At 30.5% G+C, this 65,114-nt stretch overlaps 6 protein-coding genes and 2 non-coding genes across 10 annotated transcripts in view; 5 read left to right on the top strand and 3 right to left on the bottom strand.

Moving 5' to 3' along the window:
• The window catches only part of LOC106766413 (agamous-like MADS-box protein AGL65), a 4,428-nt gene extending 789 nt beyond the window's left edge, over window positions 1-3,639 (top strand). Inside the window, 11 exon segments of the mRNA XM_014651142.2 lie at window positions 1-139; window positions 1,340-1,399; window positions 1,493-1,511; window positions 1,638-1,702; window positions 1,788-1,803; window positions 1,895-1,956; window positions 2,819-2,915; window positions 3,049-3,096; window positions 3,180-3,307; window positions 3,398-3,486; window positions 3,489-3,639. The exon segment at window positions 1-139 is cut by the window's left edge and continues 47 nt beyond it. Coding sequence (XP_014506628.2) covers window positions 1-139; window positions 1,340-1,399; window positions 1,493-1,511; window positions 1,638-1,702; window positions 1,788-1,803; window positions 1,895-1,956; window positions 2,819-2,915; window positions 3,049-3,096; window positions 3,180-3,307; window positions 3,398-3,486; window positions 3,489-3,574 — 809 coding nt within the window. The 3' untranslated portion in view covers window positions 3,575-3,639.
• A 1,857-nt stretch (window positions 3,640-5,496) lies between these two features.
• TRNAA-AGC lies at window positions 5,497-5,569 on the bottom strand. The gene has a single exon. It is a non-coding gene; the product is annotated as a tRNA-Ala (tRNA).
• Window positions 5,570-14,912: 9,343 nt separating this feature from the next.
• On the top strand, window positions 14,913-14,986 carry TRNAI-AAU. Its single transcript has one exon. It is a non-coding gene; the product is annotated as a tRNA-Ile (tRNA).
• Window positions 14,987-29,775: 14,789 nt separating this feature from the next.
• On the top strand, window positions 29,776-31,368 carry LOC106766783 (NAC domain-containing protein 100). Its single transcript, XM_014651540.2, has 3 exons — window positions 29,776-30,088; window positions 30,161-30,438; window positions 30,513-31,368. The coding sequence occupies exons 1-3, from the start codon at window positions 29,902-29,904 to the stop codon at window positions 31,107-31,109; spliced, it is 1,062 nt and encodes a 353-aa protein (XP_014507026.1). The 5' UTR covers window positions 29,776-29,901; the 3' UTR covers window positions 31,110-31,368.
• Window positions 31,369-36,785: 5,417 nt separating this feature from the next.
• On the bottom strand, window positions 36,786-38,913 carry LOC106765511 (galactoside 2-alpha-L-fucosyltransferase). The gene is made up of 2 exons (XM_014650166.2): window positions 38,559-38,913; window positions 36,786-38,451 (listed from the first exon to the last, which is right to left on the bottom strand). The coding sequence occupies exons 1-2, from the start codon at window positions 38,761-38,763 to the stop codon at window positions 36,995-36,997; spliced, it is 1,662 nt and encodes a 553-aa protein (XP_014505652.1). The 5' UTR covers window positions 38,764-38,913; the 3' UTR covers window positions 36,786-36,994.
• Window positions 38,914-42,852: 3,939 nt separating this feature from the next.
• Window positions 42,853-47,885, top strand: LOC106768264 (ribulose-phosphate 3-epimerase, chloroplastic). Of its 2 annotated transcripts, XM_014653311.2 has the most exons (10): window positions 42,853-43,053; window positions 43,743-43,857; window positions 44,069-44,209; window positions 44,300-44,413; window positions 45,453-45,531; window positions 46,382-46,491; window positions 46,591-46,647; window positions 47,021-47,090; window positions 47,186-47,261; window positions 47,580-47,885. In XM_014653311.2, exons 1-9 carry the CDS (start codon window positions 42,947-42,949, stop codon window positions 47,233-47,235), a joined length of 843 nt encoding a protein of 280 aa, XP_014508797.1. In that variant the 5' UTR covers window positions 42,853-42,946; the 3' UTR covers window positions 47,236-47,261; window positions 47,580-47,885. The 2 variants fall into 2 exon arrangements, with proteins under 2 accessions (XP_014508797.1, XP_022639339.1); XM_022783618.1 differs by lacking the exon at window positions 47,580-47,885 and having other exon boundaries at window positions 47,186-47,545.
• A 537-nt stretch (window positions 47,886-48,422) lies between these two features.
• On the bottom strand, window positions 48,423-52,042 carry LOC106768265 (NEP1-interacting protein-like 2). 2 transcript variants are annotated; one of them, XM_014653313.2, is made up of 5 exons: window positions 51,695-52,042; window positions 50,904-51,082; window positions 50,665-50,748; window positions 49,001-49,156; window positions 48,423-48,784 (listed from the first exon to the last, which is right to left on the bottom strand). In XM_014653313.2, exons 1-5 carry the CDS (start codon window positions 51,792-51,794, stop codon window positions 48,662-48,664), a joined length of 642 nt encoding a protein of 213 aa, XP_014508799.1. In that variant the 5' UTR covers window positions 51,795-52,042; the 3' UTR covers window positions 48,423-48,661. The 2 variants fall into 2 exon arrangements, with proteins under 2 accessions (XP_014508799.1, XP_014508798.1); XM_014653312.2 differs by having other exon boundaries at window positions 49,001-49,165; window positions 51,695-52,041.
• A 4,782-nt stretch (window positions 52,043-56,824) lies between these two features.
• On the top strand, window positions 56,825-58,462 carry LOC106766414 (pentatricopeptide repeat-containing protein At5g66520). Its single transcript, XM_014651143.1, has one exon. It carries the CDS (start codon window positions 56,825-56,827, stop codon window positions 58,460-58,462), a length of 1,638 nt encoding a protein of 545 aa, XP_014506629.1.
• Window positions 58,463-65,114: the final 6,652 nt, after the last annotated feature.

The following is a 65,114-nucleotide window of genomic DNA, read 5'->3' on the forward strand; positions in this document are numbered from 1 at the left end:
ACCGGCATGTGACTTATTCAAAGCGTAAAAGTGGAATTTTAAAGAAAGCAAAGGAATTATCAATACTGTGCGACATAGACATTCTCCTTCTCATGTTTTCTCCTACAGGAAAGCCTACATTACTACAAGGAGAGCGCAGGTAATAATAATGAAAAAATATTTAAGTTGTGTTGGGAATGACTGAATGATACTGTTTTGTGAGTGAGTTGAACATGTATGTCTGAATAGAACAACTAACCCAGAACCTTGTTATGATATTTGTGCCTTGCTAAGAGGAAACAACCCTGCTTGCTATAACAAACATTGTATGACATATGACACCCAACTTCAATTGTTTTTTTGTATTTTAAAAGTGTGTTGTATGGTAAACTTTTATTGTTTCCTATAAACACACTATCTGTTATAGGTGCAAATAATCTTCTAGGAGGATAATGAGATATTGTTAGTTTTATAGAGAATGCAATTTAATACTGTATATTATTTTACTGGGTGGATATTTAATGAGAGATTTCTTTCGCACTTGAAATTTGAAATCATGAAGTATATATTCTTTGGATGGACACTAATTGTTTATTGGATAAAAGAACTGGAGTCCAACTTTTCTCGGTATTATTAGAATTCTTTCCATTTGATCCGGAGGTCTTGTTAAATTGAAAGCTGTAAATCAAAACATGAGTGTGTAAATTTGTAAGTTTTGTTTTTCTTTTTTTAGTTTTGTAACATTTATTTATAAGCATAACATTATACTTAAAACTATTAAGTTGGTTTGTTTCGTGGTAACTTAGAAAGAAAGGATTCTAATCTATTTGCGAGTGTTTCAAGTATTACTAGTTCCTAGTCAATCCCTTAACTTAAAACAGTACATTAAAATGTATATGCAATAACTGAACAGATGAAAAGAAACAACAAAAGTCTAATTATACTATGATTTGTGTTCAACATATTTGATGAGTATTATGTTGGTTTTCAAGGGTCCTAGAACCCTTTTCCTCTAACCAGACTTCATCCAGCTACTCAAGTATTATATGTGAGATATATTTATGTATATAATACAGTTTAATATTCTAAATGGTAGAAAAAGACAGAACCATATTTTTGTTAACTAGCGAGTCCTTGTTAACGCCCATATTTTCATATTTACTGTTGAAGTTTATGATTTGTTTTCTTTCAAGCTAGAACCAAGTCCAAAGAGTTGTTATTTTTTTTTTTTCACAACGTTAAAGAGACTAGATTCATGGAATATTACTAATAAAAAAAATGCACGTTTCAGGACTTAAAATGTAAAATAGTAAATTCATTATGATCTTTAACAATATTGAATATTGGTTATTATTTTCAGTAATATTGAGGAAGTTGTTGCAAAATTTGCTCAACTTAGCCCACAAGAAAGGGCCAAAAGGTTTGTCAACCGTTTTTGTGAAGTTTAATCGTTTCTTAGTTTTCATTTGTTAGTCATAAGGAAGCTAATATATTTTCTTGTTTTATTGAGCAGGAAAATGGAAAGTCTTGAAGTAAGAATACTCTGTTTTTCTCAATTATGTCTTCTACATACATTGTTTTTGTTGTGTCAAATTCATCTTTCGTGTTGTCTCTACATTTTGTAATGTTTAGAATTCTGTTTTGCTTTTTAAATGTAGGCTTTAAAGAAAACCTTCAAGAAATTGGATCATGACGTAAAAATACAGGATTTCTTAGGTTCAAGGTAAGTTTCTATGATCATCAATTTGTCAATGTCTTTTACATAAAGCTTTCTATAGTTTCTCACTTTTATCTTTTCTACCTTACAGCAGCCAAACAGTGGAGGTACAATTTCTTCATAGACAACGCAATGTTTAATAATGTCAGAATCTTTAGTTAGAAGTTGAGCAACCAAAATGTTATGATCTGTGTGTAGGAATTATCTCATCAAGTGAGGGTTTTACAAGCTCAGCTCACAGAAGTACATCAGAGACTGAGGTGCAACTTTGGAGCTTTTGGTTGTTAAAGTATTTCTTTTTCTTTTTGGTTTTATAAGCTCTCCTGTTGAAATATTATTCATTTGACCTCTTCAGGTTTAGTGTTTTGCAATCAATTTGTTACTTTAATCCCATATATATTATTTTCTTGTGCATTTGAACTTTGACATGTTTCTTTATGCTCATACCCACGTTCACATGTCAAAATTATTGCAGATGATGTAACTTTTGATGTTTTTTAATCTATTTGAGATTTGGGTTTTCTGTATATAAAATGATTTATTATAAAGTCGAGAGATCAAATATAACAAATTATAATTGAAAATACTATTCTATCATCTTCCCTTAAACAGAACGTTAGCATAGTTATTATGTTGAGTTCTGTTAATATTTGATTTGTTACTAGAATGTTATAAGTTGGTAAATAGTATTACAAAAGGAAGGAAATAGTAATTGATACTAGTTTATACATAATGCATCATTTATATTTTGGCAATGCGTAAGAAAATCCAATCAAATTTCACATTTTGTATGACATATTCTACCAGTTGAGTATGAAACACAACACATTATCTTTGTTCATAACCTGTACTTTGTTTAGGTCAGAGAAGTGAAACCAGTATAGTCGTTCACCTTTCTTAAATATCTATATTTTCATAGTTGTAGAAATTTTAGTAGTTGGATTTGAGCAATTCTTAACATTCATCGAAGTTCTACTTGATTTTTCCTCTGCTAACATTAACACGATCATAATACGGACATGATACTATATGAAATTGATGTTGTCATACATGAGTTATGGGTCATGAAACTTTAATTAATAATCATTAATTAATGTTTTGTTTAAATTTTCAACATTTTAGCTATTGGAATAATGTAGAGAAGATCAACAATTTAGAGCATCTGAGGCAAATGGAAGAGTCAATACGAGAATCAATCAATCGAGTCGGCCTGCAGAAGGTAAGACTTTGTTTCATGTGTAGACTAGCCATATTGCCATGTCATCTTCAAATGACCACTACACCAATCCATAAATAACTAATGAATTTAGGTTTGTATGTTAACATGTCAACATGCTTTCTGAAATTAACAGGAAAATTTAGGGAAGCATCAACTCATTTCACTTGAATGTGCTAACCAGGTAGTAAATGTTGTATTTTCTCTTTGTTAATATATCTTGTTCCACTTTTCAATATTTTTATTTGGTATATTATTGCTTCATAGTTACAGGAAGGGATGACTTTACCCTTGATGATGGCAAGTCTACAAGAATCTCAACCACTGTCTTGGCTTTTGAATAATGATAATCATCAATTGTTGTTACCAAATGAACCAAAATTTCTACCATTCAGGTGGGTTAAATCGTGTCTATTAATGGTTTATCAGATTTTCTTCCTGTGATTCATATGTCAATGTAGTTACTGGTTTAATTGTGCATACAGTGATAATACCAATAGAGAAGCTGAGTGTTCCACTGACATTTCACTTCCAAGCTATTCAAATTATATTGGGAGCAACAAACTTGAAGTTGGTAGCTCTCCCCAAGTGACTTTGGGTCAAGGAGGTGGTGCAATGAACGAGCTAAATGGAACTACATACTTAAATGTACAACGTTGTGACCAATTTACGTTCCCTCCACAAGATATTGAGGAAGCAAAACATTTACCTACATTGAACAATAAATCAAACACCGTTGATTACCAAGTTAACAACTTTGATCTTTCCGGTTCACTATTTGAAAATGGACATCAATTTTGGAATTCTGCTTCAGGGTCTTGTGGTATTGCCATGTATAATGAGAACGGCTACCACAGGGTAAGCAATCCTTTTATGTTTCAATATTCATACTTTTGGGGATAGGTTTTGAATTTGCTAAAGTCGCTCAAATGGCATTAAGACAACTCGAACAAAAAATAATATTTAGTGTGTTTCAATTCTTCATGTTGGACTTTACTCTATACTTTTCTTGTAGACAATTCGAGTTTAGGTTGTTTCTGATGTCCTATATATTTTGCAGTAAATCACTGACTCAACTATGCATACTAGCCTTTTTGGAGTAACAAGATATTAGCTGATAAAGTGATGACAAAATGGTTGCAAATTATGTCTACAAAAACCAGATTAGATTGTCTTTCCACCTATGAGGTCAACGTGGTTGGTAAGAGTGGACAATATTAGTTGTATATATTGTAAGACTTGTAGGATGCAGTTTGCTCACATACCAGTACTAAATTCACTAACTGTTTTACTAGTAGATTTTTGGAACTCATTAATCCAAGCTGTAAATTTGAATTTTGTACAAAAGTTATTTTAATGGTCTTATAAATAGTTTCACAGAGTGAAATTTTATTTGTTCCGGTGTCCCTTAGCACACATACAATCTTTTATCTAAGAACACATTTTTCAGAAATCAAAGTTCCAAATTAATCATTAGTATTATAATGTGCTTTGATATTTAAATTTAGATTTCATATTTGAGTCCGAGTAAAAAATATTAGAAACGAACAAAATATTAAAGATAGTGAGTTAAACTTCTCAATCAAGACTAATAGTCTTTTTTGCACTTTTGAGATAAAAGAAAACTTTTAAACCAGGCAACATCTAATTTTTTTCAATAGCCATAGTAGTAACATAGCGTCACTACATTTGGAATTTTAATTTATTGCTAACCTAGGAAAAAAAACAGTATACTGATTCACGGTTGATAAATTAGAGGTAATATATATATATATATATATATATATATATATATATATATATATATATATATAATTGATAAAATCCAATTCGTATTCACCAAAAATAGCATTCAGATAGAAAACTCTAACTTATATGAAATGAAAAATGATAGTGGTATATAGCAATAATAATAATAACTTCTATCCATATTAATAAAAAAAAGTCTAATCAACATTGATTAACAAGTAAAGATACAAACATATTTAAGTTTTAGTCAAACTAACCATGTTTCAATCGGGATCAAAAGAAAAAAAAATCCTTATTTGAAAATGTAAAAACTTTAAAATTATTACTTTCAACTAAAATTTGAAAATTTTAAACGATAAATAATTCAAATACTTTCATAAAATTCTAAAATTCCGAAAAAAAATATTAAAAGAACATGATTTTAATAAAGCTTTTTTGTTTGTTTATAAAAACAATAATTTAATTAAGTTGCAAGTCATTCATGTTGTTGTTGTTTAATTTTTATTTAACCGGATTATTATCTTTCTTATCATTTTGTTTTCTTATTTCTATAAATTAATGAAATGTAAGAAAAATTATAGCTATCATAAAATAATATTAAAATAATAAAAATTACTTATCAGTGTACAAGTCATATGTGGTTATATATTTCAATACAATATTTATATCAATTATGAAACCTTATGTTTCTTAACAAGTAGACGAAATAAAATAAAATAAAGAAATAATATGATGAACACATCACCTAATTAAAGAAAAAAAAATGATAATATTCAATTGAAAAATGTAAAAAGAAAAATTAAATTCCTCATGTTTAAGAATATTTAAAAAAAATTGGAGATGCGGGGTATCGATCCCCGTACCTCTCGCATGCTAAGCGAGCGCTCTACCATCTGAGCTACATCCCCAATATATGAGTTAAATGATACACGGCTAAAAAGTTTACTTGATAGATAACAACTATTATTTTATTAAGATATGATAAAATACAATAAGATAGGTATATTTATTTTACTCTAATTAATTAATTAACTTTTATTTGTGGTAAATTATTTGTTATCCTATTAATGTTTTCAGAGAAATATTGAATTATAAAATACTTTAAAATGATAATTCATCTTCCGTATGTTTAATGTTACCATAATTTTCGTCATTATTTTCACCACATTGTTTATTATTATTATTATTATTATTATTATTATTTTTGAGACATATATGCATATTTAAATAATAACATTATTATTATTGTTATTATTATAATTATAAAGTAAAAATATTTCTTATAATTTTTTATAAATCGTTTTTATTTATTTTACAGGTGGTTCCATAATTAAAAAATTATTAAATTTAAAAAATATCAAATCGAAAAAAAAACAATCACTTAAAAATAAAATTGTAAAAATAATTATTTTAGTTTAAAAAAAAAACAATGACATTTCTCTTTTCATTGTTTCTTTGTGCGTTTGTTTTCCAGATTTTCCTAACAGCTAAAGTAGGTTGTGGTTGATTTAACGCATGTTGTTTTGTTTTTGTGGACATGATTTTTTTTTTGTTTGTACTTGTTGTTTTTGTGCTGAGAGTGTGTTTTGAACATTTTCAAGCATTGGCACAAGTTTCTTCATCACCATTGACCATGAAGTTTGAGGTTATTAATTTACCTTTCAACATTTTATTCAAGGTATTGATATGTACATTAAATATTAAATGAATTTTGAAGTTTAACTTGTTTTTATTTAAATTTATATATGATTTAATTTGCATGTAATTTTAGGTATATTTCCTATTATTTTATTTATTTTTAGTTAGATTTTGTTAAAAGTATAAGAAACCTTGTTTAGATAATTTTTTTTCATTTATTTTACATATTTGTTTTATTTTAATTTTAAACATTAATATTCATACATAATAAAATTATGTTATTTTATTGGTTTAAAAAATTCAATACCTATGATAAATATAAGGACATGAAAATAAGTCAAGGGTTGATGGGTCTTATGTTTAGGCAGTCCAATCCATAAAGTTAAGGACTCGTGACCTTAGGAAGGGGTTATCTAAAAATCATAATTTCTTCATTTACCAACTTTTTTTCTCTTTCTAAAATCCTTGCCCTAAAATTCTCTCTGACTTCTCTCTAAAATTCCAGAACTTTGAATCGTTCAAATCTCGCTTGGGTGTTACCAAATCGTTCCTGGCATATAGGGCTACACTTTGAACCGAACAATTTTCCATTCTGACCGATAAGTGTCTTTTTCCCCTTTTTCTTCCACAGTTCTTGAACCTAGAGCATGCAACTCACTGGTTGCATGTTAGTGGTAGCTTTTCCTTTAGTTTCTTTGTCCCTTCCAACTCTAAGAAATGTGCTAGGCACCAATTTTAGTGGCTTATAGGTGCTGTCAAACTCGCCTCTATGAGGAGGTACTGCTAGAGCGTTCCTAAGAGTGTGGTACTGTTAAACATTCCAGGTAAGGAGAGCTAATTATATTTTTTATTAAACCTGTTTCAGTGTTTTATGCATGATTAATTTAAAAATATGATGTTCTGTTAGATTGTGTTGTTACTGCTTTATGTATTTGGTTTGAGTATGAACTTGATTGTACAGAGTATGAATCATGATTGATTTCCTGTGTATTGTTTGATGAATATAATTTGTTCCTGAATGAGTTAGTTATTGTGACTGATTATGTTTAGGGAAAGGTTTGGGGTCAGACTTAATTAGCATTATTTGGGTAGCATCTGAATGCACAAGCATTGTTTCAGGTCACTATAAAAAAGAAGTGAAATATTAAAATTGGGCATTTGAGGTCTAGAGTATAATATAACAGTTTGGATGACTTAAATAAATCATAGGGGGCTTGTTGAGAGCACTTTGTTGGTAGGATAGAGGGGACTTAAAAACCTGAGTTGGCACATCCCTGATCATAGAGCAACCCTGATCCAGTCAGTTTAGTCATATGTGCTAGCGCCGAAGGTGAGTCTGATGCGTTCAGACATCTGAACCCTCTCCGGTGACCAATTGGGTAGTGAGGTGAGGTTAAGAGTAAGCATTTTGTAGTGTTAAATAATTTAGCAGGCAATTTCATAATTAAGGGAGCATTGTAAGCTATTTGGATAATGATTTTGTGCATTTGGGATAATGAGTGCATTTGGTCTATTTGGGCAGTTTAGAGAAGTCAATTATGACTTGTTAGGCAGATAAAATTAAAAAAAAAACCATTAAAAATGACAAAATTGAATTAAAGTCCATAAGTTATAGGATGCGATGTTTTGAAGTTAAATTTAAGCCTAAACAACTTTATAATCACTATATAATTGGTAAAATCCATCTAGATAGTGCCTATCACAAATTTGGGGTGTTAGAAAATGAAAAGTATGATACATATTATATTAACATAAAATGAAACGTATGATATATATATATATATATACACACACACACACACACACATATGTATTATATTAATATAATAGGGATATATAAGATGCAGGAGTGTATGTATGACATAAATTGTTATCGTAATATTTATATATAAAAGAAAGTGTGAGATATGTTATATTAATATTATATAAGAGATGCAAGAGAGTAAATATGGTAATAAATTATATTAATATAATATTGTTTTATAGAAAATTAGTAATAAAAATTACGTATGATATTAAATTTTATCGGTTAGGAATGTATTATTTTAAAAGAAATTGTAGAGTTTTGTAGTGTGACTGAGATAACATGACAATATTGTCTATTTGAGATGATTAGAAGTGGTTGTGGAGCATGTTCTGGTACATATGACTCTTTAAAGCTTAAACATGTGGTTTGATTATAATTCAAAGGTACATGAATTGGGAAATAAACATGATTTCAAGGTTATTGGTGGTGGTTTAATTGTAAAATCTCTCGGGGAGATTCTTAATGTTTTAGAATGAAAGTAGGAGTTCAGTCTTGGGTTCTTCTTGACGTTCCAATGGTCTTTCCTCTCACGTAAAGAGGACTAAACCATATGGTGAGGAGTAGCAGGAGGTCTTAGTCTTGGAGGCTTCCATCATGCTTCAGGGTGCGGAACAGACTAATTTCGTGAGTGTGGCAGGGCGGTGGAGCCCAGGGCGGGAGCCCAAGGCAGTGGAGCCTAAGTATCACAAGCCACCACGGGTGCATGACCCGCCATAGCTCGACTATCATTCTAAAGTCCGGACGAGTCAAGTCTAATATTTAACATGATAGGATGAATGTTTTATCTTGTTTGCTTTAAATTAATATCTTGTATGTACATGCTCTTATTTGTATGCTTTTTATATAATTAGCTCACCCTTGCAATTGCTTATGTTTGTGTCATGTTTCTCTTGCGATGATCATCCATTTGGATGGGAGTAGATGGCGAGGAGATACTTTGGAAACAGCTCTTGATGGGGAAGGAAATATTGCTGCATAGTTCTCTAGTCTTTAATTATCTTATCCTAAAATATTTTGAAAAAACTTTGTCATGTTCTAAGTTTAAATTCTTTGTATTAGAAGGGAAAAACTCTAGTGCTCCAAGTTTTCAAATTTTAATGTTTAAGGATGACTTTAATCCTATTACTCTTAACTGTTTTCTAGTATTATTCATAGTGACGCCTTTATTATATTATATATCTTTATAATATAATTGGATGTCATAATAAATGTCACAATAAATAAGATAAGATATAAATAAATAATGTATTTATCAAAACGATAAAATTGGAATCACTATAAACATTAATTACTTTACTTGAAAATTATTTAATAATATGTTTTTTATAATGAAAATTTTGAGTTTTGATCTATAATTTGTCAAAAAAATTGTTGAATTTGTGTTGAATTTTCTTGGGAGCTTTTCAGGTTTTGATAAATAAATACAAATAAAATATTTTTTTAAAAAAAGTAACTGTTTATTAATACACTGTTAAATGTTACAAAATTTTAATTTGAAATGATATTAATTGGACATCAATATATTTTGATATTCATTAGGGATATCCAATCTTAATTTCACATCTGTAACTACCATGTCAAAGTTTCCTCTACCATCAAAAGCAAATAATAACATAAATCAATTTTTTTTATAATAATAATTCCTTCATTCTCAAAAGAAAGAGACATGTAAATTTTAAATTACGTGCCAAATGACTTTTTTTAAGGAAAAAAAAAAGATATAAAAGTGAATAAACACTTTTTTTAATAAATACTAAAAATTACAATTCATTATTTATTTTAATAAAATTAATAATGTAAGAGTTTTGAGTAAAAAGTATAAGAATAGCTTTTTATCTATTAAAACTAAACCTTACCATCTCTTAAAAATTAAAATAAAATAAAATTAATGAATGATAAAAATTACAATTACACATATTTTTTTAAAAATTTTAATAGTGAATTTGTAAGGTGGTAAAACGCGTTCACCCAGCTGTCAGGATTTAACGAGAGTGAAAGAAACAAACTGGCTGCGTCACCTATACCCTAATTTATACCACCGCCTCTCTCACTCTCTATATATACGAAGCCATTGTTCTAAAACCCTAACTTTCGCAGCGGCAGCTATTTCCGTCAGGATTTCTTCTCCATCCAGTCTCATTTGTTTTGTCTCATTATCTTTTTTTTCCATTTCAATTCATTTGCCTTTAATTGCTGTATGCCTGTGATGGTGTTAAATATACTCCGAGATTCACTTCCATGATATAAACTTCGATCTGAGGCACCAGCTTTATCTTCTTCGATGATTCGTACAGTAAAGTGTTTTAATGGTTTTGCTACACTACTTGTGCAGCTAAAAATTCTGTCGTTTTACTTTTCTTTTATTTTTTATTTTTATATTTCTTAGCATGATTGAATTGCAACTATGATGTTGTTGCTCTAAGTTACTGCGTGCGGTTGCATGACTTGTGATTTAGCTTCTGCTGTCTTGTGTGAATATTAAAAGACCACAATTACAGACTGCAAATGTGTTGGTCATACGCAGATGACGAAAAAATAGACAGGGACATCAGCACTCCAAAGGAGAATGTTGACTTCGTCTAATGGGAATCTCTCTGATGCGTTTGTGTTTATTTTGTAATTTTTTTTAAGGAAGTATTTGCACGGGTTGTTTCAAGTTCCATTATACGATTTGCATGTGATGATAACTTAGATAGGGACATCAGTACTTATGCTAAGGATGGTGATTTGTCTTTGGGAATTTATCTGATGCATAATCAATTTTCATGATACAGACTTAGATTGTTTACCATGTTAACTTTTGACGATCCAATGTGTTCTAAGAGCCATATTTATAACTTTTATTAACTAATGAGGAATTTTATACAGTAATTTAATTTGGTATAACCCCATCTTGGGGTAGCGTGCTCTAAGTACTGTGTAGGTAAGTGAAAGTGTGATGATGATAATTGATACTTCTAGTATTGATTTGGCCAATGATGTATCATTTTGCACGTATTATCAGATGTGTTTATGATGATACCTTAATTGTCACTACCTCTGAGGCCATGTTGTTGTTTGGTTTTTAAGTCATTTCGCTAACACCCCCTGTTTTGATACGAATTCGTTTTTGAACTATTGATTCTTTCTCTGTAGTGGGTTTATTTGGTTTATTTTTCCGTGTTGATTTGGGTTTTTGTTTTATTACTTCCTATTTAAAGATTTTCGCTTAGAAGTTAAATCAATCTGATGAATGCAGCTGTATACAATTTCTTTGACGTTTACTAACTGTCATGAAATTGTTTTATTGGATTTTTGAGCTGTGGCTGTTGAACGATCTTTAACTCGGCTGTCCATGTCAAATGCGCATTTTGCTCATGTATTGAGATTATTTGTTATATAAAGTCACTGTTGTTTCCATCAATATAACAGCTTACTTGGCCTTTAAATTTGAATCTATTGTCTGTATTTTACAAGCCTGGTGATTGCCCCTAAGAACGGAGATTTGAAGATGCTTTTGTTGAAGTTTGAAATTCGAGCTCCAAGAGCATCTCAAGAAATAAAATGTTTGTATTGGTGTTAATGAAGGCTTGTAATGTCTGTTAAAGTTGTGATTATGAAATGGAAATGGTTGTGATTTGGATGAAAGTCTGGCACACGTTGGCGGATATGCTTTTGTTCATATCTAAACAGTTCATATTTTTTTAATCTGTCTGACTTTTGGTATGTTAGGTAATTGTAAGCTTTAATTCCATGAAATTTGTATTCAAAACTTTGTTTTCATTTTCTAGCGTAGCCGAATTGTTGAAAACGCATAGATCATTTTGACTGGACATGTTAATGTTTAGTTATATGCATTATAACATGTTTTTAAATAAACTAACATAATATCTGCAGGGAAGTGTTTTAAGCCTATCGATTGTTCTTTCTCATGATGATTTCTAAGTTATGATTTCGACGTCCATTTAATATTGCATTTACAGACGATTAAGGTGCACTGTATGAAATATTTTAAATTTTGTTTTTTCCCCAAAATGCAACCATAATCTTGGCGAAAGGCTAACTGTAATTTCATCTGATAACGAGTTAATCAAATTGTTCAGATAAACTCTCTGAATTGCTGGCTATGGTAAAAAGTTAGAGAATGGCTATGGTAATCGGGAATGCTTGTAACAAGCAAATGTTCATAAAAAAAATACATTTCTTGACATAAGAAGTTTTATACTATGCGAATTAACAAACCTTAGTACGAACTTTGAATCTAATAAATGTATCCTTGAATTCTATTGGATCAAATGTTCTACAAACGTTTACTTATCTGGGGAAAAATATCCCAAAATTTTTAATCGAGACAAATTAGGTTCTGTTTGATTTGGATGGAAAATAACTCATAAGCATGTAAAGAAACAAAAGAGAAAATAGGTTACAATATGTTCTAAACAAAAATTGATGAAAGGAGTTTCAACATCTGATTCGAGTTTATGTTCTTTAGTCTAATATTGTTTTATTCTTAATTATTATAATCCTTGTTGATTGTTAATTTTCTTAAACAAAATTAGCCTAAACTTAGATTTTGACCTGGTCATAAACTTTATTAATTTTACAAATAAACACAGTAAACATACATTAGTTAAATTAATCCTTAGCATAGATATTTTTTTTTTTGTCATGAGTTAAAATACTAACAAAAACATTATTTATATATTTATCTAACTCGCTATTATTTCGTTAATCTTTTATCTTTTACAGCTCATTAATTGAGTTAAAATTGAAAACTGTGTTGATGAAAAAATGGGAATACGTTTTTTTAGCCTTAGCAGTGGTAACAAATAGTAATAACTGCTATAGAGGTAGTATTTTAATTAAATAAGAGAGAACTTTGACCTCTACTGACATGAGTTATGTACTTTTTGTATTTTAAAACAAAAGAAATAGTGCAGCATGAGAATTATTGAATCAATCAACGACTTAACAATATCATTAATAATAAATGATGGTATTATTGAAAGTCGAATTCTTCATCAGTCATTGCCACTAAAAAGTTGCAAAAAAGTGAAATTCATTTTATAGAATTGCAACAAAGTTTCACATTTCTTTGATCGAATAAACGTAAGCTCAAAGACACCAATTGTCAATGAATTCTTGATGTTTCACCTTACACCTCCAAACACTTCATCATGCGCCTCCAAACTTTTAAAAAATTCCCATATTACCTGTAATTAAAATGCTTTTAATATTTAAAAATCAAAATATCAAGTTTGGTCAAAGATTTTTTTTTTTATTACAGCACCAACAGCAGCTGTAGGTCTCGGATATCATTTCTTCCTTCCCTTTCTTTTCTTTTTCATTGCTTCTTAGGCACACATCACACAACACTGTAAGTACACACTAAGAACCAACTAAGGGAAAAGATTAAGAAATTTTGGTGAGCAAGTGATTTATTGAGTTATACTCTCTTACTCCTCATCCACCAGTTTACCGACACAGTCTCCATAAACACAGGCAAGAAAAGAAAGTTCCTCCATCACTCTGAGATCACTATAGACTCACTAGTTGAAGACAAGTAACTCAGTCACTTACTAAAAACCTAATGAAAAGTTCTTCATGGTGATACTTTTGCAACAAACATTAATGAAAAAAAGAAGGAAAATACAAACACACAAAATGAATCAAATCTCTATATCCGATAGGATATTGACATCCGTCCATACCATTCTTGGATTTATATATTTGATACCAATCTTCACAACTTTAATTTTTATAAAATATTTATATTAAATTTCAAAAATTCATAAAATTATTTTTTAACAATTATAAATTATCTAATTAAATTCTAAATTCATAAAAAAATAATTTATAATTTTAAACCTAATTATAAACTAATAAATTAATTATATAAATAATGTAATGTAATAAAATTTTAATGTAAAACATTAAATATAAATCAGATGTTGATATCCAATAATCATGTCATCGGATATCGACAGCCTGTGGACACATAATCAATTTTTTATTTTAAATTACTTCTACTAATTTTAATATATTTATATAATTAAATTTATATTAATTAAAAATTATATATTTACATTACAAATTTATAAATAATTATAAATTAATATAATAATTAAATATATAACTAATATAATTTAAACCTATATTAAATATTTATCAAAATTAGAAAGTTGAAAAGCACTCCATTGAATGTCCATATTAGATTTGGCACACATCGGATCTCAATAGTCGATAAACTCATTTTCAAATTATATGTTATCTATTTCATGCAAGCAGATTAACACAAAAAATCCTAATTTTGTTCGAAGCAATACAACAACAATCTCCCTCCAATCAATGCAACTACCAACAACAACAACAAAAAAAAAAGCACCCCAAGCACCACCACGAAGCACTCCAACCACACCATGAAGAACGCACCATCACACCACTCCAAGTTACGGCAAAACACTTCAAATGGAATGGACAGAAAAAATGTTAAAGAGGAGAAAAGATGATCAGAGATACAATTCAATGGGATGTAAAGTGTAAAATATCTTTATACAAATGAAAGGGGTGCAGTGAGTGATGCATGTTTTGTAATAAAAAAAAAGTAAAGTACATGTTAGATATAGAAATAATCAATAAACATAAAATTAATAAATAATCACATAATTAATTAGGAATATCGGAAGAAATTGGAGGTGTAGAGTTAAGTTCAATACCAAAAATATCTGAACCTATTTCTCGTCATACTGAAATTAAATACTCATACATCAATATTTTGCAAACTTTGTTTATGTTCATTAATGAATCTGTTGTCAATTTTAACATCTGGCCTATTAGCTCAGTTGGTTAGAGCGTCGTGCTAATAACGCGAAGGTCGCAGGTTCGAGACCTGCATGGGCCATATTTTATCACTTTATTTAAATAATTTGTTTAAAATTTGCATATAATTAAGGTTATCTCACATGACAAAATTAAGTATAAATTCTTTTATTTACCTCTTTTCGCTGTTTCTATCGTATTTATTCAGAAAATTACTGATTATCGTATTTATTTATAAGGAAGTTCAAAGAAAAATTTGATTTATGACTATTTTCTTTAGTACGACCTGGTTTACATGTGCGTATGTTTTATATTACGATACTATATGCATTTATAGACAAAATATCAGTACAATATTGTGTCTATTGCTAAACAGACATTCAAGTGTCAAAAAAGTTAACTTTTAATCAAAATAATAACATCCAAAAACAAAAGAAAAAAATGAAATCTAAATAGAAAATGTGTCGTACATAACATTAGGTAACAAAGTATAAATCAATATCAACTTTTCTTTTTAGTAATAATTGATCTCACTCACTGTGTAGTTGGTGTTTCCATTTTCCCACTTTATAAATATTTGACTATTACAAAATAACACGTGATAGTAATAAATAAATAAAGACTTAAAATATATAATTTATAAATTCTGATTTTGTAAAATTAAATTAGAATTAAAATTCATTTTTTAATATACATATATTAAATGCTGTAATTTAACTTTAAAATAAAATTTATTATAATTTACTTGGATTTAGGAAAGTTATTTGTGACAACAGTTTTTCAGGTTTGTAGTAGGTTAACAGCCATGCATTTAGTTTCTACTTTTCAAACATTATGCGACACTATTCATAGACTCCTCCTTCAATTATACAAAGTGTGCTATTCAATGTTGGACCATGTAATCTTTCCACCCAAAATTTCAAGAAATGGCAAAAACATAAAACCCTAGCCAAGAAATTGCCACCAATCTGTATATTAAAATCCCAACTTCAGTGGTTTCTATGCAACTCCATTAGGTGTCAGTCCCTTTCTTGTTTGCAACTCTCACAACTTCCCTACCCTCACGGGAATGTTTCCATTAATCTACAAGTTATCTAAACCAGGTGTTTAAAAGACTACCACAAATTTAAAATCATATTACCATTCACAATTTAGGATTTTTTTAGTACTTAAGTATGCAAGAGTCTAAAGGTGACTAAAAGAGTCAATTATACGAACTAGTTTGACAACTCAACTAAAAAAAGTAAATTAAGATGACATTTTCAATCTAACAATCCGACCTAACTTATCTTGTCCATTTTAACATATCTATTGAACCAGTTTGACATCATTAAAACAAAATAAATGTAAGTAATTCATCATCGTCCAGTCCAACATGTCAATTCAACACTATTAAATACAGGTAGAAATATTATATTTAAATAAGTGATAAATTATTTAAATGTAGCTCGAAAGAGTTCATTTTAACTTGATTAGTCTTTACATACTTGTAACTTGACAAACTGGATTGTAAAAGTCAATCCGTTATTAAATGACAAACAATTTATTTTTACATGTTTTTGATGAACAAATTAGACTGAGTTTAAACAAATCAGATTGATCTGTTTTATCATCTTTACTTAAATCATCGAAAATTTTGAGAAAAAAACAAAAAACAAAATTGATTTACTCATAAGTTATGGCACCTTCTGCATACATTTTACTTTTGGGCATGCAAACTGGTATAGGTACGCAACAAAAATTATGAAACTAGCATGTTCATAAGTTTGCCTAACCCACCAAGCCTATAAAAGGTAATGAATTCAATTGGCAGATCCTACTTTGTGGTGAAAATGACAAAGGAAAAGAAAAATGCATTTTCTATTTCAATGATCTGCTTCGCTGTTCAAATCAAGTCTGATTTATCTTTGTTTTATGAGGGGAACTTGTTATTTTGTGCCATGATTCACTTTGGACTTATTCTTATTTTCAACACCTAATCCTCTTCATTTCGTAACACCATTGGTTAATTAGATATTTATGTAAGCTGCCTCATCAAAACCAACAAATTAGCATCCTACTTTTTCTTTAGAAAAAATAAATAATAATATACCAAAGATATGTTCTTTCTTTTATGATTTAGGCCAAAATGCAATGAACATGTTCAAATTATTTGACGATCTCTTAAAAAATGGCTTTAGAACAGTGAAGGAAAACCACAAGACATAGTAATAACTTTGCCTTATAAATCCCCATTATCTGGGAAGGTTATGACAAATCATTAAAATCTCAAAAATTTGAAATTCGACGTATATGATGCTAGGAATTTTTCATTAATTAGAGGACTATAATGTTTAACTTTATCCAATGTTGTTGGTGTCAGTTAGTTTTGTGTAAAGTAATATTCAGATTTATTTGCATATTTTGCCTCTTAATTGTAATGTATTACAAAATTTCGTTGTTTAAATATTAATTTTGAATTTGTTTAGACAATTTTTTTTTATAAATTTGTTCTAAAAATATAAATACGATTTTTTATCCTTAAACTAAATTATCGTAAGAATAAGTTCTTTTAGTTTATAAAGTTTATCTAAAATTTTATTTTATTCTTGTTCTAAAAGTATTTATGGAAATACTTGTTCCAATAAACTATATATACGATTCTCTACACATTGACTTTTCAGTAGTTTCAAGTTTTGTGAAAAGTTGTAGTTTGACTCCATTTTCAAATGCTATTGAAACACCGCATTACAAGTTAAATAAATTTAACAAGTGTTTACGAAATAAGCAATTTCAAAAATAATCACCAATTTACTAAGCAAATAGAAATTATTTCTCAAAAATATAAACAAATATACTTACTTTATTAAAAAAAATACCAGACACTCGTAATATAATTATAAATTATATATCTTTGTATTACAAGATATATATGATGATTCCGTAATTAAACTGCATGTTTTGGTGTTAGTGAGTATATAAATCTTAAAAGTCATATAATGAATGATATTATTGGTGATATAAATATTATTTAATGGTTGCGAAGCAAAGATACGCCACAATTCTCATTAAAAAAAATATTCCACATGCCATATAGTCAAGGAGACAACACAGCCAATCGGATCAAATACGAATATTCCCTCTTCTTTCTCACCACTTTTTCTCAAATACATTACCTTTCTTTCCTACAATTTTTAAAACATTATTTTTCTTTTTCTTTTTAGTTTCATTTATTAAAATAATTTTATTCTATTCTTTATATTTTAAACTGGATTAAGATTAATTTTTTATGAATTAAAGGCAGTAACATTTCATTTTAGTAATATAAAATTAGTAAAATAAAATCTTTCATAATAATATTTAAAATAAATAATTTATCATCTACACAATTTTTATTTAAGTTTTTTTCGAAATGTAACTGTAACAATAAAAGATATAAAGATATGTAGTTAGTTTTAAGGAATATCTTTTTTTTAAGATTTTAGAAATAAGAAAAGACAACCTACAATAAGATTACACTCGTAACATATCCTTTCTAAATTAAATCAATTTTTGTTTTTTTCATATATTCACACCAATAAAAATAATCATCATAAAAGAAAAACACAATACATAATGCAATAAACTAATTTATAATATATATATATATATATATATATATATATATATATATATATATATATATAAAAGGTGAATTTTAAATATGCCTAGACATTACATATGCATGTCTACATTTTTTTAAAAGAAAAAGGAGTGACACGTTTTTCTAACTGTTACGTTGCATTTAGTCCTTCATTTCTCACGTGATACGCATGGATAACACTGTTTCAATCTTTTTTTTTTTAATATATGTTTGTGTGTGAAATTATTTTTTTATGATAATTATAATTTACTAATAAAAATATATGTTGATAAATTAAAATGTAAAATTTGTTTAACATTTTCAGTTTATTAACAAATTTGTTGTCGTCGTAATATTTCATTGGTAATTAAGGAAATTCTATAGTGTTAATGGTAATATTCGGATTGCTAAAATCTATAATTAATATTTAATTACATAATTTAAAATAAAATTTTATTTACATTTTATTGAAAATCTCATAAAAAAAAAATTGCAAACAGATTTTTTTTTGAAAAAAAAAAGAAACATAAGATCAAAATGTTTTTTTAATCGTCGATATTGATCTCTATCGTTAATGTTATATATCTTTCTCAACAATTAATTATTATATGTTCTCGTCAAAATATGATCATTCCATGTGTTGGTGGAAACCATTATTATAAATGTAAGAATAAACTAACAAAACAAAATAAAAGCTTTATTTTTAAAAATAAACTTTGAGAATGTTTAAAAGCTTTTTTCTTTCTTTCTTGACTTGCTTCTATTAAAATTTTTTCTCCTAAAATCTTCTGATATTTATAAATTTGATATTTATAAGTTTAATATCTCTAGAAAAAAATACATTATTTTATTATCTCTTATTATTATCTAACAATAATATACAATGATATACAATAATATAACAATATAAAAAAATATCTCATAATATCTAACTATCTAAGAATATATTTTAATTTGTAACAATATGTAAGAATATAAACTACTTTCTAACATTATATATAATAATATTTTTTTCCTGATTGAATAATTATTTAACAAGTCTTATTTCTTAAAAATCTTTTAAATAAAATAAATCCTTTAAATTATAAGTAAGATTTATCTTTTACATGTTTTTTTAAAAATTAAAAATTATAATATCACACGTTAACCAAATTAAAACTATTCAACTTTTTTTTTATCAGTGAGAAAAAAAATAGATTTTAATAAATTTGGAAAATATAATACTAATTTCGATAGAAATTATATACGATATTATAATAAAAAAAGATTAAATATGTCTCCAATGACTTTAACATAAAATTAGAATTTATCTTTATAAAAATCTGTGATATATTTTGGTTTTCAAACTTTAAAAATAAATTAATATAATATTTTTTATGTTAACAATTATTTGTAAAACTGTTTTTAAGGTTGATATTTGAGTTGGAATAAGTCAAAAGGATAAACAACTTATACATTAACCAAAAACTTAATTTTAAATGTAGAAAAAGTTTTAATTGATTGGATTATAATAATTATATTTATTCATTTTTAAGTTTTGAAAACTAAATTATATTAAAATTTAAAAAAAAAATCAAATTTTAATTTTTCATTCAAGTTTTGAGACTAAAAACATATTAACAAATTATTTTAATTATATTATGAATGTTATAGTAATTTCAAATTTTCATTACATTTATATGTAAGAGTATTGTTGAAAAATAACTTGTAAAGAATATGATTTTAGAAAAAAAAATATTTTAGAATAGAAAAAATAGTTAAGTATTCTCATACTTAAGGGTTTAAAATTGAACCAATTTAAAAAGTAACAAAAAAAATTTAAAATAAAATTGTTTTAGATTTTGTTTTTCAACTGATTGGCTTAGCGTTTAATTTAAAAATAAAAGACGAAACCAATAAAATAATTCTATTTAAATGTAATATTTGATGTCTTATTTCATTCACAAATAATAAATATGAATAATTATGATTATTAAAAAATATTTACTTTTTAATTGTGTTACTTACTAAAATTATATTTAATAACAAGTTTGCATTTTAGTTTCTAACTATAACTTTACGTAATTTATTTACGAATACAAAAAATAATCAATTAATATGAATAAGACAACAAACATATAAATGTTTAGTAACATATCTCTTTATTTTGAAAAATTCCATTACATAATGTTTAATAATTTTATGTTGATAAAAAAATGAATCCAAATAAATTTTATAATAATATAAAATAAATCGAACTGCATCTCATATTTTTGGGCTTCATTCAAATGATGTTTGATTAAAAATAAAACAAAAATTCAAGTCATGAATATTGAAGCTTGTATAATCAATCATTCATAGCTTTTCATGTTTTCTCTTCGTTTGGCTTATGTTTAGATACGATTAAGAAAGCTAAACAAAGAATATTTAAACAGTTTTTTATCATAATTTTTAAATAATATGAGACAATCGGACATGATAGAACAATATTGATAAAAATATATTAAAAATAAGTAAAAAATTATATAATAATAATTTATTGATAAAAGTGAGGTTTTTGAAAAGTTAAAATTATGTTTGGATAATATTTAGAATTATTTTGTATTTTTATAATTTATTTATGAGTGTGACGTGAGTGTAATCCATAATGATTTAGCAATAATTTATCGAAAACTAGTCTCTCGAAATACTTGTTTTTAATGAAACCAAACTCACACGTATAATGTAATTTGTGGCATTTCCATTGACCCTTATAAAGTAAAATTACGAAAAAAACAAAACAATAATGTACAAGTTGTTAGCCTTTTGCTTTCCTCTTTTTCTATTGACAGAGGAAGTCTTCGATTTTCTCATATAACTTTTTCATGGGCCAACCCTTTGTTTCTTTACATTTTTCCACTTTTTAAGATCAACCAAAACACAAAATCTGACTATCATTCCTTCAATACATTTTAAACTGCTAATATCTATAACATTATCTTTTCTTATTAATAATATTTACTTTTCTACTAATTATTTTAGGTTTAAACTCTTTACTCATCTTTATTTATGTGGGATTTTTCCATTTTGATCCTCTTCTTATGAGAATCTCCAATTGAGTCATTAAAAGTGTTAATTTGAATCAATTGAGCCATTGTCGTTAAAATTTACTTAACGAAGTTAAAAAATTTTGCATATAAAACGTTGATCTGTCAATTTTTTAAAACGTGGCATGCTAAGAGTTGAATCCTCATTGTCACACCACTCCACGTCAGCGTCATCTTTTTTCCCGATAACACAAACCTCATTTTAATTTATTTAAATTTATTTCTTTCAAAAGAAAAATTCTCTGCAGAACCCTAATTATACTTGTTTTTCTCCAATTGAACATGTCGGGACAACAACTTTTTATTCGACTGGGTCGATTCAGCATCGCGTCAAGCTTATAATAGGTTTGATTTTCTACTTCGTTTTTCTCCTTCGTTCTCGCTTATGAAAACAGTAATGGGTTGGGTGTGCATCGTGAAAAGATTGGAACTTGGAATGAAAGATAAAAAATTCGTTATTGCTTCTGAAAAGAGTAATGGGTGTGGATCTTGGAAAGATTAGGACTTGGAATAAAAGATAAAAAATTGGTATAAGCTCTTATTTTGGTAGCAAACAACACCTCTCTTATTTCAGAAAAACTCTAATTTTAAAAATGTTAGTTTAAGAAAATTCTACGTACAAGGTTTCATTAAAAAAAACCCACAAATAAGGATTTATGAGTGTCACGTCTCAAAAAATCTATACACGTCACTCTTCTAGCTATGCAAAAACTTAATTCCGTTAAGTTAATTTAAGAGAGTTAATTTTTTAATATAAAGAACCAAATTGGAAAAACTTACAAAACATGATCAAAATAGAAAAACTTAACATAAATAGAAACAACTAAAGAGTTCTAAACCTTATTTTTACAATGTAATTACCAACACTTAAGTTACCTAACCTTCAAGCTAAAATAACTTTTCACACTTTTTATTTTCTCTTCCAAATACTATTTTATCGATTCAATTATTTTTTAGAGGAACAAATAAATATTTTAAAATATCACAATTTCATACAGTAACGTCTTGAAACAAATACGTCGATGTCAATACCTTCTTTATTCGTAATTTGACTTTTGAATACAAAATATATTTTTAATTTATTTATTTATTCTCAAAAATAAACCTTAGTATGTGTTCCTTATTTTTGAAAGGATTTGGGGCATCCCAATTTACATTTTATTGCTATCTTAATTCAGGTATTAGCACGTAGGTCTTGACACATCTCATGACCAATTAGCTGGACATGCCCTCTTGTTCGCCTTGTTTTATGAAATAGAAACCAGTTAGTAAGCTACGACAGCCTTATGTCTAAATATTTTTAGACTTAAGAAAAAAAAATTAAATTTTAAAATAAAAAAAATTAGCTTTACGTCTAAGTTTAAACTTTAAAAACATAACTCTTAAAATTAGAAATAGACGTCAGAAACATGATGTTGTGCTTAAATAAATATCCAGCAGCCTCGTAAAAAGTCAGCACTAAAAATTGATATATATTTTTTTTTGTAATAATAAAGTAGTAAGATTAATATAATGAAATTGGGATGATTGGATACGTTAAAGGTGAAAAAGTTAGGCAGATGAAAGAGTCAAATAATTAGTTGAATGGTTTGAAAGAAGAAGAAGAAGGATGTAAGGAAGGGTTTCCACATAACATAGTCATCAATCAAATCTGATTGACATTTGCCTAACTTGAGAATGTATATAATTAATCATCATTTTCTGATTCAGATTTTCGAGCAATGTCATCTTCCACATGCTCTTCTCTTTCATTTCCTCATGTCGGAACAGGAGAAACATGACCCACTTCTTAATCATTCTTTTCTAAAATTATATACACATCATCATTTATTTTTCAATTTAATGTTTATTCTTATGCCATTCAATTACACATCATATTTTATAACTAAAATGTTGACATTTAATTTAATAGTAATTGTGTCATAAACTTCTATTGTCTAGACTTTTCTCATAATAATACAATCAATCTCTGCAGATTAAGTTAATTATCTAAAAACATTGTCTCACTAAGACGTGAAAGTCATCTCAAACTAGTTCCAATTAGTACATAATTACCAATTTGACAGTCACTTAATGAAAAAAATATATAAATTGTATAATTTTAAAATTCGTGGAATTAAGATTACAAAATTTAAAATTGAATACTAAGATTTGCATAATATAATTATCTCTATCTCTTATTTACTCTCTTTTTTTTTCTTTTTCCTTCTCTCTCTTACTTCCTCTTTTGTTTCTCTATAACTTCCCTCTAATTTCATCCCTTATTTCACTATTTCCAACAATATACTAGTTATATATATAATAAAAAAATTCTCGCTATTAGGTGAAAGCACCTCAAAATAGTTACGATGGGTATAATTGTCAATGAAAACATAAAAATTGTATAATTTTAAAATTCATAGAATAAAGATTACATAATTTGTAACTGAATAATAAAATATTTTATAAATATAAAAGTACACACTAATCCCTCGTCTCTTCGTTTTTTTTTATTTCTTTTCTCTTTGTAATTTCTATATAATTTCATCATTTCATACTTCATTATTCTCAAATTTTAATTACACCTCACAATAATTGATGAAGAAAATATAATTTTTATTTAACCAAATTTTCAAATTGAGTAAGCTATTTCGTATTTTAAAGATTTTTATTTTGCTTTCTTTTCTTCTTTATGAAATTATCATCAATTTTAACAGAGTTAGTTGAAAAAACTGATTATCTCAACTTGATTAAGCATGTACTAAAATTTTGTTATGATGTTTTCTTTTAATAATCATGCAAGAAAGTTTGAGTTCACGTAACTAGAACAAGAAAATCTTTTAGTTACTAAGTTCAAATATCTAATTAGATTCATGATCGAGGTTTGGAGATAAAAAAGTTTGAATTTTAGTTGAAACAAGAGCTTAAAAAGATGGTAATTTTTATGTTCATTCGTTAAATAATTTTTTGTTTTATGAAGAAGACAAAGATGGTGGATAATTTAAAAACTAGTAATTTAGTTGCTAAACCTCAAGTGGGAAAACTTTTTAGAAATAGATGCAAATATTAGAGATAAAAACGAAACCTTCTTCTAAACTTCAATTATGTAAGAGTGGAAAACCTAATTATAAGTCACAATTTGGTGTTAAATGTTTTAAATGTAGTGGGTCACATGTTGTTAGATCCTATTTTCAATCAATGCCAAAGTTGACATGTGATATATATATATATATATATATATATATATGATCATAAAAAAAAAACTCTCATGAGGCCTGAAATTTTGGTTAGGTGCAACAGATACAAAACAAGATTGCAATAAAAATTTAGAGTAATTTATAAAGTGTTTACTAATAGCGAAACTCAAGCTTCATAATCTAATAGTCTTGTTAGAGTAATATATTACAAAATATAGAAAATAAACTTAAAACATTTAAATAAACTAAAATTTTCGATACATTTTAGTATTTTTTTTCAAGGAATTAACATTATGACTCTCATAACCTATCTCATATTATAGTATCTAATTTTGACATTATTAAAATATAATGAAAAAAAAAATGAAATAGTAACTTTGTAATATGAAAAGTTGGTCGAAGTGGTTATGCATGATCTTACATATTAGACAAATTTGCTTATGAAAGACCAAGGAATTCACCTATCATTTTGCAACCACCCAAGTCAATAATACCTCACAGATTGATTCTATATAGCATCATATACGTTACTTTGATTCTTTTCAAATACATATTGAATTTATATAAATATATAATCAAAATATTTTAGTAATTAAAATGTACTTTCTAATTGACATTAAAAACATATTTCTAGTTAAGTAACGTTCGGTTTTCTATTAATGACACTTAATGATGGTGAGAATCGTATTCAAATTAATATTTTTTTATTATAGTTGGTATGGTGATGAATAAATTATTTGTTTCTACTTCACTTGATTACTAATTTAAAGTGACTAGATTTCCATTTTTTTTTTCACTTGTTATATCTTTTATTTTATTCAATTTAGTCTATCTTTGTTCAATCTATAATCCTATTTCAAGTACTTAGATATTTAAATCAGAAAGGATTCAGTCATTCTAATATTAAATATAACAATTAATTATCACAACTATCTTACATGAACCTTCTAGTTATATAAATTATATCGAGTTTTTGTTTATCATTAGTCTAATTATGGCCTAATTAACTCTTAATCATAATTACTAGGTTGATTTGTGTTAATCTTCACAGATTTTCTTAATCACGTTAGGTGTACGACCTATCGGTGATCCAAATGACAGATCAAATTCTTTTATAAGACGGTGTAATTTTATTTGTCTCGTTAATTTTTTTATTAGATCGATTTGATAACTCTATGCCAATGTTATTTCAACCAGTTAATATAGAACCAGTTGGGCTCATACTATACACAGTCCCGCTTGAGCAGTTGAGGATTGACTACAATAGGATGAAAACTCTATGGTAGTAATTTGGTAGTATCACTTAGTATTCTCCTTTGATAATATGTATTTGGAAAAGTTACTACTAGTTCAGAGAGTTGTGATGCCTTGTGTTGCGTGATATCGATTCTTAAGTAGGATGTGAAGTGTCACGTGTTCTCAGTCATTAGATATGTCACGACAACTGGCCTTCACCCTTTATAAATAGGAAGACTCCCTTCCCATCATTTTCACACTTCTTCCCGCAAGGTTATGCATATACCAATCTATTTTCACATTATTTTTCTTAAAGTAATACTATCGTGAGTATTTCTTCCTCAGGAGAGTCCTTAAGGTAGGATAATCAAAGGTATTCTGATGACGCCTCGTCGTCGTCATAATCGCTCAATTTTTCTTTAGGGAGCCAAAGGTCAACCGAGCATATCGTGTCATAACACCATTGCCACAAATATAAATAATGTTAATAAGGAACATACATTGAAGGGGTATGCCTAGAGTGTAACCGGTGAGGTCAAAATTGATGCATTAACAAAGGGGGGTTAGTCAAACATATAAGAGATTCCAAGTTACAATTAGATGTCCCATGATGTTTGTGAACATAGCTCTCAATAGAGTTGGGGAAGAGAATTAGTGGACATGGCTGAAGAATTTTACATTCTTGGGGATAACATCAATGATTACGCAGTCAATCTTGTGGAGATTCGAAGTTAGATTTCTTTTTCGTGTACGTTTTTTTCTTCTCTGACTTGAACATGCGTATCTCATTTGATGATTTACAAACGGGGGTTTTACGGGTGACTCAACTCCACTTAAATGCATGAGCAACAATTCAAGCAATAAGAATAATATGTGAAGCCTTCGATTTAACTCTTAATTTGGCTTTATTTCTTCATCGTCTCCCACGTTTTCAATTGGTCGTCGAAAGATTCTTCGAATACCATGTTGCTTGTCATATTTCTTATAGTCGTGAGAATTTATAAGTGCTCGCTCGGTCCCATGGTAAATGTCAAAATGATTTTTTCTAGATTGCTTAAGTACTAATAACTCCAAAGTGATTTAGTTCCCAACTTCATTTTCTCTCTCTTCACCTATTATATCATCTTCTTCATTCGGTTTGAGTGAATCCTCACTCAATCTACACTCACTCAGATGATACATGTAAAAAGGTTCTACGATACTTAAGTTAGAAAGGGTTTGATCACTGTGATATTAAATACAATAATAAATCATCATACTCACATGGATCTCCTATTTATACAAATTGTAATGGACTTTTACTTACCACCAACCTAATAACAACTCAATAAACTTTTAACCACAATTACTAAACTGATTTTTGTTAATCTTCACACATGCTTATAAGCATAGGTGTACAACCAATCAATGACTTAAACAATCTGTAAAATTCTTTTATAAAATTGTACAACTTTATTAGTTTTGTCAACTATTCTGTTGAATCAATTTGATAATTCTCTTTTAAGGTTAATGAATTGATTGTATGGACGAATCAATTTGATAATTCTCTTTCAAGGTTAATTGACTGATTGTATGGACTCGTAACATATACTATTAAAATCTATTTTTTCTTTTTATTTATTATTATTATTATTATTTTATTATTATTATTATTATTATTATTATTATTATTATTAGTATTAGTATTGTTTACTTTTATGCTATAAACCAAAATCTCAATTCAGAGAGTTAATCTAATTTTTTAACATTTTCAGCTAAGGATCGTAACATTTTTTTTCACTATCATGTGATCATGTTCTGCAAAAAAAAATATAAATATCTATTTAATTTTATAATATAATTTAACTGCTTATTATATATTTAAAATATACTATTTATGTTTGAAAATATTTACTTATTATAAATTATATTATAATTAATTATATACAAATAAATATTTCTCCTGTATAATATAGAACCTAAAATACTAATTCTTTCGCGTCCTTTTGTGATTATAATGGTGATTGTCGTTTTATATCTTTTTTTTTCATTATATTATCTGTTACTTTCATCTCTTCCTAACCCCCCCCTTTTTTTTTTCTTAAAACATTTGCTCATTATTAATTGTGGAGAAAACACCTTCTCAAATGATAAACAATTTGGTTTGTTCTTCATGTGAGCTCTAACTGGCGTTCACTAAAAAGTAAGTTTTGACTATTAAAGTTAATTAGTAAAAGATAATCAATAAGAATTATAGTGAAAAATTATGTGAATTAGAAAAGAATTTTGGAATATATTTTTCTCAACCATCATTTCGCCAATAGTAAGTATAAAAATCATGTTATGCCCGCTTTCCTAAAATTGAAAAACAGTATTAAAATAATTTTCCAAAGCTTATAACAACATAGAAAAATTAGAATATTACATTTCTAAATTTACATTTACAAAAGTATATTTTTAGTTTGTAAAACAAGCACACTCGTAATTAGGAAATATTTTAATATATTCTATTCTCATTTTACTTGCAAGTGCACCAAATTCTAACCCCAATGCAAATAGACGCTTTCACTTACATTTTCTTTTCATATATAAAGTTTGGTTTTCATTAACCGTTAATGTAAAAATTACATAAATATTGCTTTAAATAAATCTTAATCTAAACATTTATTATAAAAACACACATTATTATCGTACACGACATTCTAATTAGATATAGACTTCAAGATGTAGCAATTAAAATTTTAATTTTTACGTAATATTACTTTATGTTTGCTATGGCATAATATAATGTCGATAACACACGTTCGAATTTTTTCTATTATTTTGATAATACGTTACATTGATACTTTTTTGAAGACAGAATTGTGGATAATCATGTATTATAAATTGTTAAAATTGAAATTTACAATAAAGTTAACAATCTGAAGATGCAATATTATGATAAGCATTCGAAAAGAATAATGTTTGGTGGAGTTGAGTTCCATGGCAAAGACGGCGTTATAACGACACTAGTTGGTTGATGATCCAAGATTCAAGTACAGCTTTTTCGTTTGTCTTTCCCACAGTTTGTATGTCTCTTAATTCATGGTTGTGTATACTGATTTTCAAATTCAACATTGAGCGCATAACATAAGATTCAACTTTGACAAAAAGGTGGTTTTAAAATTTTGGATTTTTTTTTATTTTTAATTCTCAAAAACCATATCTACCTCGGAAACTATTTATCTTATTGTTTCTTGTTTATCCACGATAAATCTTGAAGACCATATTTGTAATTTCATTACAAAAAAAAGTGATAACTGATTTTCAAAAGGAAGATGGTATGATCTATTATTGATTGCATTAATACAGCTGGGAATATTGTAGCTTGGCAAATACTCTTCTTTTTAATTATATATGTATATAAAATAAAACGAGTTATTTCTTTTTTGAAAAGAAAGTAGAGAATCTTTTTTTAAAAAAGAAGTATGTGAAAGTCTGAAAGTTCTTGGTGGAAAAACATACATTATCTACTGGGTTCATTCTAATCGTTGTTTCCTGTTGTGATTGTGAAAGGAAAAACTGAATAAAAGATTAATTAGCTAAATGATTGAATTAAAAGATTATGTATTGGTGAATATGATGGAAGGTAAATGGGAGTGAGATTTGAGTGTTTGGTGAATATGTAGATAAAGTAGAGAGAGTAAAGATAAGAAAAAGTAGGTAAGTAGTAACTAGTTACTTAGCTTAGCATGATGATGTATGAAATTTAAGGAAGAAATTGTAATGTTAGAAAAGTTGTAAGAGAGAAGTGGGCTTAAGGAGGTTACCTTACATTCCACGTTTCTTCCTCTCCCTTGAAAGACACAAGTATTTATGACCCTCTTTTACTATCTTTCCTTTCCCCTCACACCTTCCCTTTCTCTTCTAAATCCCATTCACTTCCTTTCTTTTTCTTCAGATGGAAAAGCTTTCGCTTCTTTCTAAGGACGACCATCACATGGATTTGCCTCCGGGCTTTCGCTTCCACCCCACTGATGAAGAGCTTATAACCCATTACCTCTACAAGAAGGTTATTGACACCAACTTCTGCGCTCGGGCCATCGGAGAAGTCGACCTCAACAAGTCTGAGCCATGGGATTTGCCATGTCAGTCAAAATAGTCCAATTTCTTCTTCTTCTTCACTTTTCTATAAAATTAAAACTTTCACCTTTTTGCAGGGAAAGCCAAAATGGGAGAGAAGGAGTGGTACTTTTTCTGTGTTCGAGACAGAAAATACCCTACTGGCTTGAGAACCAACAGGGCCACCGAAGCCGGTTACTGGAAAGCCACCGGGAAAGATAAAGAGATTTTCAGAGGCAAATCTTTGGTCGGAATGAAAAAGACTCTTGTTTTCTACCGAGGTCGAGCGCCCAAAGGAGAGAAAAGCAACTGGGTCATGCACGAGTACAGACTTGAGGGGAAATTCTCTGTTCACAACCTCCCCAAAACTGCAAAGGTACGTGCTTTCTTTCTTTTCTGGTTGGATTTGTTTTGGTTTCTTTGTGATTGAGGTTGTTGTTTTTGTGGCAGAACGAGTGGGTGATCTGCAGGGTGTTTCAGAAAAGTTCAGCCGGGAAGAAAACTCATATTTCTGGGATAATGAGGTTGGACTCTTTGACCAATGAATTGGGTTCTTCTGCTCTTCCACCTCTTTCGGATTCTTCACCTTCTATTGGCAACACTAAACCGCTCAACGAATCGGCTTACGTGCCCTGCTTCTCCAATCCAATTGATGTTCAAAGAAACCAAGACGGGGTCTTTGATTCCCTCAATAACTCTATTTATGGGGTTTCTCCAAATAATCCTTTGGACTTTCTTCCCAGAATGCCACCTTCTACCTCCTTCTACTCTGCTCAAGGTGTTCAAGCTGTGCCTAATTTGACATTTCCCGGTTCTGTTTACTCTCTGCAGGACCACACCAATCTGAGAGCCATGTGTGAAAACAATGGTAGTGGTTACAAGTCAGAGAGGGACATGATCAGTGTCTCACAGGAAACGTGTCTTACCACTGATATCAATCCTGAAACCTCTTCAAATTTTGATATGGGTAGGAGGCACTTTGACAATCAGAATCATCCTTCTGTTTCTGTTGCTCCAGTGGATCTTGATGGTTTGTGGAATTACTGAAGGACCTTCTACAATGAAAAGTGAAATTAGCCCCACTTTTGATCTAAAAAGGAATGGGAACAAGAAGAGCGTGGGATGGGGTTGATACTGTTGTTTCTGTGTATAGATTTTATCGAAAAACATGTATTGAACAATATATGATAAGTGTAAGAAATATTGTGAAATTAATTATTTAGATTTGCATTAGGATGAAGATGATTATTATTATTTTGTTTGAGGTTGGATTGAAAATGATGATGGAATGAGACTGTTGGATTAATGATTGTGTGGCGTATCTTGTTGATCTTGCCTTTCTGGTTTGGATCAGTATAGTCCAGCTAATAGCGAGACCAGGACCAAGACCGAGAGCTTGATTCGGTTAATGTTTGAATTGAATAACATAAATTTTAGTTTTAAAATGTGGGGCTGTACGGTTACCAAAGAAAATCCTGAATTCTCTCTCTCTCTCTCTCTCTCTCTCTCTCTATTTGGACACACGTGCACGAGCTTACTTTGACATAGACAAATGTTAACAAACTTATCTGCATTTACCTACTCCAAACCTCACTATGCAAATCATGACTCTGAACTCCGAACTTCTCTTTCTGTTTACGTGCGTGTGTGTTAATGACAAGACACCATGATTCATTATCAAATGCAAAAATTCAAACGTTTTACCTAAACATCTCGTCAGTGGCGGTGTTCAGATTTCACACCAATCTTTCCGTGTTTTTCTATCTTGTTAATAAGAATACTAAATATGATGGCTTTAATTTGTACTAAGGTAAAAGTCAGAGCCTACAATAACAGATTATTTCTGCCACTGCAACCTCCAACAGTAACAAAGTCCATGCATGACTGATGCCATGGCCACTGCAAAAAATCAAACTATAAGGTTAAGAAGAAAATGTCATATATGGGCTAACATATTTTTGTATGCTATGAAAAAAAAGAAAAATAAACTTCTTTCGGGTGTCATTTCCTTCATCATCTTAACTTCAGATAATCAGACCTTATCATTATTTTGACTTTATTATATTAATTAAGATTCTTTTATGCTAAGTTGATAACGATTTTTTTTTATTTTCAACATTGTCGTAATCATTTCCCTTTTTTCTAATGAATGTTAACTTTATTTTTGCAACCAAAGTTAATTAAAATTTTCTCAGTTAGCATTAATAGTGTTTAGACCGTTAATTATAATATTTTTTGTTGGAATTAATTAGGTTTGCTTGCAGTCATTGCAATTTTTTTAATTAGCTGATATTGATATTAGTCTCTATAGATATTTTGGTTAATGTTTACTGAGATTGTTCTTGAGAACATTGCTTTTTTTTTTTTATGTATTTTGAAAATAATTGATGTATTTTATTTAAATAAAAAATAAAAATAATAAATTTAAATTGTGTTATTTAAATAAAAATAGAAAATATAATAAATTGAATGTATTTAAATTCCTTAAAAAATGGTAAAATTGTTATCCTTAGTGAAACATGAAGGCTTGTCTGCATCTGTGATCATTTATTGTTTGATTCATTTGAATTTATGAATTCATCCATGATCTGAATTGAGTTTAATGGCATGACATGAGAGCATTGATCTTCTTTTTCTTATTTTGTCCAAAAATACAATATACCATCTCATTTGTACCATGTGGTGTTTACATTTATGTCACATGATAAATCCCCTCAAAAGTCCACCACTTTGAGTCCTGCACGTCTTCATCCTTATCTCCATGAAAACACTGCAATTTGTCTTTTTTTTTTTTTTATAGTTTTTCTCTCTTTCACTCTCATGCCAAATAAATACATTGAAGAAAAGATTAACTGTTAATATTTCATTTTCTTAATGATACAACGCCCTTCTACATTGCCCTATCACTTGTTTAATTTTTCTTAGTATATTTCACTGTAGGAATGAGATTGAAATAAAAAATTAACTTTCGAGGAGCTGTTATTTACTTTTATGGCTCTATTCTCTGATTGCTGCAATTCTGGTATAAGTTTAGAAACACCAACTACCTTATCATCATCCTCCTCGTATTAGTCAGCTATGCCCTAGGGCATTCTGCCTCTCAAAATCAGGATGAGGTTGTTAAAAGTAAAACTTTCGCTTTCAACCTCAGTAAATTTTTTCTATTCAAACCATGATGTTTTATTTTGTCTGGAAGAAATTTTCTTGAAACAGATGTGATTGCAGAAGTGTTATATTCATCTTTTTTTCTATCCCGTTAAATATACTTAATTAAGATTAATTAAGAGCACGTTCTAAATAATCTATTAAGTTTTTTTTAGTCTGAACCAGTCCTAATGTTTATTATAATAATATTTATATGTCATATGACAAATTTAATATTATACTATTATTAATGATGAAACTATTATAAATTTAAGATAAATATTATTTTAATAAAAACATAAATTTATGATTTATATTAAATATATATATATATATAATTATATTTTTAAATAAATACATATTTTATAATTACTCATATTCATTATATTTATAAAATTTTAAAATCTTTTACCAATATAAATATTTGAGTATTTTTTATAAATAAATTTTGTCTATTTCACTAGCAATAAGAAATTTCAATCTATCCAGCAAAAAAATTTAAAAATCTATCAGTAAATTCATGTTCAAGTTGACATAAATCTCGTTTATTATTGCATGGTGACAGAAAATAAGTGAAAAAATGAAAATTTATTGTAGCTTCCGAGGTTGTGTAAGGAATGCAGTGAGTGTGGTATCTGACTGATTGACCTAAGGAGAATTGGGAGTGGCAGTGTGTCCCACACCGCCTGATGTCAGTCGAAGGAGAAAGTTAGGCCTTTTTAACTGTCCACACCTAAGTGTTGTCATTTCTCTTACCCATCACATTTTTTCTTCTTTCTTATATTTTTTTATTATCTATAATATTTTATATACAGTAAAATTCTTAAAAAAACTGAAAAATTTTGTTTCTAGATTCTTTTTATCATCACTTTAAAGAAAAAATATCAATTTGATGTATAAACAAATTTAAATTTATAAATATCCTTTTAGTAAACTATTTATGAAATAAAATTTTGCTTTTATCATGATTATACTACATACTAGTTGAAAAAAGTTATTTAATCATAATAATAGTTTTAATGTTATCACGTAGGAAAGAAAAATAAAAAGAGAGAAAGGACATTTGTTGAACACTTCAATTAGATTTTTAACAATTGGTACAATTTTGATAAAAATAATGTTGTTTTAAGATAATTTAATATTTAAGTATTTCTGGAGTGAAATTATAAAATCAACCAGAATGTGGCAGTTGTCTCTTTCTTGCCAAATGTCAGTACTTCCACCATATAGTACAAAAGCAATGTGTTTTGAATTTTTTTTTATGAGCACTTGAAGTGATATTTCTTTTTTTATGTTTCAGATTTTATGATAATTTAAATTCAATTAGGCCAAATATATAATTATGTGATTCACCTATCATAGTTTAACATATCGAACATTATTGTGATACATGGAGTTGAGAAAGCTGTGCCATCCAAAAGTCCAAATTCCATTATTGTGATTCTGGTCTTCATGACCCACTCAGACTCCAATCATTGTTCTCTCCACAAAAAATCTTGTATTTTTTTTTTTCATAAACAAATATTATTAATATCTAAACATTTTCAGTTGGAAAATGAAGAAACTGGCTTACCAAACAGAGATTACATAATATTGAATATAAATATTTATATATGAAAGAGATTAGTAATTAAAAGAAGAAGAAAAGAAATGAATGAAGGGTGATGGGAGAAGTAGGTGTATGGGATCATGTGGTCACATGTTGCTATCATGTTTGTTAACCAGAATGTGGATTCTTACTATGATTAGATAATGTCAATTATTTGAAGGGCACTTTATTATTGGTATACTTGGAGCATGGTATCCAAACGAAGTAAGTGGAAATATTATAAAAATAAAAGATGCAAAGAGTGAACAGAAAAATGAGATATCCATGAAGATTTTTTGTGTGTAAAAAGCATAATGAAGGTTAATCGAAACTAGAAGAGCCTTGTTTGGTTGGCCTAGTGACCACAGAAAATGATTGGGAGTGAGACATTTCAAAGAAATGGGCATTTTCCTAGAATAAGAAATTATATGGTTAGTTAGTACATTCCCTTTATGCATAAATGAAAGTAATAGTAAAAGGGATGTCATTGAACAAAGTGATAGCCATTGATCTTAGCCCATGCATCTCATCATCATGTCAATGGAGTTTTGTTTGGGAAGGGAATGGTGCCTCATAAGTGGACTCTTTTGGTGTCATTATTCGTTACAAATTTCTTTTGGTAAACTTTCATTTCTTGTTAGTCCTCTAATATAACGCCAAATATTTCACTTCATTACACTACGCCACTAAACTAATAGGGTCAACTCTTGGCAAATTGCTTCCATCCATGTGCCAAGGCTAACTTAGGATGTGCTGTTAGTGCCTATTTTCAAAGTTTTAAAAAAAAAATTATATAGTTTTTTTTGTATTTTAAAAATGTACAATTCTTTTACTTTTGATTAAAACTTTGATGGAAAAATTAAAAATGGAAACAGATAGTAATTGACTTTTAATTTAGCAAATATCAACCATAGACGTTGTTTTCATTAGTGACAGATTTGTAAAGAAATAAGAAAGTAGTTTTGGTGAGTGATTAGATTTTTGTGAAGAAGTACCAAAGCATTATCCAATATGTGGATAATATGATATTTAATTTCCGTGTGATAATCTCCTCTTTTTACCAAAAATTAAAAAAACGTCGATTAATTGGAACGCAATAAGAAAACACGCGTGAAAATATATAGAGTTGCTTACTGTATTGGCAATTTCCAAAAGCTTAACTTTTGATCTCTTTGACTTGGATTGGAAATTATTCGAATTTGATAGGACGGAGATGTGCCTCCTAACTTTTCTGTTTTCTCAACCTTTTTGTAAACTCTTGAGATTAAGATATATTCTTCTCTGATAGCGACCTTTTCTGTTCAATTTTATTCTCCCATTATGGTATGTATGTATGCTTCCACTACCTTCTGCCATCCACACTTTCGAAGAAGGGATATCCTTGTCAGATCAAACATAACATTGGGCTTCAAATCAAGCCCAACAAATCAATACAATCCAACAACATTACGCAATTCAGCTCTATTTCTCGCATGGACTCAAAATTTGTCACTTATTTTTACAAGAAGCTGCTGTTTGTTCTTGATTCTTTATTATTGATTTAATGCACTCCTTAATCGAGAATGTGGTTTTATAATTTACAGGCAATGTCTACCAGATGCTTATTGTTGTTGTTGCTTCTTTGACATTTATGAGATTGAAAGTCATGAATGCTTCTGTTGCATTTTGGAATAGGAAAATGGACAGACTTATATTCTTAGTTTGTTTGTCACTTAACTTTCTGAAAGAATATTCAACAAATTGACAAGTTCAGCAGTTATTAGAATAGAATGAAAATGGCTAATGTCATAGTTCCACCAAGAATGATTGATGAAATTAACTCCACAGTGGCTTTATGTCGTAAGGGAACATTCCTTTTCTTTTTCCCCGTAACTGAGGTCACTTCTACAGGAAATATCAGTGACTCTCGTGCCTTATAAAAGAACAATATAATTTGAGTCACAAATAAATGGATATAAGTTTAACTTAATAATAAAAGTAGATGGAACGAGAACTAATAACTAATATTTATCAATATAAACAAAATTAGGAAAAAGTCATTTCTACGCATTCAATAGCCCTGAAATAGTAAAGCTAATACCATGATTCTTGGAGAGAACAGTGGATACACATCTCAGAAATAACTCATTCTATTTTACAACAAAATTTGGAACACATCATAGCTGGGTTTCACAATAGCATACATTGTATATGGCCATAACTAGCGATAAGTATCACTGTCTACAAGCTTAAGGCCCCAGCTCATATCCTCACAGTGCCTCACATATGGAACAAGTTCACCTGTGTCAGTTCCTCTCTTGGCCTGGCAATCATAGAAGGGAGGAGCATGGAAACACGGTTCCATTGACATGGCACGCCGACAGGGAGGATCTGGGGCTGTTCGATCCTCAGGTTTGTACAGAATCCATGGTTTTAAACCTCCAAGCCCCTGAGCCACATAGCCAAAAGTAGACCAAGAGCTTGTAACCAAAACATCAGTTAAGCTTAAGAGATACATTTCTGCCCAAGCTTTTTGGTTGTGCATCTGCTTCTCTGTTTGTTGATATCCTTCATGGCTCGGCTGGTAAACACCAACCACTTCTCCTGTCACTGTAGGATATTCCCAATACATGTCTCTTACCTTTTCAAAATAACCAGGGCTTAAGGATGTCATCAACACCGCTTTTGACTTGGGACTTCCTGATGAATTGGTAGCATCCTGCTGATGGTTAACATCAGGCAAAAGTTTATGCTTCAAAGTACAAGCTAAGATCTGATCAAATACATGTTCAAATGGGCCAGGTTCTGTGTCAAACACTCTAATTTGTATCCCCACTCTTTCATCAACTTTTGCTAAATAAGCTTGATAGTATCTGGTAACAAGTCCCCACACACTGTTAGTGGGGTGGAACAGATACCTACCCAAGAAATGGAAAACTGTTTCCTTATTTGGGAAGAGATCATTCAGCTCCTGCTCAAATGATGGCATCAAGAACAGAGACGGGACAAAGTAGTTATCCGTTTTCATCACTAACCAAGGCACTTCCTGGAGAAAATGTTGCTCTTCATCACAAAAGAAAAGCTTATCATGATCATCATAATCATGGACTATGTGAAGGTAGACAAAAGAAGGAACATTGGAATTTACAACCGATTTATTTTTCAGTAATTTCCCATGACATTGATCAGAATTCTGACTGAAATTATTAAACTGAGCGGTAAGAGGAAAATCAGCAGGGAGAAACCAGGAAGCATCTGGAAATGGCTCACAAAAAAGATCAACCATATCCACTCCAGGGTCAACAAGCAGAACACGGTTTGTGAGAAGAGCATAGAGAAATGCAGAAGCTAAGGTCAATATCTTATTCCCTAACCCACTAAATGAAATCCATACAACATATTTACAAGGTGAGGATTCTGTAAATTTACCAGACCTAAGTTGTTCCACTGTATTGTTATAGAATTCAGTGTAAGGTCCACACTGTTTGTGTTGAGCTTCATATTTTCTTAACCTAGAAATGAAGTAAGAAGAAGGCTTTCCTGACAGCCCTCTGAGATGATATTCGGCTGATTGGTATCTGCTGAGACAGGAATCTTCATCAAATCCATCAACTAGAAGGCCACCGAGCAGTTTATCTCGAAGCAACTCAACAGAATCGGAGGTATCATTGTCCAAATCTACAAGTCATGAGAGGAAGAAGAAATGAAATGTTACAACTTTAGCAATACGATGGGATAAAAAAGTGAAAGCAGTTAACCCTTTAGCAAGGAAATGAAAAAGGTACCTTGAGTGATTTGAAAGAGAGGGGTGAGTGAGGAGGGTTCGCGAAGGACGGCATCTGAAGGAGGATCTCGAAGAACAATGGAGACAGAGAAAATAACAGAGCAGAGAACGAAAGCTGCGACGAAAAAACCCATCAAACGCATTAGTGAGAAAGTGAATGCAAATTTAGAGTCAAAATCGGAGTGTGAGAGTGAGAACTTCTTCATCACAAAAATTGATTGTAGAACAGTGAATGAATGCAGTGAGTGTGATTTGGTTTAGACGCCGCAGAGACATTAATTTGTTTGGTTAGAAGAATAGTTTAATAACGTTGTACTTCTCTTTCTCTCCAAATTAGGATAATAATCTTACTGTCATGAAATTATGTAAATGAACTGTCGGTGACACCCTTTCTGTTATCGTTACCGACTCTATTCATGCCAATTTTCATTTTAAAATTCAAACAAAAACATAAATATGATGTCACATGCCTATTTTTGACATCTAGATCTTCGTTGTTCAAATAAAATAAACTATGCAATTTCACTTTGAATATTAAGATTAAAAAAAGTTTATTCTAAGTTTTAAATTTAAGAAAAGTATATTTTTAGTTTCTTTGATTGAATGTGTTTTAATGACTTTATTTGTCATATTTTTAATAGGTAGTATGTTTTTAAAGTTTTTTTATTTAACCTCTAATTTTGACCGATTGTACCGTGGGATTGAATGGATGAACCAAATTAAATATGACAATTACATAAAACAATAAAAATAACAAGTCCATATAAAAGGTTACTCGGCTTCTCAAAGCAGCTACACAAAATACTTCTTATTTGGTTGGTGTAGGAATCACTTTGTAAATGTATCAAAATTGATAAATTCGATTCTATTTTTAACTTGTTTTGACTTATCTCTCCTAATTAGTTAAATTAGGAGACTAATTATGAAATAAGATAAGTTACTCGGTCAATTTTATATTGTTTTGATAATGGATTATTACACCAAGATTGTGTTTGTTTGGTTGAGATTGCACTTTTTCTCTCAACCCTTTGATGGTGATGAACATCCCTCTAGCCCAATTACACTCATACAATTGCTCCTTTGTTAATAATAAGCTATTGGCTTTGCTTTAATATTTTATAAATTGTTTAAGGAAAAAATCAACAAAATCCAAGCTTATGACTATAAGCCTAGCTCTTAGGAAGAATTTTCTTTATATGACTCTCTGGAAAATCATACCAATATGTTAATAAAAGGCTCCAATTCATTTCATGAAATCCCAAGTTCAACAACGAACGCTAAATGTTTTAGTAAATAATTTAAGGGAACCCTTAAGTAAGAATATTCATAACTAGTGTTTTTTTTTTTTTTATTGGGTTCGAAACTCCTTTATATTTGGTTATTTATTTTAAGGTTGCAATTAGTGTTTTATAATTAATTGATTTCTTTAGTTATTATGTCAATTTGATAATACTTAAAATTAATCACACTTAAATTCTCCTAACAATGGTACAAATTTCGTCTTTAAGAATGATAAGACTTATTGATCATAATATTCTTTTAGGTGATGGATTTTCACAGGATTTCACCTTTGTAAATTCTTACCTTCTCAATCTTTATCATTGTTTCAATATAGAAATTATTAATGTGATTGAAAAAAAAAGTCTATACATAATCTCCAATCTTAAGAATAAATAACATGACTTTGACAAAATACTGAGTAGTATATTAACTCTAATCTTAAATGTGAGTGATGAACTATGAGTGGTCAACAAAAAAATTCTATAGACATAGATATACTGTCTAACACTTTGAAACCATTGTTATAAGACAAATATAATCTAAATGAATTCATTTTTATAATAATAAAATTTGATATTTTCTTTTACCCAACACTTTAAAAGAGAATTTCACATTTGTAACGCATTCAAATATATTAAATTTGAATTTGTCTCGTTTCAATTTTAAAGACAATTCAAATTGATTAAATCTTGATTTTTCTTGTTTGGATAAACTATTTTAATCATTATTAAAGAAAAAATATTTAAATATTAAACATTTATTATTAATTTAACAATATCAATATTGATATCTTATTACTCAATTTATATTTGTGTTAATTTTTTTTTAAAATTTTGTTAATTTTTTTTAAATGACATTTATAAAATTATTTGATCATTGATATGAGTCGAGATACTTTTTTTTAATATTATATTTAAAGAGTTATATCTTACAAAATCTTTTTTCACTTGACACTTTTTTCGATATTCATTCTCTAAATTCCATTTGTCTTCTAGTAGATGGTAAAGTGTTTTAATGTCAGATATTCTAGTCAAAGTTTGATTAATGCAAAAGTGAAGTCTATGATTCAAAAATTATTTATAAAAATGTTTGAGAGTTGCTTCCTCCACCACTCCAAGTGCTCCCTACACCTCCCCATTATTATTTTTTATTCAATAAATATCTTGTTAATTTAACTTTTACCATTTAATTTTATTTACCTTTTTTAAACCTTAAATCTCCTTACACCCCTCCACTTTTATCTTTCTTTGATGGCACACAAACTATTTTCTCTCTTCCTCCGTTCTTCACACACATACATAGAACCTTGTCTCTACTCTTCTCTCTTTGTCCACCCAGCTTCTTAATTACTCATTCCCATGGTGCACCCTTGATTCTTCACCAAGCATTCAACACATGATACTCCACCAAGCATTCCACACATCTCAATGTAAGGCTTGGACACCCTATGATACCTATGTTCCTAGCACCAACCTAAGGGCCCACGTCTCGACAACTTGCACTCAACAACACTTCACTCGATGAACCCTTTGCTGACAACTTTTTTCGAGACATTACCAACCAACCTTAAATTAATAATTACCAAGGCAGTTGGGGGAGCCACCTTCAAATGCTAGCTAGCTATTAAGGGGAAGAACCACTAGTACTTGAATGAGAATTTGATACTACTCGATGTTCCTATCATATATTCCAACTCCAGACTTAGATAAATGGAAAAGTGCAGAGGTTCATCTCATTATCAATTTTCCTGGTGCATATTCTTAAACGGATGTCAACATCTGTGGATGGATATCAGCATCATTTGTTTTTCAACGAATGTCGATATCCATATACGGATGTTGACATCCGTTTAAGAATCCAACGCATATTCACATCTGTTTAAATATTACTGAAGGACAAAAGAGAAACATGGAAGTACAAGGAATAATATGTGGTGGTGGAGTAACCCTCTTAGAGTGTTTTGCTAACAATGAGTCATAACCCAAATGGGTCTCAATTATGGGCTATTGGGCCATAAGCCTAATGGCAACTTACCTGCGATGACATACAATCATTTATTGGCTAAGTTACCTAGTGTGTGAATGTTTTCACAATGTATGAGTAGATACTGACAAACGATACCTAGCTCCAATGAGGAGCGCACTTATTAGAAAATGACAAGTAATCTTAAATTTGAAAAACATAGTACACGATATTCGACCATCGATGTGCGTATGTAATTATTGCACTTACTCATTTTTAGATACAATACTCAATATCTAAATATCTAATAGATAACTTATCATTTACAAAACATTCCATCATACATAATTAAGTATATTTTATGACCATCAAACACCGAATAACAAATATTTAATAAACAATATTTATTAGTCTCTAAATTGTATAAGTGAATACTCTTCAATCACATATTATAAATATCAACCACAATCATATATATATATACTAACTAACATTAACCGGGAAGACCATTAATTGAAGGTATTTTTTTTGGTGACATTTTAATCTATATAAATAGAAAAATTCCCAGGATTGAATTTGACTGAAAGAAATTTTAGTTAATGATTGCCGAAAGTTTTCTCGATTAACATTAAAAAAAATCTAACAAAATACTAGGAAATAATAACATTAGTTTCCCTTATAAAATAAAGTAATAATTACAAAAATAATTATGGTAAAAGAATTAAAAAAGATATATTTAAAACATTTGAAAAAAAATATAAATGTAAGAATATGTTATAAAAAATTATACCAGATGAAGCAAGAGACTAGAATAAAGGAGTATTCAAAGGTATTTATAGATTGAAGTTCTGCAAAATAAGAGAAGATGAGATGGTTGATGTAAGAAGTATTTAATAATTGAAGGCAAATATGGCTTGTGGTATGGTTTTGTGAGAGGTGGTGGAGAGAAGAGGAGCTCCAACCAACCATTGCAGATAAGCACATCTCCACCAAACCAAACGGCACGTGTCATTCATGTGATTTTCCATTTTTCATATTACAAAATGCAATCAATTCACACCACAACACACCACACACAATCACACGCACTCTTTCGTGGAACCCATAAGGTTGCTAGAGCAAACTTGAATTTAGTTGAAGAAGGAGATGGCTGCAACTTCTTCCTTGTGTTCATCTACCCTCCAATCCCAAATCAATGGTCTCCACCTTCACAAAACCACTCTTTTTCATCCTCCTTCCCTCACTTTCTCCAGGTATTCCTATTCTTACATCCACTGGGTTTCTACTTCCTACTTTGGTAGATTGGGAAGCACGCATCTTATTCCTAAAGTTGACACCCAGAGGATAGATTTCTCACGAATTTCATTCCTATGTTTTGGATTGACAATCAAATCAAATCCACTCACTGGGACCCCTTTATGTGATTATGGGTGTTTGTGGAGATAACCTGTCAATACTGTTTGTTCAAATAAAAAGAAAAGAACGACCTTTGGGTAGCTTGCAGTCAGATAATTCAGAAGTTAAATGATTTACATAACTCCATCATCACGCATTGTCTCCTTCCTGGTTTCAATTCATGCTATTTTCATCAGGGAGGATTGTGATAACTTGTTGTGTTGCTTTTGAACCTGGATGGTTTTGTTTATTTATACCCTTTGCTATCAGATTTGTTAATTTTTTTGTGAGGTTTGGGAATCTCGTCAATAGGCTAAAACTTGGTAGCTTCAGAGGTTCATTTTATTAGCCAGCATTTCGATTTATTTATTTGTGACCTTGTGTTCGTATGGAGTTCTAAAACAACTTTCTTGTGATCGGTACATATTTATGCAGATTGCAGTGCATGTATACTTTGTTAGATATGGTTTGTGCTTTGGGGTATTTGAAACAATAATATACCCTTCTTCAATGTCCTTTTTTAACTTTTTTACTTTTATGAACTCAGGAGGAAACTTTCAACCATCGTGAAGGCTTCATCTCGTGTTGACAAGTTTTCAAAAAGCGATATCATTGTTTCTCCATCCATTCTTTCTGCCAACTTTTCAAAATTGGGAGAGCAGGTTTGGTAACATACTTTACATTCTGTTATCGGTATTTCAGTTTCCAATGTTTTATTTTGCAACTACTTAAACTTAGAAAGGTCTTTAAAGTATTTACAATGTACTATATTTAATTATCATTTTATCAAGTTTTCTAATTGCGAGTGAACCCGTCCTTTTGTTTTCTAGGAACTAATCATGTATGTTGGAGTTCGTGTGTTATCTTGTCTAGGTGAAAGCAGTGGAGTTGGCTGGCTGTGATTGGATTCATGTTGATGTAATGGATGGACGCTTTGTCCCAAATATTACAATTGGACCTCTCGTGGTTGATGCATTGCGCCCTGTGACGGATCTTCCTTTGGATGTGCACCTGGTATTCATCTATTCATGTATACACGCACACAAATTTAAGCTGATTCTGAATCTAAGTACATTTCTTACTTCTTTTTTTTAAATACTTTAGATGATTGTGGAGCCTGAACAAAGGGTGCCAGATTTTATCAAGGCAGGAGCTGATATTGTCAGTGTTCATTGTGAACAATCTTCCACCATCCATTTGCACCGTACAGTTAATCAAGTATGATTTCCTCCTGAACTGTCTGATTCTTGAACAACGTTGTTCCAACTGAAAACTGATACCAAGGAGATAACTTTGATCAATTGTAAATAAAATAAAAATATTATTTTGATCAATTTGAGATTTTTGTTGTCAAGGACACGGTACCAGTGACATGATGCTGGGATATATGTATGAGATTTAAGTGACAGTAAAGGGATGTCTTGGTTACTTATATTATTAAGGATATCTATAGAATATACTTCACGATGTGGATAGAGCATTAACAAGGCAGTCTGAGGGCAGGATAAAGAAATGGCCACAGCAAATTCTCGTGGTATTTAAGGCATCAATTTGCCTGACCAAATCGTTAAATTGAAACTGGTGTACTTTTTCGTGAAGGATTTGAGAATGGGGTGTTTATCCCTTTGAAGAAGCAGAAAGCCAAATCTTATAATTCTTAAACCGGGATTGCCCTTAGAATGAATTTAATATTTTTATAACTTTTTCAAAAAAGGTGAAATTCTTTTTGCTGTTACACGTTCTTTCAATATTTTCTTGAGCCAGTGATGTTAATTGGTTGGTTTGCTTGGGTTTTCGTGTCTCTTTTATCCTTTTCTTGGTTGGTTTGGGTTCATAATCACCTATTATTTAAGTTATGGTAAAACGCAGTAGAAGGCATTAGTCTCTTTATATAATTGGCCAGTGCTATATGAAGTTGCGTACTTCTTATTCCTAATGAGGAATGGTTGGCCTCTTCATGCCAAGTAAGTGTCTAAATAAATAAATAGATTTTGGAAGCCTTATATCATCTCAGAAGTTTTCCTTTGTCTGAATCTTTGTTTGGACCACGGTGTGAAACATGAGGCCTTACTTTTGAGTATATCCATTTCGGAGTTCGTTTCTTTCTTTCAGAACCATAAATTGTTATATGGAGTAGTGTTAAAAGCCATCTGGGGAACTGGACAGTTGATATAGCCATATGTGAAACATGGGAATTTTCCCTCTCCTGCTTTAACTTTTTCTGCTTAATATAGCTGACTTCATTGTCCTGATTTAGGTGAAAAGTCTGGGCGCCAAAGCTGGTGTTGTCTTAAACCCTGCAACTCCCTTAAGCACAATAGAATATGTCCTTGATGGTGAGCCATTTTTACTCCCTTTATGGTCTCCTTTCTTTTCATTATACAATGATAGCAGTAGTCGTTCTATTTAATATTTCTGACTCAGGTTCCCAGTATTCTTAATGTTGCTTTCTGAGCTTTAACCATGGACCAATACCAGCCTACTCTGCATTGAGTTTAGGATAGAAAAGTTATCAAAGCTGTCAGTTAACTGGGAGTTCTGTTTCTTTGGTGCTTTTATTTCTTTTAGTAGTAGAAGGGTGTAATCTGAGCTTTGTGAAACTGTTTGTGTTTTGACAATACTTGTACCAGAAAGTTTTAATTTATAAACAGAAGACAAAGATTTAGTTAGCAGGCTTAATAGCAGTGTTAGACATATTAGTCCCATGCTTAAGGTTTTACAGTTTACTCTCAAATCTAAATTCACACATACTATTGTAGTTTTTTGGTGAATTGCTCGTGACATTTTTGTTGTTATTTTGAGCATTTGTTTTTTCCATTTTTGGGTTCATAATGAAAGTCAACAAATTCGAAAGATCAAGAATAGTTTTTTTGCTCAATCATTAACTAGTTTAAACTTTCATTCTGCTAGTAACATATAGTTCTATATCATGTTCTACACATTTTTGTAATTAGTTTCTTGTTTTAAAGTTTTAGTTCTAATAAATCAACAAAATTAGGGGGGTAAAAATTTTTCTTCTTGATCTTTATTTACCTTAACTACTCACGAGAAACGTTTGGGCATATTTTACGTCCTTAAGGAGGTAAAAGGGAGTAAAACAACTCCTTTCACAACATATTTACATGCATAAAAAATGTTTTAGTAGTTAAAAATCAAAAGCTCTTAATCTTGTTTTGGTGTTGGCAGTGGTTGATTTAGTCTTAATCATGTCTGTAAACCCTGGCTTTGGTGGCCAGAGTTTTATCGAGAGTCAAGTAAAGAAAATTTCTGATTTGAGAAGACTGTGCGCAGAGAAGGTATGGCGTTGTATCTGTTTTACTGTGTATTACTTTTTGTTTTCCCCCTACTTCTATGTCATACATAATTATATCTGTGTTCTCTCTCTTTCTTTTCAGGGAGTAAATCCATGGATTGAAGTAGATGGTGGAGTTGGACCAGCAAATGCTTACAAGGTACCGTACACATAATCATATTGTCTTCCATCCGTTTATAATTTAGAATGATCTTGTAACAGGTCGTCTTCTACGTGGTGAACACAATTTGATTGCGCTCAATAAACTAACTCATCATAAAATATATTGGGAAACAGACGATGTGTCCTGTGTATCTAATCAATCTGTTCAGGCAGTTCAAGTTTATATGTGTACTTTTTTTGGTAAATGCACTTCAACTTTATAACCTCGGCACGAAGATTTGGAAAGAAATAATGACGAGCAAATTCATTCTTGTTTGTTCATAGGATAGAATGCTTTCACCAAGGCATACTAATAAGAGTGATCCGTTTGCGTTGTAAGATCCAATTTTTAGTATAATCTCTTTTGGCAGGTGATTGAGGCTGGAGCCAATGCACTGGTTGCTGGTTCTGCTGTATTTGGAGCTAAAGATTATGCTGAAGGTACTGAATAATATTTTATGTGAATGGAGATATACTGCAACGAGTGTAAATTCATTATGATTTTGATGATTTTCCTGGCTTCAACTCCCTTGTAGCTATAAGAGGAATCAAAACCAGCAAAAGACCTGAAGCAGTTGCTGTGTGAATGTGTGCAATATTCTACGCTCCAATGTAAGCTGCATTTTCGCAACATAGAAGTCTCTCCATTAAAGTTTGACATCAATTTTCTGATTGGATGGTTGAATACAAACAAATTTGGCTACCAATATGAGAAATAATCAAGTAAAATAATTGCAGACATTGCTTACGAATATGAGCCAGCTTCCATGTGAAAATATTGTATAATAATGTTATACTTCTGACTCAATTATCACATGTATCTGACTGATAATTATGCAATACTGCTTCAAATGCTCATATGGAAACACAAAATGATCTCATTTTAATTGTCATTCTCACTGCTGGTTTTGCTCTGTTTGAACCTGGCAGACAACATTAATGAGTTGGCGGCCTATAGGGCACCATTATGTTGCCTGGCTTGCTGTCACCACTGCCAATTGCTTATCTCTGGAATTAACTATAAGAAATCAGTCAAGTAAGGCTGCTGCTGGGATGCATAGTTTGTGTATAATCTTATAGCGACAAGTTTAATTCAAGATAAAGCCCTATTCACTGTAGTCTATATCAGCTTGTGACCTGTCAGTTATATTTCCCCATATTGTAAAGCAGTTGTGCGTTCTTTGAATAAGTATTGAGAAAAGAAGCCCAATAAATTATGTTTATTTTTGTATTCCATTTTGTTTTGTTCTAACAATGTCAACAGGACATTCCTCGTCAGTTTCTGTTCTATTAGTCAAGATACAAAATGTGTCTATGACTATACGCGCATAGATAGGGAAAGGACCCCTTGAAAAAGGAATAATTTGCCTACATGCAAGTTAATCGTATGTTGTATCAATGGCTATTACATACGCTACTTTATAGTCTTTTTGGCAACCAAAAAACTGGCTTCTCGTGCTCAAATATCAACTAACCTAATTGTTGGAGACAATTTACACATAGGTGCCTACAATTCTTGACCGATAGGCATGTTGCTTAAGAGAATGGTCATTTAATTGGCCTGATGGCGACTTTGAAACCAACCACTTCATAAAGAACAATATCAAGAAAGTGGCACGACAAATTCATAGGCCAGCAAAATCAATCAAATTTATTAAATTCTCACGGGCTGAAATTTCTGCATTTGCACGTTAGTCTTGGATTCTCGTATTTTAAAAGTATACGGAACATTGTACAAAGAATTAATATAATTATAAAAATGTAACGTGCTTATGAAAGTAAGAGTCATTCATTCAAATATTAAAGCATGCCATTTTCTCAATTCTTTTTCTCCCAAAACATTTGTTATTGGGCATTGGCTTTCATACCAAATAGTCTTATTAATAATTACATCAGTTAATACTACAAAATGCCAAAGTCAACTGTACAAAACTTAATGCCGTTTATAAAAACAAATTATACAACTTATACATCTTCCCATAAAGATAATCTCAGAATGCACAAGGAACAAGTTACACATTCTGTCTACAGACAGGACAGGAATCATTCTTGACAAGCCATTTGTCCACACATATCAAGTGAAATGTATGGTGACAGCGAGGTAAGCTTCTTGCAATTTCGCCTACTTCAATATCCTGTAAATTTCACTTCTAGATATTTAGACCATTACATTAACAGTTTCATAAAAAGAAATCAAATATGGAATCAATTTAATACCTACCTACAGGTGGTTTAATATTAGTATATTTTCGGAACCATCTTACCAATATTCTTTGTTCTTTTATATTGTTTTTAACACAGGTAATGAAAAGGGATTTGGGCATTCACATATCTTAAAAAACAATGATCACCTGCAAACATATTGTACAACAAGTATTTTCTGCCTTCATATCCTTTGAGATCATATGGTGTGGTAACCTCTTGAGCGAATCTCCTGACAATCCTCTGGGTGCCACTAAGCCATGAACATCATGAATCTCATCATAGCCTGCATTAGCAATGCCAACCTGCTCAAACTAAAACGAATGATCATACGTCAAAAAGTGGTCACTATCCAACAGCTCGCAACATAAGATAGTCTAAGTACAGAATTGTTAATGGACTTCTTAACGATAATGTACTAAGCAATCAACTCAGCAAACATTTACACCTGTTCATACATTTCCACATGTTCATATCAACTATATGTAAATAAGCTTTAACTATGATTGTTAAAACCAAAGTGGTCCACAAAGGGGTCACAAAAATCCACAAGCAGTTGAAAGCAGGTATGAAACTGAAGTTGTGTCGTTAAAAGACATTAAAATTTAAAGATAATCATGTGCATATACAGCTACAGTTCCGATGACAGTGATATTACTATAGATGCACCTGTCATTAGTTGGCGAGGCGAATAATCTCTCTACACTATATAAAGCGCACATAATTATCATGCAAACAACTTTTACAATTCAGTAATTTCACTTTTCTCTCCTCTGGTATCGTAATTTTCCATCAACTAGACGTCATACATAGTTAGCAAAGTTCACAGTGCACCGACACACCTCGAGTGCACTAGTGCAACCTTAAAAAGCAATGCATTAAAACGGCATCAATGTTCATAGTCATGAGTTATCAGCATATTTGGATTCAAGATTCAAATCTTGTCCATGTGTCTAAAGATTTTGATTACAGGGCATGATTTGCACTCTGTATTGAGCAGGAAGTTGTGGACATCTAACTATGGACTGACAATCTAAGAAGGTCACGAGTTATAACTTTTGATTGCAAATTTGGGATGGAAATACTAGATATTCCACAATCTAGAAACAATTGTTGATTGAGGAATTCCTTGTCCAACTTAGCTTAAATTTTCAGATAAATAAAATACAAAATCCTTCAAGAGATTTTGGATTAACCATGGTACCATATCTTGATTTGATTAATGTACCTTTTATGGTTGACTTCCTTTACGAAAACAAACTCTCAGCGGCAAAATCTTTGTTTTTGCCTTACTAAGTCGAATATTTGTTTAGTAAACTATCAAATATATCAGCAGATCACTCTACCATGATTTGCATTCTAAAAGTTTAGAGGCTTTTTTTACGAAGTGATTAGTTTGATTGTCCTTCTTTTTCAACCTCAACAGTCAGATTTCAATAGCTAAATAGGTTACATGAATTTGGAAGAAGCTGGTCAATCTGAGAAACCAATTTTAGTTGAATTGAAAGAAAAAGATGTTCGTCTCTAATTAAAGAATAGTGAATATCTTCATAGTGCTAGCCAAGAGGAGAAGGAAAAAGAAACTGTCATTTTGCCTGCTTCCATATTACAAAGAAAAAAAAAATCTAAAACAAGTGCCGTTACTCACAAGCCTTACAGGATTAAGGTTATAAAAAATGGCCATACCCAATAGCTCTCAGTATTGCCAATTCAAACATTTGGTGATGCACCAAGGTTATTATATCAATCCACGGAAATATACAACTATTGCTTGCAAAAGGTAAATGTGGTGCGTGAGGGAAAGGAAAATTACCTGCAAATTGTAGGCAGTTAAAATGGCTGGTGTAAGGGATTCCTCAACAAGCCTCCCCCGAACAAGTTCCTCTATGAAATCTGCCTGGATTTAAAAGTTATAACATTGGCTTAAAACTACGAATTAAGAATGCCATGCATAAGGTCTAAATCGCTCTTAAAATGCTACTTAATGAGCAGGCAAGGAAAATCATTTTACTTAGACCAAGGAAAATCAACAATAAAATAATGACTACCAACCATAGATGATGCTCCCCGTGAGCCAGTTTGTTCCATACACCAGTATGCACGGGAAGCTTCCAACACCTCCACTGAGAGTATAGAGCCGGCAATGGCACCCAAAGAAACTCCCCGGAGAAGACCGCTCCTTGTAGCCTTAGCCGCTAAAGCACCAGCTATAGCTCCTGTCATGGCACCAGCTGCAACCATAAAACGGAACATGAGACTAATATAATCAAACATCACAGCTAGCAACACTAAAAAATAGTGATTACTGGCCAGGAAAACATTCTCCGCTCTAAATTGTTTCCACCCTTGTAAACAAAAGCACCTTCACCAACAACTTCACAACAACCATTAATTTCATCATCACCAATTCAGATCATAAGACGGGAAAAAAAAAACTTAAATACAAATATTTACGTGCTTTCAGTATTTTTTTTAATCAGATTAGAGTTTCACCTGTAAAAACTATGTTGACCTTTGATGCAAGCAGATATCCTATTGATTATGGAATAAAACTCCAATTGCAACAGGAAAACAACACCAAAAACACCCAAATAACACCATCCAAGCTTTGCGACATAAAAAATGCAACATAAATTTGATTTATGCATGGTACAATTTAATCTTGTATTTATATTTCCTAGTTAGCAAGAAGCCTCGAGAATTAAACCTTAATAGTCAAAAGCAATTAAAAAAAAAAAGACTCCAACTTTATGGCGACAAGATTCATTTTATTGACGCCCAACTGTTCAAAACAAAGCATTGATATATCCATGAAGGAAACAAAACGAAAAGGAATAAATTACCAATGGCAAAACACACGGTGAGGGCCCCAGAAATGGTGCACAATATGAATTTAGGTAGAGAGCGAAGTCCCCAAGGTCCCTGGATTATTTCAGTTTCCATAGTGCCCAACGCAACCCAAACTGGGAATCTAATTATATGTCAGAGAGTTGCAAACTTGACGGCCATGGCTGTTGTTCTTGTTGTTGTTTATTGGTGATAAGATGATGCGATCATGACGACGATGATGATGGGATTTGAAGGGATGGGAAACGAAAAAATGAATTGAAAGGTGAGGTAAGGTAAGGTCAAATGAAAGAAAAGTGATGAAGATGATGGAATTTGATGGTATGATAGGGCTTGGTAAGGTCAAGGAAAATAGTATTACTAAGAAAAGAAAATATATTACAACTATTATTTTCTTATATTATTATTATTATTATTATTATTATTATTATTATTATTATTATTATAGAATAATGGAGGAGTTAGAAGGTCATGAGACTTGCATGGAGAGAGAAAGAGTAGTTGGTGACAACTAAAGATTGTATTTATTTGGTAATTAATGCTACAATTAATGATAATCCCCTCATGTTCGCCTATCACATAAGCTTCTCCATTGCCCAACCCTAATTAATTAATCATAACCTTTTAACCTTTCTACTTTTTTATTTAACTTTTATATATTAATGTTGGTAGCTGGTTCTACTATTCTCAATTCAAAATTTGAGTCAAATAATATGTTTTTAGCTATATAATAAAAACTGCTAATTAATGTCTTGAAGGGTTGAATGTTGGGATAAGAATATTTACAAATAATAGTTAATATATTTTTAAATGACAATTAATTGGAAATAAAAAAATTATTTCAAAAGGAATATTTCCAAACTCTTCTATCATTCATTCTATTAGTTGTTTATATTAAGAATATGTTTGTTTTTAAATATAAATTTGAGAGAGTATAGAAAAAAAGAAAGTGCAAGTCTTTGTTTGCTTCCAGAACAAATTTGACATGAAAGTAAACCAAATGAGATAAAATGGACTTTTATATATTTTTTAAAAAATTATTTCCACATATACAAAGAAATGGAAATGCAGACATATACATAATATTACATAATAATAATAATAATAATAATAATAATATAAATGTATATTTAAATAATAAATAAGAATATGCATATCAATTAAATTTTTCATCAATTTTTATAAACTTTACTCTTATATATTTTTTTTTTTATTATCTTTCTATTAATCCAAACAAATATAAGACTGGAAAAATAAAAGAAAATAAATTTAAAAATAAAATTTATGAATTATTTTATGAAGATAGATAAAAAATATCTTAATAGACGAAATTGCTATATTACAATTTTACTTTTATGACTAAAATTAATATAAAATAAGATGCAATTATTATTGTAATTATTATTGTTATTATTAATTTTTTCAATATCTTTATTTCACAATTAATATGATTATTATTATCACAATTAATTGATGAAAGAATCTATTATAATTACAATATAAAAAATAAGATTTTGGAAAGTTTTACTTTAATACCTATTTTATTTTGTGGACAATTTTTCTAAAAATTAGGTTTGTAGTTATTTAATAATTTTAATATTTTATTTATATTTATTTTATTGTCACGCGTGTATAAAAGTTATTTTATTTTTTATCTATTTATTTTATTTTAAATTTCTTTTTCTTTTATTTATTTTGTTGTTATATGTATAAAATTATTGAAAAAGGATTCATTTGAAACATTTTTTATAATTTAGGGATCAAAGATTTACATTTTAAAAAACGGAGACTAAACTCAACATAACTTAAAGACCAAAAAGAGGTTTAAACCAAAATTATTTTACCTTTTCAATTAATTTATTTTATTTATTTATTTATGTTTATTTGTTGTCAACACGTGCATAAAATTTATTTTACTATTTTTTTTTTAAATTAAATTTTTATTTATATTTATCTATTATCTATTATGAAAAAACTAAACCATATCTATTATCTATTATAATATTTTAAGAAATTGACTTTAAACTTGATTCAATCTTTAAATTTAGTTTTGAGTTAGGTTTAAAGCATTACATTAAAGTGATTATTATAGTCCATTCTAGTTATATTTATTGTTTGTTAAATATATTATTTTATTCGCTATCATGTCTCATATTAAAGTAATTTTTTATTTAATTTATTTTTTGTCACAAGAGTAGAAAGTTAACTGTTTTATGTATTTATTTTATTTTTTTATTTATATTTATTTGTTGTTACGTGTACATAAAATTTATTTTATCTTTTTATTTATTTATTTTATTTTTAAACTATATTTTTATTTATATTTATTTATTATCATTATATAAAAATTAAACTATTAAAAAATAGATTTTAAACTTAATTTAATATTTTAAAACTTCTTTCAATATCTTAAAAGTTAGTTTTGTAAAAACATAATATTAAAGTTATTATTATAGTCTATTCTAACTATATTTATTGTTTATTTGACACATTCTTTGTCATATATTGTTTCATCTATTATATAAGTGATTGTAAACATAATAACCTGTTTTATATTATTTAGATTTAAAATCTACTCTATTACAGTGATAAAAGATGACATTATGAAAGTTATCTTCTTGTCTTTGTATTTATTATGATGGTTAGTGTTTTAATTGTCAATTTTTTATTATTTGTTTTTATTCTACTCTAGTGATATTTTAAATTTGTCGTTCATTAAACAAGGTGACAGTGGGTCCTGAAAAGATATAAATACAAAGAAAAATATGTTAGCAAATTATCTTGTCAATATCATGTAAGGAATTAGATGTTTTTAAAAATAAATATAAAATTAAAAAAATAATATAAATATATATTAGTAGATAATTTAAATTATTTATCGTTATAAATTAAATTTTAATAATTAATTAAAATAAAATAACTTAATATGTAAAGACATTAATTAAAAAAATTACCAATTAATTTATATATATAAAAAAGGGACATAAGGAAATTAAAGAAATAGGTATAGAAGAGCTCCCTAGGAGTACAATTCTTTCAATTCTAGATTGTAATCTTACATCATGCATACCAATAGAGAGGAAAAAGAAACACTTTGTGTAAAGGGAAAAGGACAATAGAGGAAAATATCTTTTTCTTTAAAAATATAATGTAATGTGGTGTAGATGTGTAAATAATGTATGAAAATTTAATTGATTTATGAAGGTTTTATTTACATGATTTAATTTAAAAATGAAATTTAATAATAATAAGAAGGAAAAATATATAACACATCCTCCAAATGAACGAACAGAGCAAGAGCAACAAATTACGATGGCACAGGTTGTTGTGTGTGGCTGAGGGAGAGTATGGAGACGAGAGAGAAACAAATTGGATAAGTGAGGAAGGTGGATTAAGGTTAGGCAAGGGTTTCTGATTATTTTTTTTTTTTTTCAATTGGGACAACAGTAGGGATGACAGAGAAAATGTTTGAGTGAGAAAGATGAAAGAGAAAAGGTTGAGAGGAATGAGGGAGGTGAGTAAGGGTTTGGGAGTTTTTTTTTAGTTTTGAGAATGAAAATTATTTAAATATCCTTGACCTTAAAACTTAGAATCCATGATAAATGAGGGTATTTTTGTCTACTATAATCCGGTACACATTGTTAAAACGTACCAACTGAAAAACAGGCGTACGCGTATTAACAAACCCCTATATATATATATATAAAAACAAAGAAAGAGAACTACAAACAATATATATGACGATAGATAAGACTTCCCAGTTTGATCAATCTTTGTTTTTTTTTAATATAAGAAGGCACACTAAGCTGGTCTATTTTATTACTTGTACTATAAGTAAAATAAAATTTAATTGTGAAGTGTTGAAGATAGAGTTTGAATTTAAATTATTGTTGCACTTAGTTAAAAATAAGTTTTAAATATTTAAAGTTTGTTTTTTGTTTTTAAGTTGTTTCTTATTTTTAAATATAATTTGAGAGGAAAATATGAATGAAGTATCCTATTTTATTTTCTGTGAATTGTTTAACATGGTATCAGAGCATGTTTTCTTATCCTTTAATACTCTGTCTTTGCTGTTTGCCGGTGGCCGACCGCCATGGTCACCGGCCGTCCCTAAAAATCTCTTCCTGTGTGTTTAATTTTGGAACACCTGTATTCACTTTCGTATGGTTTTCAATCCCTAAATTCTCAATTTAGCCATGGATAATGTTTTCATCTCCTCACCATTTACCACCTCTTCTCTCCTCTCTGTATCGAACTCTCTCCTCTCCTCAAACTAATGTTGTGTATGAAGATATCCTAAGACGTCCAGACCACGATGATTATTGAGTGTTGACGATATAATTTGAATTTAAATTATTGTTGCAGTTTTAAATACATTTATATAAGCATAAACAATATTAAATGCTTATACTTAAAAATAGAAAACAAACTTTAAATATTTAAAACTTATTTCTAATTAAGTGCAACAATAATTTAAATTCAAATTTTATCTTCAACATGAAAGAGTCTATTTTTCCCTCAAATATTTACTTTTTTTCTTTTGATATTTTGCATTCATAAATTTAGATATTTATGTGAAATTTAAGCATAATAGATATATTTTTGTTAATTTAGATTTGTGCTGATGTTCTATTCATTAATCAAACTTTCTGAGAGTAAGTTAAATTTGTTCCACGTTAGAATAATTTTTTGAGAATTATAAAAATTAAGGTATAAATAAGCTAAAATTTGTCCAAATAGAATAATAAATGTTTTAAATTTGTTGTTATATACTATGCAGTTTTTATACGTTCACGTGAGGAATGGTGAAGATAGATTGGGAAAGTTAAATAAAATGTGAAAGGTTATGGATGTGCATGTTTTTCTGAGTGTTTGAATTATATTTGTTTGTTGTAAAATAGATGTATGTGGATTATGAAGCTCTTTATAGTTCAATAATGGTAGGAAAACTACTTTATAACAATTTCGGAAATTTATATGTTGATCTCCGTAATTAAAAATGTTTTTCATCAGACGAGAGAACGTAGAAACGGAAACGCAATTTGTTTGAGTGTGTTCCTCTGAATAAGAAGAAGAAGAAGATGAAAGACGTGGTTTAGAATGTGTTAATTATTTGTTGAGGTTCGATGTTGATCAAAGGCAGCAGAAGAGTTGTTCAAGAGCACTTGTTGTTCCTATTAGAGAATTGCAACAGCGTAAACGCCCTCATTCAAATTCACACACAAGTACTTCTCAATGGTCTCTCTCACAAGAACATTATAATCGCCAAGCTTCTTTCCTTCTACATTGCCTCTGGCGATCTCCGACATGCCCACCACCTTTTGGCCAAAATGAACAACCCAACAACCATCGTTTGGAACCACGTCATCAGAGGTTACGCCCGCAGCCACATGCCTTGGAAATCGGTCCAATGTTACACCCACATGCTGTCTTCTGAGGCTCAGCCGGATGGGTTCACGTACTCGTCTCTCCTCAGTGCATGTGCGCGAGGTGGGTTGGAAAAAGAAGGGGAACAGCTGCATGCCACGGTTTTAGTAAAAGGGTATTGCTCCAATGTCTTTGTGGACACAAGTTTGATCAATTTCTATGCGAGGCGAGATGGCGTCCAGCGAGCGCGCCATGTGTTTGACGATATGGCGGAGAGAAGTGTTGTTAGCTGGAATTCTATACTTGCTGGGTATGTCAGGTGTGGCGATTTTGATGGGGCTTTGAGGGTTTTTGACATGATGCCATGTAGGAATGTTGTGTCTTGGACCACCATGGTTTCTGGGTGTGCTCGGAATGGGAAGTGCAGACAGGCTTTGTTGTTGTTTGGTGAGATGAGGAGGGCTCGTGTGGCGTTGGATCAGGTGGCATTGGTGGCGGCTTTGTCTGCTTGTGCTGAATTAGGGGATCTGAAGTTGGGAAGATGGATCCATTGGTATGTTCAACAATGGTTTGTTGCCAGGAACGAACAACCGTCAGTGCGCTTGAACAATGCACTCATACACATGTATGCTAGTTGTGGAATCATTCACGAAGCTTATCAACTGTTTGTCAAGATGCCTTGGAAAAGCACTGTGTCTTGGACTAGCATGATCATGGCTTTTGCGAAACAGGGACTGGGGAAGGAAGCCCTTGATACGTTTAAAACCATGCTTAGTGACGGTGTGGGAGTAAATGGAGTAAGTCCTGATGAAATCACCTTCATCGGAGTTCTCTGTGCTTGTAGCCATGCAGGGTTTGTGGATGAAGGGCGCCAAATTTTTGCATCCATGAAGCATACTTGGGGAATCAACCCGAGGATTGAACACTATGGATGCATGGTTGATCTGTTGAGCCGTGCTGGATTCTTAGATGAAGCACGTGGACTAATTGAAACTATGCCCTTAAAGCCTAATGATGCCCTTTGGGGTGCCCTTCTTGGTGGTTGTCATATTCACAAGAATTCAGATCTAGCATCACAAGTGGAAAACAAGTTAGTACCCGAGCTCAGCGTTGATCAAGCTGCAGGCTATCTTGTGCTTTTGTCAAACATATATGCCTTTGGTCAAAGGTGGCAGGATGTCATTACAGTGAGACAGAAAATGATCGAGATGGGTGTGAAAAAGCCTCCCGGCAGAAGTTGGATCCAAATTAATGGAGCTGTCCATAATTTTGTTGCGGGTGACATTACTCATAAGCATTCATATTTTATCTATGAAATCCTGTATGATGTCACAAAGCAAGCCAATTTGGAAGGCTATGAATCAAAGATAAATATTTTCTTGGATATTGAATTGTAAGAAGGACATAGTTTCTTGCTCTGTGCCTTCTAGCTCCACAATTATATCTGTTTGCATCTTTTCAAAAGGCTGGTGCTTATTTTCTTGCTTTTGGAGTGGCTGGTGATAATTGCCAGTGCCAGCTATCCATGGTGATAATTGCTAAGGAAGATGCTATTTTCCTAAAATTATGTGAATTATTTGTTTGTCTTAAAAACATGCAGATATAGTTTTATAAATTCAAAAAAATTGAAGATACGCTAATCGGTTTGTTTATTCCGGAGCTTTCCATAAGAATACAATTAAAAAAATCTAAAATGTGGGTTTTACATAAATAAGATATTCAAACTCGGTGTAATTTTTCCACTCCTGATGTATAAACTCTTTGCATTAATAGATCTATAACTTAAACTATCTTTTGCCTAATTCAAATTAGATGTAGTAGATGAGTAGTCTATAAAATATTACAAGTGAAAGTAAAAGAAAAGTCCTAAAGAGAAGTCTAATAATCTATATATGAAAGCATGGAGTTTGCTGTGAATTTATAAAATTCCTGTCTTGGTTGTAGCTCCAAACATGGTGGTCAGCTTGCGAGCTTTCTTTCCATGGAGAATTTCCTCATAGCTCAATCCTTCTTCGTGATGTTTAATCAAAAGGTTTTTTTTTTTAAGGATATGTTTTTTTTCATGGTTGAGCTCTAAAACTTGGTGTTTTAAATTGCTTCATGGTAAAGTTGTCCTTGCGTGGTTTAGACACCATCTATTTAGATTAAGCTCTGAAGGTAAAATTTGAAATATGTTGTAATCGCCTTTCAATGATTAGGCTATACACTTTTGGGACTCAAGCTGTTTAACTCTGTTTTCTTCTAAACTGCATCAATTTACACAAAAATTGCATTATATCATTACACATGTTTATGTCTAAATGCTTTTAGCAAATTCTAAGTGAAGAAAGTGAAATATCAAATTTATGCAAGAAATCAAGCAAGATAAGTGCCAAAATGTATGTGAAATATGAGTGAAATAGACACTTATCACCTTTATGACTTTATCCGTAAATATTTTATTAGCAAAAAGATCAAATTGCCACAATGACTTGTCAAAGTGGTTGCCACAGTCTAGATTCAAAGGTAACATATAATGGAATAGAGGCCACAAATGTTGTTTGCAGAATTCATCATAAAATTGTTTATGAAAATATGAAGGACTAAAGGTAGGCAAGCAATTAAATTTCTCTTATATCCAAAGAACCCACATAAAAGACCCCTAGTATTATTAGAAGACAATTTATCCGTTAATGAAAATAAGTTGGAATCTTCATCATAATTAAAGAACCATTTTCCAAACATTTTATACATTGAGCATTAAGGGAAAGAAAATTTGAATCCATAGTTACGATGTGTCACTTCCACTCATGTACTTCCAATTGTTGTAACATACCAACTCGACTTTGGTATTTTACTTTAGCCTTTTGATTAATTAAGCACGATACTACACATTGGGCCACATCCTTTTTCATGTCCAACCACCAAAATGATTCCTTCAATTCATCTGTTGGTGACTACTCAGGGAACACCACCTTCTTTAGATTGAAATCAATTAAAATGTGATGGCCAGATAACTAATTCATTCCTATGATTACATGTAATTATTATAGAGACAAACAAATATGATTTACCTTATACTTGCATCCCTTTACAATCATCGGATACTCAACAGATACTCTTGAGGTTGACACCTAACCAGAGGCTGAAGTTATTACCACTAGACCAAACTACATCTCTTTAGCTAGTAGACACAACTCCACATAGATACTTGACACAAAAGAATGTGGCGCTCAAAACAAAAAAGAACTCTCAATTCTTTGGCAACTGTAACACCTAACTAAAACCAAAGCACCCATACTAAAACCAAGGTTATTTGATATGATGGCTTCTTCTCTTAACATAGTGTAAACTTGATGGAAACCCATTTAGGACATTCCACTCAAAGAAGTAGCAACTCAAGCTAAGACTAAGAAAGGGAAGTTAAAGAAGGACTTTCTAAAATTTTCTTGACTTCTTTTCTCTAAAGTCTTAGAAGGATTAACTAAAACATGTTTACTTTGTTTTGTAGGGTCTAGGGTCTAAATAGAGCTTGTAGACTATATGTGAGCCATCCAAGAAGTAGAAGGCAGCAAAAGGAGCCCAAAAAGTGCAAAAAGAAGGCAAAGAAAGGTTGACTTCCGGATTGGATTTGTGAAGGTTTTTGGCATCTGGAATTAGCTTGCGCCCAGCCCATACCCTAGGTGGCCCAGCGTCTGAAAGGAAAGCTCCTTCAACGTGACTTGCTGACCTGCAAGGAATGCTTCTCCATGTGACTGATTGACGTGGACAGCAGCATGGAATGTGCTCCACCAACGTGGGATTTGCTCCCTCCAAATGAAATTTGGTCTACGAAATGCATTGGGTTTTAGGGGNGAAACGGGATCAGATTTGGGGCACCCTTCCTCTATAAATAGGAGGGCCAATACATTGTAAAAAACACTTTAGAGTTTGAATGTTATGCTGGAGAAATGAATTTCCAGCTTGCTTTGCTCTTGAGTCATCAATTCTCTTCACTTTCTCTACCCTTTCCTCTAGCTTCCTTCCATAGTGGGAAGGCCTTCTGAGCTGAGGAGATAACCCACACACTCCTACCATTTTCCAAAACAGAAACACCATTGCACTCATCCATATCCACTGCATCAACAACATTATCCGCTGCATCACTCTGTTCGAAGTTTGCTTGTTGTTTGGGATTGCTACACATTGATTCCAGACCTTGGCTAGCTTCCATCAAGTGGTATCCAGAGCTTAGGTCGTCCACGCACCTATAGCTAAGTTTCTTCTCCATTTTTCTACTCCATTTTCATTCTACTCGTGCTTTCTGTCCAGTTTTCCAGTCACTATTTCAGTTAATTTTTTTCATCTCTGTTTTGCACTTAATTTGAGTTTCCAGTTACTATTTTCATATTTCCAGTGTGTGTTTATGTTTACTTTTCATTTTAAACGGTGAATTCCATTTGCTTGAGTCAATTTTAGCTTCACTTTTTAAATTCCGTGTTGTCTTGGTCATGTGCAAGTTAATGTTGCAGTTTTAATTGCTGTCACGGTTTGGTTTTCTTTTCTGCTGAGTTTTGTTTCAGTTAATTGAGCTTGGAGTGCTGGAAAAGCTTTAAATCAACCAAAGTAGGCAGTGATAACATGTTCTAGCCTTGGTGATAGAAGCAAAAGCACTAGAAACTAATTTTGGTTTTAATTCTGCTCAAGAAATTCAAATCTGGTTTTGGAAATTTAAATCTGTTCCAGTTAGTTTCCTTTGATTCTGGTGCTTTATACAAACTTGTTTGAGGTTGTTGAATGATGCTAAAAGTGTAGCCAACCATTATAAGCAAGGAAGTGCAATTTGCATAGTTTGGTTGTGCATAAACACTAGCAATTTGCTGTTTCAGTTTTCACTCCAGTTCTTCACCGTGCTATCATCCTTGATTTGGTCTATTCTGAGTTTGGTCATGCTAAGTCTCTCAATTCTAGCTTAGATCTGTGTATTTACACTTCTTTAAGTCATTTTCCTTGCTGTCCAACCTTTTGATTCCATAAAACTGAATTTGGTTGGTTGTGTTAATGCTATTTTGCTGCATAAGTGGTACAACAGTAGTGAATTTCGAAAATCTGTTGCTTCTTTGCTGTTTTATAGCTTGAGCAAGCTTCAATTGATGGTTCAAAGTTGCTAGTACTGTTCATTTGGTCAAAACATGACTTATATGCAAATTTGCATTTGGAACCATCAAACTTTGGGTGAAATTGGAAGTGAAACAATGAATTTGAATTGTAGACAGTTTCTGAGTTGTTTAAGAGTTTGAAAATGTTCAAAATCATCAATTAAAATTGTTGGAACTGTCCATTCAGAGATTGAAACACTTCCATACAGTTTTGGGTACCAAATCACCAAATTCAGTGATGTTTTACTGGTGCAGTCACAGTTCCAGCAATGTTTGATAAATTCTATGCAGATTTCATTTCTTTTGGATTGGAAAAAGCTGGTTCTATGGTCTAGAGTGAAAATAAATGAATAAAAGAACAAATATCAAGTGTTAAAAAGCTTAGAGAACCAATCAATCCAGTTTAAAAGTGCCCAAAGTTAAAAACACAAATTCTGAAACTCTTTGAGGCATTTTATCAAACACTTTGGAAATTTATCAAACAGTTTTGACTGGATGCAATTGTGATCTGCCATTTCGATTTTTATTGCTTTATTCATCCATTCTAGTGCCTTTGTTAGGTTCCTATTGTGTGCTTTCTTTTATTGGTGTGTTGTTCCCATTGACTTCCCTATTATTTGGCATCCAAGCTACCCCCATTCCAGCGGCTTGTCTTAGTAAAATCTGGTGCAGTTTTTTTTAAAGCTGCTGCAGAATTTAATTCTGTTTGGTGGTGTTGCCAGTGGATTTGGGAGCAATTTTGCAATCTGTTTGGAGCATCCAGAAGCAGAGACTTCATCCTACTATGGTAGCATTCTAGGAAGTGGTTAGGGAATTGAAAGTGGGGCAAGAAGAGGGACTTTCCAGCAACTGATTTCTTCTGTTTCAGCAGCAATAAAACACTTAAATTTTGGCAATTTCACTACCCAAATTTTGATATACAAGCCAAACAGTTGAGTTTTGGTGAGATTGAGTGTATATCATCCAAAAGAAACTTGCTAGTGGAGTGAAAATAACCTGAAACAGTCCAGGAAGTGAGATTTGAGTGGCTGCACCTAAAAGCCAAGTTACCTTTGATGAGAAAAAGAGTGATCAGTTTTAAGCTGCTACAATTCTTATTATATTGGTTACTGTCACTGCATCTAACCCTCTTCTATTTTTTGATTAAGTTGATTAAGGCAATTATGAAGCTGAGCAAAAGGAAAATATGTAATGACTGCAGCAGTGCAGCAAATACCACGAAGCTGAACTCTATGTGCAGAATTAATTGGGAACTAATTGTTAAAGCCAGCAGCCACAGTTTCAAAACACATCCTACAGTAGCCAGTTCTAGCCTTCAAGATTGAAACAACAATGTATAAGAGTTGAATGATCAAAACAAGCAAGGAGGCAGCTGGAAAAGTTCAAGCAATGCACATATGGAACAACAGAGGAGTGTAACTTGATCTTTTGGAGTTTTTAATGTGTAATATGTTTCCATTTTAGTTTTCATTTGTTTTCTTGTAAAAGGACATTAAGACCAAGTGTTTGGAAGAGTCCTTAGTGCTCTCTCCACTCTTGGCAATTTTCTTTGCTTGCTTTGATAGTAGATGGTGAGTGTGTCTTGTTAGCCAAAAGCTACAAGCCTCACCTAGGATTTCTTTTGTTTTATTTTCTTATTTTCCACGCGCTAGACTTTTGTTACATTAGAAGTCCGCAAATTAGAAATCTAGGTGTTTTAACTTTCTTTTTTAGTCCATTTTTTTAATTTCAATAGTGAATCTTACTTTGAAAATGGTCAAGTAAGTAACCTTAGACATTCTGACTAGGTAAGACTTGGTATTTAAGCAGTCTTTGGCTCACCTCTCTTACCTGGGAATTGTCTCTTGGCAAAATCTTAAACCTTTCCAAACTAAGAATCCACTTTTGAAATTAAAAGATGTCTAAGAAAGAAATAGAAATGAGTGAGCTTAGGGATTTATTTGCCCAATACATGAAAAATCAAAATGAGGGTGAGCAAAAAGAAAGAAGGAAGGATGAAAGGTACAATCAAGCTAGGAAAGATATTCCTTTCTTTGGTAAGGACATTAGTGCTTTAACCTACCTATCTTGGGAAAAAGAAATTGATAAGATGCATTCATCCCTTGTTAACAAAAGTGAGTCTAGAGCCTATGGTTCCATTTTTCTTTCTAGAGAGTGTGAATCTCATGTTCTTAGTATATATCTCTCTAGGTTAGAAGGGCATGCAAGTGAGTGGTGGAATGAGAGACAATACAATGTTAAGAAAGGTAGAAAATCTTTCATTCATGATTGGTTTGAACTAAAAGCTTGCATGAGAAGAAAATTTGTTCCTCTTTCAGCCAAAAGAGACCTAGAATTAATGGGACACCTCATTCAAGAGGGAAAAACATTTATGAAAGGTCTAGATGGTTTCTCTCGTAGGGAAATTGAATTTAAAGAAAAACTTGAGAAACTCTTGGATAATAGAAGAAAGAGAGAGACTAGAAGGAGAGAAGAGGATTTGAGAGAAAGAGAGAAGAAGAAGAGAAGAGAGAAGAAGATGAGATAAGAAAAGAAGAAGAGAGAAAAGAAGAAGAGAGAAGGGAAAAAGAAAAGAGAAAAAAGGAGAAATTGCTACTGATGGCAAATTCAACTTCTCCAAGCTTTATGGAACCCAAAAGGGAAGGTTTCCAATTCCTTAATTCTTTCCTATTCAGTTTTAAATCTTTAAATGTTATCTTCTTCCTTAAACAAATTGCCATACCATTTCCTATTATACTACCTTTTTCAAAATACGGCAATCTTGAGTTATTGTTACCCTTGAAGATATAAGAAACTCAAGATAAAAGAAAAGTGACTTATGAATTAAGACTTTCAAATTCTCTTAAAACTATAAAACAAAGTCTTTATTCCAAAGTTACTTCCATAAAAAAATTCTTTCTTGGATTGATACTAATTGGAGATATATTTGATG

Source organism: Vigna radiata, chromosome 7 (genome assembly GCF_000741045.1).
Source record: "Vigna radiata var. radiata cultivar VC1973A chromosome 7, Vradiata_ver6, whole genome shotgun sequence".
Classification (NCBI taxonomy): domain Eukaryota; kingdom Viridiplantae; phylum Streptophyta; class Magnoliopsida; order Fabales; family Fabaceae; genus Vigna; species Vigna radiata.

Excerpts from the sequence above, each read along its gene's own strand:
- LOC106766414 (XM_014651143.1), top strand. The coding sequence starts at position 56,825 with ATGTTGATCAAAGGCAGCAGAAGAGTTGTTCAAGAGCACTTGTTGTTC.
- LOC106768264 (XM_014653311.2), top strand. The coding sequence starts at position 42,947 with ATGGCTGCAACTTCTTCCTTGTGTTCATCTACCCTCCAATCCCAAATC. Across the intron at positions 45,532-46,381 it reads AATAGAATATGTCCTTGATG|TGGTTGATTTAGTCTTAATC; the intron begins GTGAGCCATTTT and ends TGGTGTTGGCAG. Across the intron at positions 46,648-47,020 it reads GACCAGCAAATGCTTACAAG|GTGATTGAGGCTGGAGCCAA; the intron begins GTACCGTACACA and ends CTCTTTTGGCAG.
- LOC106765511 (XM_014650166.2), bottom strand. The coding sequence starts at position 38,763 with ATGAAGAAGTTCTCACTCTCACACTCCGATTTTGACTCTAAATTTGCA. Across the intron at positions 38,452-38,558 it reads TCTCTTTCAAATCACTCAAG|ATTTGGACAATGATACCTCC; the intron begins GTACCTTTTTCA and ends CATGACTTGTAG.
- LOC106766783 (XM_014651540.2), top strand. The coding sequence starts at position 29,902 with ATGGAAAAGCTTTCGCTTCTTTCTAAGGACGACCATCACATGGATTTG. Across the intron at positions 30,089-30,160 it reads TGAGCCATGGGATTTGCCAT|GGAAAGCCAAAATGGGAGAG; the intron begins GTCAGTCAAAAT and ends ACCTTTTTGCAG. Across the intron at positions 30,439-30,512 it reads ACCTCCCCAAAACTGCAAAG|AACGAGTGGGTGATCTGCAG; the intron begins GTACGTGCTTTC and ends TTTTTGTGGCAG.
- LOC106768265 (XM_014653312.2), bottom strand. The coding sequence starts at position 51,794 with ATGGAAACTGAAATAATCCAGGGACCTTGGGGACTTCGCTCTCTACCT. Across the intron at positions 51,083-51,694 it reads CACCGTGTGTTTTGCCATTG|CTGGTGCCATGACAGGAGCT; the intron begins GTAATTTATTCC and ends TTATGGTTGCAG. Across the intron at positions 49,166-50,664 it reads TAACTGCCTACAATTTGCAG|TTTGAGCAGGTTGGCATTGC; the intron begins GTAATTTTCCTT and ends CATTCGTTTTAG.